Source organism: Odocoileus virginianus, chromosome 14, assembly GCF_023699985.2.
Source record: "Odocoileus virginianus isolate 20LAN1187 ecotype Illinois chromosome 14, Ovbor_1.2, whole genome shotgun sequence".
In the NCBI taxonomy this organism is placed as follows: Eukaryota; Metazoa; Chordata; class Mammalia; order Artiodactyla; family Cervidae; genus Odocoileus; species Odocoileus virginianus.
In genome coordinates this window covers 1,326,447-1,398,184 of record NC_069687.1, presented here as the reverse complement: position 1 = coordinate 1,398,184, position 71,738 = coordinate 1,326,447, and the positions used below count along the sequence as shown (strand labels likewise).

The window sequence follows — 71,738 nt, the reverse complement described above, 5'->3', positions numbered from 1 at the left end:
TCCGCTCGGGCGGGGAGGACCAACCCTCCCTGCGAGCGATTTGGTCCCCATGCTGCCGTGAGATCCAGGCCGGCTGCTCCCCTGCCCCCTGCTGCAGGAAAGTCGGGGTTCAGGGCAGCCCACACCCCGTGTCGAGCCCCCGCCAGGTGGGCTCTGAGAGTCTACCTCGGGACCCAGAGCACAGCTGTAACCGCAGGCCGGCACCGAGAGTCTGCCTGTGTGGCTTGCAGCATCAGGCAGAGGCTGAATAGAAATAGCTCTGCTTCCCTGAGTTTGGAGACCGCTTCAGAGGACCAACCATGGTCACCTTGCCCCTGCCAACAAGATGGGCGGGGCTGGGGTCCATCCCCACCACCCACATGTGTTGAACCACAGTCACGTCTGCAGCCCAGCATGCATTCCTTCCTTTAAGGGAGATGGCTAACCCTGGTAAACTAGCCGTAGAAAGCCATGACTCCAGGGAAAAGGGCGTTCCCAGCCGTTCCTGACCCAAAGCCACGCACGAACAGCAAATCACACTACAGAAAGTTCCTTTTGAGCACTTCCTTGACCTCTGCTTTATCTCCAGAGTAACAGTATCTCTTAGACTGCCCTCCCCCCAAATAACTAAGACCTATTGCTAGAGATTGTTGATGGTGCATGTGCTAAGTTGCTTCAGTTGTGTCTGATTCTTTGCAATCCTGCAGGATGTAGCCCACCAGGTTCCTCTAACCATGAGATTCTCCAGGCAAGAAAGAATACTGGAGTGGATTGCCGTTCCCTTCTCCAGGGGATCTTCCCAACCCAGGGATCAAACCTGCCTTTCTTATATCTCCTGCACTGGCAGGTAGGTATCTTACTACTAGCACCACCTGGGAAACCAAAATTCATATGTTGAAACTCTAACCCTAGGTGCGGTTGTGTTGGGTATCAGAGCCCCTGAGGAAGCAATTACAGTAAATGCGAGCCTAAGGATGGGACCTTGATGCCTTAGGATCAACATCTGTGTAAGAGGAAATTCCAGAAAAGACAGCATACAGAGTGGGAGGAAATGCTTGCAAACCATCTGTATGGTAAGTAGTTACTACCCACGTTATATAAAGAACTCACACAGCTCAATAGCAAAGATATAAAATAAAAACAAAATTTAAAAAATAGACAAAGGATCTGAATAGACATTTCTCCAAATAAAACTACAGATGGTCAACAGATACAGGGAAAGAGGCTCAACATCAGTAGTCCGCAGAGAAACAAATCAAACCACAATGAACTGTCACCTCACACCTGTCAGAATGGCCGTCACCAAAAAGAGAAGATGTGACAGTGCTGCCGCAGATGTGGAGGAAAGGGAGCCCTCCTACCTGGCTGGCAGGGCGGCAGCTGGGCACCGTCGCTGCGCAGAACAATCTGGAAGGTGCTCAGAAAACTGAAAAGAGAACTGCCGTGTGTCCACGCAATTTTATTTCTGGGAATATATCCAAAGGAAATAAAAGCACTAACTCGAAAATGTATCTGCACCCCAGTGTTCACTGCAGCATTATTTATGTATGTTTGTGTATATATATGCATAAATATTTACATATATTGTGTGTGTGTATTGAAGCTCCAATACTTTGGCCACCTGATGCAAAGAGCCAACTCATTAGAAAAGACCCTGATGCTGGGAAAGACTGAGGGCAGGAGGAGAAGGGGACGACAGAGGATGAGATGGTTGGATGGCATCACCGACTCAGAGGACATGGGTTTGAGTAAACTCCAGGAGATGGTGACGGACAGGGAAGCCTGGTGTGCTGCAGTCCATGGGGTCGCAAATAGTAGACATGACTGAGTGACTGAACAACATCAACAAATTATACATATATATATGAGAGAGAGAGAATGGAATTTTATTCAGGCATAAAAAATTTGGAAACTATTCCATTTTTGACAGCATGAATGGACCTTGAAGGCATTGTGCTAAATGAAGTAAGTCAGACAGAGAAAGGCAAACACCCTGGGACCTCACTTATATGTGGAATCCAACAAAACGGAAGTAAAAAGCAATCGAAAGATCAGATTTGAGGTGAGTAGAGGAATCAGAGGAGGGCCGTCAAAGGCACAAACTCCCAGTGGTAAGGAAGGACTGGGCATGTGATGTGCAGCGTGAGGACCACAGTGGACGCTCCACGCCACACACAGGAGAGGTGTTCAGAGGGCAATTCCAAGGGTTCTCTTCACAGGGAAAATGCTTTTCCTCTTTTCTTCGTTCTTTTCTTTTAATTGTGTCTGTATGAGAAGATGGCTGTTTACCCAAAGTTATTGCAATCACTCCACCATGTAGGTAAATCAAGCCATCAAGTTCCACACCTTAAACGTTCACAGAGATGCAGTCAAGTACTTCTCAAAAATGTATAAGTGAATAGAGGCCACTCCCTGGTGGTCTAGAGGTCAGGATCCAGAAGCCGCTCAGCACAGCCAAGAAAAAAATAATTTGAATAAATAGATAGGTCGGTAGACAGATGAGTTCCTTGACCAAGAGGCACCCTGGCCAGCCCACGAGCAGCAGAGCCGCGCTCCAGGCCAGCTCGGGGAGGCTGAGTGCCCCGGACACTCCGTAAGCCCCAGGAGGCGGGCACTCCACTCCCCCGGCAACCACGCGGGGCTGGTCGGCCCCAGGCGCGCGGCCACGGCCCTGTGTCTCTGCATCAGGCCGAGTTTGACACTCGGTGGCATCCAGTTGGAATGTGAAGGATGGCTCATCCATGCAACGTGACTCAAAGGGCGACTGACCTGAGAGCTGGCTGTGGAAAGCGTCTGACCAGAAAGAATTCAGACCCAGAACTGACAGAACTTAGTGACTGCTCATTGTTCCAACTGAAAACAAAAATAAAACAAATCTGATGGGCCTCTAACCACCAGTCAAAGCAAGGAGCCAGCAATATTTTTGCCATTGGAATGGCATCCTAACTACTCAGTTAATTCCCTTTTAACTCTCATGATGCTTGTGTAGACTTGACTTCCTAGGGCCAAGAAGGAGTCTTCCATGTAGCATGTGTCCAACAAACATTGTGGAACAAATAAACCCACAAATTGTCCTTATACAGTTACAGAGAAGTGGACCCAGAGGTGAGGTCACACCCTTCAGAATGGAGCCGGAGTGGGACTGAATAATTAGGGAAAAAGTATTGTCTCCCATTAAGTCACTGCTTTAGGGTGAAGACTGTGATTCCAGCCTTCCCATTACTGTGCCCTACACCTCCGACTCCAGGGGAGGCTTGTCCAAGAACACTTGATGGACAAGAAGTGTACTCCTAGACACTTGGGATTAACACACACACCACTGTGTACAACACGGGTAAGCAACAAGCATCGATGCGGAGCACAGAGGCGTCTACGACGAACCTGCAACAAGCTACACGGGGACGGAGGTGCTGCGTTCAGCTCCGTGGACAGCAGCCTTCCAGGCTCCCCTGTCCACAGGGTTCTCCAGCAAGAACACTGGACTGGGCTGCCATTTCCTCCTCCAGGGGATTGTCCCAGCCCAGGGATCGCACCCTCTTCTCTTGCGCCTCCTGCCATGGCAGGCAGATTCTTCTAGTGCCACTAAGTTATACAATAAGCGAACCACTCTGCCACATACCTGAAACTAACTCAACATTGTTAGTCAACTGTACTCCAATATAAAATAAAAATTGAGCTTAAAAAAGGAAGAAATAGATTCCTTCCACCGCAAAGGCGACCTGGGAGTGTCACTCTTGGAGCTCTGGGCTGTGAGCTTTCTCGGGTCTTGGAGGTGGGGTGGGGGTGGTGAGGGTGGCCCAGGGTGAGCAGAGTTTTTACAAACACCCAGAGTATCCACTACTGCTAATTGACACCTGAGCCCTAAATACCTGCACACGGTGCAGCCCTGGGCTAAGGGAGGAATCGGAACAGCTGGAAGATTCATTAATAATTAAAAGTGGTAAAAAAAGGTTGGACCTCCTGAAACCGCAGCCCTTGATGTGGTTCTACTGGACCACGTCTGGTCCGTCCGTCCACGTGGTCCGTCCATTCTACTGGACGGAGCTGCACCATCCTGCACCACTTCATGCTCTTTCTTCCATACTCTGTCTCCTTTCCTCCAAAAATTCCAAGCATTGTAGCACATAATTTAGCTTTTCTGAAAACCCAAGTCTAAATTAATTACAGTTCTGCTAAAGGGGGGAGAAAAGATATTAGATGCTCAAGCTAAAATAGAATGAAATCTAGTTTTTTCTTCCTTTATTAGATTTTAATGGTATTATTATAATAATTAAGCTTTTCATTAATTTTTTCATGCTTATTGAGTCCCAGTTCCCTGCAGGTTTGAATCATATTTAACATATAATTATGGCAGTCCATTTTTAGAAGGGAATTTGAATGTGGGGAGGTGGGGCTTTACCTACAGTTCTTATTAAAATGAGCAGCAAAGGGACCAGCTCGCTCTTTGTTGCTGAGTCCACAGCGGCTCCAGTGAAGTTTCCCACCGCCTCTCGGAGGGGGTCTGGGGCTGGACCCCAAAGGTGCAGGGATGCAGGTATCTTGAAAAGTAAGGAGCAGAACATATGATTTTAAACATATAAAGCCATCAGTATAGGTGCGGAAAACCCTGCCGCACGCGGGCATGGGGACAGGAGTGTGCCTACAGCATCTTCAAGCCTCAAAGCTCACACCCTTGGGTGCGGTGGCGTCTGGTCCTACCCTCCCATCAGACGGGAACGCACGTCTCTGTGTGTCTCCACCGGCCACGCTAGGCTTCTCTCAGCTCTGTGCTGACAGCAGCGTAGGTTTCTTCTTTTCATATCACCCAGTTGACTTTTGAGCATCTGATGTGCCAGAAAACAGTCAAATGATGGCAGACACTCGAGGCTGGTTCAAGCGGCAGGGGTGTGTCTGGCTGGGTGAGCGGGGACTGATGGCAGCGCTGCGGGAGAGGCGACCCAAGGGGACCGTCCTGCCGCTTTGGGCTTGCGGGTCCCACCTGGGGTCTGGAGACTGCACAGTCCTTCTCCGAGACCGGACAGGGTGTTAGCACCTGTGACCCCTGCCGGCTCTCCCAGAAGTAAGTCCAAAGGGTAGGCATGTGTGAATGTCGTTTCCTCACTCATGTTTTGCAAAGCGTGTCCGTGGGTGAGTGGTGGAGACCAGGGAAAGGACGGGAGTGCTGGGCAGCAGCTGTGTCCCCGCAGTCTCAGGGATAAAACCGAAACGGACGGCAGACGTGGGTGCGAATCTGCAGGTATAAGTGTCTGCCGGGCACCAGTGTCTTTCACCAGTGTCAACAGCTTACAAACGACGAGTTACAAGGGCATTAAACAAATACAGAGAGAGGTGCTCTGCAGACATACCTTCAGACTTGGAATTCTCACCCTCAAATCTGGGTAACAAGAGTCCCCCACCGCACTCTGCGGTGGGAGCATCCTTGTTCCCCTCTCTGCAGAAATTCACCCCGGAGTCCATTTACCAACATCCCTCCCCGCTGTGTGCCGTCCTTGACCAACTCCTGATGGGTTTTGTTTGAAGGAGACAGGATAGGTGAGCCATCCTAGAGCTTCTCAAGCTTCAGTCTCCATGGGGAAGGCCTGGCAACGTCATTTTACCCCCGGGGGTCGGTGAGGAGGACAGATTTCCCAGCTTCTGAGTGTCCTCCTGGGCCTCTCACCCCTCCGGCCCCTCAGGCTCAGGCTCAGCTCAGGAGGACGATGCACACGCGGAGAAGAAGGTCAGGCTGCACTGATTCCCGGCCAGCTGCCTCACACAGCCACCTTCGCAGAGAGTGGCCCCCAGGGTATGGGAGGCCCTCTGCTCCAGGCAGGCTGGCCTGCACCAGGATGGAGGCAGCCTTGCGGGGTGGGGCGGCTGCGGGGCAGACAGGCCTGAATGCACACAGAAGTCATCTCGCCGATCGGCAAAGGGCCAGCGCCCCTGGTCTGGGGGCAGCTCCCCACACCCCGTAGTGAGTCAGGTGCAGCCTTGGAGGAGGTGGGCAGAGGCCTCCTCAGAGGAAAGCCACAAGCTCCCGACTGGCCACAGCCACCGCAGGACTCAGCCAGCTCACTGGGGCAGCCACACCCCGCGGAAGCACGGTCGCTTTTGCTTGGCCAGCTTCTGGGATGCGGCCTGGGATGTTCCTCAGCATCCAAGCCAACCACACTCTGCCCACTAGCTCAACAACAGTTCCTGCTCCCGCTGGCCACAGGCACCCCCGGGACCTGCTCTGGCTGCCAGGAGCCAGGAAAGGAGGGGGAATCACCCCGAGCCTGCTGGCAGGCCAGGCGTCACCCAGGGCAGGCTGCTCCATCAGCTGGAGGCAGAGCCCCTGCAGGGCGAGGAAGGGGCGGGCCACAGGCTCGAGCACAGTCAGGCTCCAGGGAGACACTCTGAGGGTCCTGGGTGCCCCTCATCCCATCTCCTGTCCAGCCGGGCAGCTCCAAGGGACCTCCACGCTGGGGTCCGGCCGTCCTGATGGAGCCCTTGTGTTGCCCGCTGTGTCTGCAAAAAGGAAGAAAGAAAGAAACACAAGACAAGAAAAAGAAGAATTTGTTTTTTCAAAGGACCCCAAACTCAGCCTGTGGAGATGGGAGGAGTTTCCACTCCAGCCCACTGCACTCAGCTCCGTCCACACAGGGTGCCGGGTGCTGGTATAACTTGCCTTTGGGGACACAAACCACTCTCTTCTACACGGACATGAAGTCCTGGGTCCTTGGAAGCCCCGTCGACTCTCCCAGGACCCATTTCAACATCTGCACAGGAGCTTTGGACCAAATCAGGGTCCTCAAAGGTTAGCATGTGTTGGTAGCGCCAGACAGCCTGATGGAAGATGCTGCTATATGTCTGTGTGTGTGTGTGTGTGTGTGTGTGTGTATGTGTGTGTGTGTGTAGGTTTGGGAACCAAACACAGCTGAGGTTCCTGAGGACCACCCAAGAGGAAGGCCACTCCATCCTTCCGCTCTGCCCGTCGGGTTCTTGGAAGGCATTTAAAATAACCCCAACCTGTTCTGGCCAGTCACCTGCCTGCTTACCTCTCTGTATCCACCTGAGCCTTCAGGCTGACCAGGGAGATTCCCGTACCCTCTAAATGAGGACCCTGAGGTACATGAACTTGTCTCTAGGCCACAAAACTCATTAGGATCCAGATTAGGATCTTACAGATTCCAGTCTCCCTCTGTGATCCTGGTTAAGGGTACCTGTGGGCCAGCCTCCCAGACAGTTACCAGGGCCAACCTTGGCCCAGTACCCGGGGCATTTGCCAAGGCCAGGGGGTGGACCCTGACGACTCTCAGGTCCTATCTCCACACCTTGGCTCTTGAAGGCAGTTTTCTGAGCCCTCTGGGACTCAGTCTGTCCACATAAGGGGCTGGCAGTTCTCTGAGGCTGCGCTCAGAAGGATGGGCAAACCGATCTTGCTCCTTGGCAAAGCTGACCAAGGAGTAAATCAAGATACAGCACATGAGAACGTCTCCTCTTTCGGGACGAGCCAAGGAAAGGCTAATATACAGAAAGCTGGCCTGTAGCCAGGCTGCTCCCAAGCTTCCAGGCTTCACGAAGCGACTCAGGCCCGCCCGGCCATGGAAATGCCGGCAGACCCTCATCCCATGAAAGCCCTCCCACCTCCTCCCTGAGAAGCCGCTTCCAACACAGCTGCCCCACATCTCTTGCTCCTGTCTGCAAAGGCAGGAACACGGATCCTCACTAAACATTCGTAAGACTGGCAGGCGGGGCCTCCTTCCCAGACTGTGCAGCCCGTGGGTGCGTTCTCCCTGAGTGCACTCGGTGGGCAGATGCGCCTCGTTCCGACAGTTGGCTTTTTGTGCAGAGAATTTGTCTGGCATGCCCAAGCTGCTCGTGTCTATCTATTATTAAAAAGCAAAAACCCTGATGCTGAACTGAGGTCCCCATCACATGGCACCAGGCTACCTTCTTTTCCAAGGATGCTTGGAGCAGACCCCCACCCCAGCCCGCAACAAGACAGCCCCTTCCCCAAGGAGCAGAGAGTGATGAGGTCTTCCCACCTCCTCCTTCAACCTCTCTGCCTGGGAAATCCTCAAAGGTCCTTTGACTGTCTTTAGGATGCCCTTTGATGGCATCCTTGCTCTGGCCAGGAGGCCGCTGAGCCGATCTGAAGAGGAAACAAGAATGGATATTGCTGGTGACACGTCGTGAACTTGTCTGTCTCTCGTATCTGCAGAGAACACGGGCCTCCGGGGCTCGTCCTGCCCTGCTCCATTTTTAATGACCAGCCCGGAGAGGCAGGCAGAGCCAGCCGCTGTCGCCTTGGCAGATTTCATTCCTGATCAAACAGCAGCCGCGGCCACTCCATGCACAGCCAACGCCTCCCACAGCCAACACCTCCCGCTGCCCAGGAGCCATCCCATGGTCAATGCCTCCCACTGCCTAGGAGCCATCCCATAGCCAACACCTCCCGCTGCCCAGGGGCCATCCCATAGCCAATGCCTCCTGCTGCCCAGGAGCCATCCCATAGCCAATGCCTCCCACTGCCCAGGAGCCATCCCATGGTCAACGCCTCCCGCTGCCCAGGGGTCATCCCACAGCTAACACCTCCCGCTTCCCAGGGGCCATCCCATAGCCAACGCTTCCCACTGCCCAGGAGCCATCCCATGGTCAAAGCCTCCCACTTCCCAGGAGCCATCCCATGGCCAACGCCTCCCACTGCCCAGGGGCCATCCCATGGCCCTGCCCTGGGCCCACGCCTCCCACTGCCCAGGGGCCATCCCATGGCCAACGCCTCCCACTGCCCAGGGGTCATCCCACAGCCAACACCTCCCACTGCCCAGGGGCCATCCCATAGCCAACGCTTCCCACTGCCCAGGAGCCATCCCATGGTCAACGCCTCCCGCTGCCCAGGAGCCATCCCATAGCCAATGCCTCCCGCTGCCCAGGGGCCATCCCATAGCCAACGCTTCCCACTGACCAGGGGCCATCCCATGGTCAAAGCCTCCCGCTGCCCAGGAGCCATCCCATGGTCAAAGCCTCCCACTGCCCAGGAGCCATCCCACAGCCAACACCTCCCGCTGCCCAGGGGCCATCCCATAGCCAACGCTTCCCACTGCCCAGGAGCCATCCCATGGTCAAAGCCTCCCACTTCCCAGGAGCCATCCCATGGCCAACACCTCCCGCTGACCAGGAGCCATCCCATAGCCAACGCCTCCCACTGCCCAGGGGCCATCCCATGGCCCTGCCCTGGGCCCAGCTTCTTCACACCCCAGGGAGCCAGCCCAGTAGGCAAGGCCCGGGTTTCACAAGGAAAATCCCCAGTGTGTGGATTTGTGCTGAGGAGTGGTTCTCAGACCGTGTTTGTGGACCCATTTCTAGCTCCATCTGACTGGATCCAATCCATAAACTTGTAACAGACACTTAGATGGGGTTATAAAGGGCCTTTGAGGTCACCTTTCCTCCAGGGCACCAACCCATGACCATCCTGTTACCGAGTCTAAGCTTGTACAAGAGGCTAGTGAATCTGGGAGATGAGGTGGTGTGGCAAGGAACACGATTTTGAACATGACTTTATTGGAAAAGTCGGTTGACAAAGAAGGTGGCAGATCAACGTCTCAAAATAGCCATCCTATGGGCTCTGGATGCCAGGTTCTTTTATAGAACAGAGATGAGGGAGGTGAGGAAGTAAAGTCAGAAGGCAGAAGAGAGAAGCAGAGGTGGTGAAGAAGTGAAATAAAGAGCCGTCAGTCTGGCCAGTACCTCCTCGAGTGGCAAGCCTCAGGCAGATGTGTTCATTTCTTCCATCCTAGCATCTGCAGGTGGACAAGGTCCTGAACAAACACATTTCAGTTTAACAGTCAGACCGAGGGGCAGGGTTTTGATTATAACAACAGCAAGGAAAAGCAAGTCAAAGAAACAGTTCCAATATGGAGTCAAAATTGGCTTTTTTCTGTAACACCCCAGACGTGTGGACACCCATTGCCAAACTGACAGTGAGCTGAGGACAGGCGTCTTCTTGGAGATCTTCAAAGGAAAGTGGAAACACTGTTTAGAAACCTCAGGGGCCTGGGGAGTACACTGGGGGTCTTGTTCTCTAAACCTTGGGGCCACCCTCCACCTGGCTGCCGGGTGAGGAGGCGGGAGCCTGCTCTGTGCCTCCAGGATGGACTTGTCCACCAAGCGGTTTAAATTCCTGCAAATTCCAAGGTTCCCAGATGTGCTTAAACCCAGCCCAGGCACCCCTGGGGGGTCAAGGCCTTCGGAGGCCTCTGCCCGCCCCTCCCACAGCCCCAGGCGACGGTGGACACAGCTGGCCCAGAGGATGCTGAGGGCATGTGACAAGAGGCACAGCCGCTCAAGCAGAGATGTTCCGAGTCCAACATGGGGCCTCCTCTCTGGAAGGAATTGTGCTTTCTCATCAGAAAATAAATGAAAAGTGAGCATTCTGGTGTAGAGTCTTCTTTCTTCAAGAAGCCAAAGGCTGATTCGTGTCTCCTCCCGAAGAGGTTGACCTGCTGTTTAGCTAATTGTAAATGATCAGATTATTGGGAACCTCAGTTTAGACTTAGACAGAGGTCCACGTTTACAGATAGGCATAGCTTTCACTTTTTCAGGTGACTCTTAATGTTAAATGTGGTTCATCAGATCAAAAGTGGTGACACTGATGAATGCTGGCACGCATCTGAGAAGCAGGCTGGCTCCCGAGTTAATGGGGTGATGGGGACGGTGCAGGTTTCCTGGAACTGCACCTGGTGGGTCCCGGCAGGAGGCACACACCCCAGGACCCAGCGTTTGCATTCTCTGCTCTGGCATTCATCTGCAGGCAGTGAAAACAGTGTTCACACCGAACCCGCACGTGAGTGTTCACAGCAGCTTTATTTGTAGCCCCTCACAGCAGGAGACAGGGCCAGGGTCTCCCTCAGGTACATGCTAATGATATACTGAGGTCCTCCCAGCCCTGATTTCCTTAGCGTTGATGGCAACTGGGATGTATCTCAGGACCATCACGTCGAGTGAAAGAAATCCCACTTCAATGCATCCTGCATGATTCCACTTTAGACGATGCTTAAAATGACATAGAAATAAGTAAAGATGGAGACGATTTTCATGGCTGCTGAGGCTGGGAAGAAGGGAAGGGTGGGCGTGGCTGTGGTGATGTTAGCCCAGGGATTCTCGTGAGGTTATGGATCTGCATCCAGACTGAGCTGATGTTGATCGGAGTTACGCTGTGAGTGCGACAAAACCACCTAGGATAAAGACACATGAGGGCAGGTAACTGTGAGCTCTGAAAGAGCCCCGTGGATGGCTCCCGTGGTGACGCCCTGATTGCAACGCCGTTCTTCCCATGAACCCAGATGTTACCATCAGGGAAAACTTGATGAAAGGTTTGCAGGATCTCTGTTAATTCTTAAAACTACATGCAAATCTACAGTTAACTCTAAATCTAAACATTAACTGAAAAAATTTTTAATCTTCTAAGAAAAGAGTCATTATAGATTAAATATTAAGCTCTGCAAGTGAGTATATGTACACACACAGGTATATAGGTTGTCCTCCACTTACCATGGTTGGAATTGGGTGATTTTTGACTTTATGATGGTGTGAAGGTGATACTCAATCAGATCAGTTCAGTTCACTTCAGTAGTTCGGTCATATCTGACTCTTTGTGACCCCATGGACTGCAGCATGCCAGGCCTCCCTGTCCGTCACCAACTCCCATAGTTTACTCAAACCCATGCCCATTGAGTCAGTGATGCCATCCAACCATCTCATCCTCTGTCGTCCCCTTCTCCTCCTATGTTCACTCTTTCCCAGCATCAGGGTCTTTTCCCATGAGTCAGTTCTTTGCATCAGGTGGCCAAAGTATTGGAGCTTCAGCTTCAGCATCAGTCCTTCCAGTGACTGCTCATTCAGTAGAAACTATATTTCGAATTTTGAATTCTTCTCCTTCTCCTGTGTCGGTGACACTTGGAATGACACTCTGCAGATGCTGGGCAGCAGCCATGAGCGGCCCCCCGCCGGGGGGTAATGACTGACATACTTACAGTCATTCTACGCAGACAGTCATTCTGTTTTCCACTTTCAGTGCTGTATTCAATTCCACGCGCTGTTCAACACTTTATTATAAGAGAGACTCCGTGTTGTAGGAGTTTGCCCCACTGTAGGCTCATGTACGTGTTCTGAGCACATTTTAGGTGGTTGGAGCTAAGTAAGCTATAATGTTCAGAAGGTCAAGTGTATGCACTACTTTTTGCATTAGTGATATTTTAAAATTGTGATGGTTTTACCAGGACATAACCTCATCCTAAGCCAAGGAAGATCTGTACTGAACACACACACAGGTGTATTAGGGTTATCCAGAGGAACAGAACCAATATATAAGACAAGGTTCAGTCTAGAAATTGGACCACACGGTCACGGAGACTGAGAAGTGTCAGCTCTGCTGATGCAGCTGGAGGCCCAGAGGGCAGCTGGTTTGAGTCCCCCCGAATCTGAAGACCTGAGGACCGGGCACTCATGTCTGAGGGCAAGAGGAGACTGTGTCTGGGCTCAAACGAGAGCAGGCCCCCTCCTCCACCTTCCTGCCCTGCTCAGACTTCCCTGGATTGGATGCAGCCCCCACACGTGGATTGGTAAAGGGGACCTGGACTCAGCTCCCCTCCATTCGAATGCTGATCTCTTCCAGAAACAGCCTCAGACATGCCCAGGAGTGATGTTTGACCAGCTCTCTGGGCATGTCTCAGCCCAGTCAGATTGACACATAAATTAACCATCACTGTATACAATGTGCATACGCACACATATATGTTATATATGTGTGTGTATGTGTATTTTGTTATTGTTGTTCAGTTGCTAAGTCATGTCTGACTCTTTGTGACCCCATGGGCTGCAGCATGCCAGGCTCTTCTGTCCTGCACTATCTCCCAGAGTTTGCTCAAACTCATGTCCATTGAATCAGTGATGCCATCCAAACATCTCATCCTCTGTTGTCCCCTTCTCCTCCTGCCTTCAATCCTTCTCAGCATCAGGATCTTTACCAATGAGTTGTCTCTTCACATCAGGTGGCCAAAGTACTGGAGCTTCAGCTTGAGCATCAGTCCTTCCAATGAATATTCAGGACTGATTTCCTTTAGGATTGAGTGGTTTGATCTCCTTACAGTCCAAGGGACTCTCAAGAATACATATACATATATATATGCATGTAACTATTGAGTGGCATTTGTTTCTCTAGGTTGTGTGTTTGAAAGAATAACAAAGGTCACCACTGAGGTTTTCAGACAAAGACAACACAGGCTGTGCTGCCCTTGTGGCGGTTGCAGGTACATTAACCCATGTGTCTGTTGGGTTTGTGTGTGACTAAGACCACCAACTGGGGTGATGACCTTTACGATGACATTTACTGAGCCTAAACCAGCCCTGGATCCGAGACTCAGATGCTAGAGCTCTGGCCCACCTTCCCCGGGTGACCCCCATCAGTTGTAACCTGTCACCTCTCAGATGGAAGCAGACACACATTTTCATAATGATGGACATTCCAAATTTAAATGTGTTTTAATCACTTTTTTTGGCCTAGGTCAAAACTATTTTGAGATGATAAAATAAAACTGCTTTGTTGGGCAAATTTGATGCTTTGGATCTAAAAGACATCCCTCATTGCCTCTTAATCCGTGCTGCAGTGAGTGAACTGTCCCATCTGCTACCAACAATCCGCGAGTCTCCATCAGAGACGCAGGAGGGTGATGAACGGACCTACATGCAGTCCTGCGAGGACCCGGGCTCTGCCCCAGTCTCTCTGTGCCTGGGAAGGGGTTCGCTGAGCACAGACCTCAAGGCCAGAGGCAAGTCCTCTCCTCCACCCACTGCTCCATCCTCACCGCCTTGAGTGGCCAGTGAGCCTGAGCTTGGCTCACCCGGGACACGCTCCCCAAAAGGGGAAGGTGAGGGCTGGCAGGTGCTCGATCAGCCCTCTCTGGCCCCGCCTGGGGCAGAGTCCGAAGCTCCTGTGTCAGTGTGTGGTTCACTCTCTGCTGGGGCCCGGGACCCCAAAGCCAAAGGCCTTCCTGGACCATCTGTGAAGAGGTGCTGAAGCTGGTCCCCACACTCCTGACTGCTCCACGGCCTCTCTGCTGGGCAGCAGGTGGGAGAGAAGCAGGAAGTGGAGGTCAGGGCAGCAACAGCAGAAGCCCGGGCTACGTCCCTGTGCTGTTGAACCCTGCATATCCCTCCATCGCAGCAGAAATCCCCCTCGCACGCTTTGAAAAGCTGGTTATCACCATCGACTCTGTCCTGCAAGCTCCTGACACAGCCGCACCAATGCCTTTGTGAAGTATGCTGCGTGGCGTAATCACTGCTGCCTGACGGAGCCCCCCCCCCTACCCACCCCACCCCCGTGATCCCGGGGCTCCGGACCTCTGGACTCCTTGGGCAGGTGGAGAGATACGCAGAGGTCGCCTGGGGGCCCCTCACAAGGCACTCAGCTGCCCCGGGGCCTCACTGTCTCTTCCTTCTAGCCGGGGCTTCTCGGGGAATACCCCGGGGATTCTCCACCTTCCACTCCCAGCTGCAGACGCTTCTTCTGGTTAGAAAAGCCCATCCCCGTGGGGGTCTCTCTGCGGCCCTGTGGCCCTCGCCCAGCCTCCAGGAACCACTGTGCTTGGCCCCCGGGGTCTCCCTCCTCTCCAGGGTGGTGGGTCCCTGAGGGGCCAGTGCGGAGAGGCAGCCAGGCAGGAAGGACCACGCGGCCTCTTCACTGAGCGGTCAGACCCCACTCTGTGTCCCGGGGCGGTAAGTGTCACCTCCCCGTGGACCGGGCTCCACGGGGAGGGGGCTCACCAGTCACAGACACCCGCAGGCTGGGAGCCACCCCTGCCCTCTGGGCTGCCCGATACCCCACTGGTCCTGGAGGCCAGATGAGCCCTGCCCTGCCTCTGGGCCGGCCTGCCGTGTTCTGAGCCCGGGTCACCAGCTTCTGCTGCCGCACCAGGGCGTAAACCTCTGCCCCTCGCCTGGGAGGGAGACTGTGCCCTCAGCTCCAGGTTGGTCCCAGGACTTGCAGCTCTGGGGAAAACCGAGGTGCACGTCCTGATGGCCAGTGTGTGGGGTGTGCTCCCCAGAGGCCCTTCACTCCGCTGCCCCCACTGGGAATTCATCTCAAATCCTCGAGACGCCAGAGCAGGAGCTCCCTGCCCCGCAGACTCCCCAGCCCTCCACTCTGCCAAGCGGACCGTCTGTTACGACGTCCCCCACCCCTGGTGGGAGCGGGCGGCCTCTAGAAGAGTAAGTTACAGCCACGTGAGAAAGCATCTTCCAGGAGGAGACTCAGGCGCGGGCACAGAGAAACCCCCAGCTCCCAAGTCATGTGGGCCTTTCCTACCGAGGAGGGGCCTGTAGGTCCGAGCGCAGCTCTGTCCTTTGCCCTGAACTGCTGACCTTCTCGACATCCACCTAGTTCCAGTGCTCACCCCATTTAGGGCTCCTTCCCTTAATAAACAGAGCGTCGTCTCATCAGGGCAGGTCACGTCCTGGGATCGGATTGCAGAGTCCGAGACAGGAGGGGAGGCCTCGGGGGGGCCTGGAAACCCAGCCTTTCTGAGGCCAAGGTGGGAGCCACGTGATATTCCACCCCCCCCACCCCACCCCCAATCTGGAGCACAGTTTCTTTCCACCCTATTTCTTCTTGTTAAATACAAAACACAGCAAAAGAAGCCAAGGGCTAACCCGTGGGGGACGGTGCCGTGGAGCACGTGCTGGACGGGGTGATTCCCTGGAAAAGTGACGTGTGCCCCAGGCTCCAGCCCTTCCCCCGTTACTGCAGAGAAGAAACCTCAGTGGGCCCTTGACAGTGGAGAGGGGGCTTGCAGCTAATCCGGGATTAAAGGACAGGGGCTCCAAAGAGAGAAGGAAGAGTCCTCCCCGCTTCCTCGGTCACGTGCCCTGGAAAACAAGTGAGCAGTGGACAAGCAAGGCGGGGCTCGGACGCCACCCCCGGGCGCCTTCAGGCGCACCCGCCCTGGTCCACAGGCCCCGCGCCTCCCACAGCGCCCAGGAGGCGCAGGCATGCTGCGTTCCTGCCCCGCATTCTTCATCCCCAGCCAGTCCCAACCCATGCCTCCAGGTGAAAGGACCACCCTGCTGTCTTGGCCTGCACCCCTATGGGAGGACAGCTGGGCCCCAGGAACCCACACACCTCACCCTCCATGTGCTGCATGCACCCCAGGGACCCCAGGACACACCCCATATTCCCCAGGACACACATACCCATGTACCCTGGGATACACCCCATGTGTCCCAGGACACCCCATATACCCCACACCCACAAAATACTCCAGGACACACCCCATGCCCCCTACTCTGCACATAGTAAGAGGGGCAACGCTCACCATGTCACCCCAAACACACTCCCAAGCACCTCAGTTTAAAAGCCACCCTTTCTCCACAGGGGAGGACAGTTGGCTGCTGAGAAACAAGCGTCTAGGACCTCTTGTGATGGAACAGGTTCCAGTGTGAGGGGCTGGGGGAGGGGAGCAGAGGCCCCCAGGCTGTGGGCCGGGGTGCAGGGGTGGAAGGGGGTCCACAGCGAGGGCACACGCCTGCCAAGGGGAGTGGCGGATCTGCTGCAGAGTCTTTGGCTCCCACACGGTCAGACTCCTTGGTGAAAGCAGCAGGTGTTCACAGCTCCCACTGTGTACGTTGTGTCCAACTGCCCAGAAGACAGCCAATCCTGCTTCTGAACAATGGTTAACCTGAAATATCAAAAACAGAAATTCTAAAATTGTATTTCAATTGGTTACTTAATCCAGGAGGGCCTGTTTTTCCCTTTTGTGTAAGTGGGTGTATACTCAGGTGGGTAGCATCCCTCCATCCTCAAAGACACACCGTGAGTCACTGACCCACTCCTCACTGAAGCATCACTCCATGGCAAGCAATGCCTCATGCAGAGACGTGGAGGCAAGCCCCCTCCGGACCAGCAGCCCCCACCCTCCCACCCCCTCATCCATCCATCACTCATTCATGCACTCACCCACTAACCCACCCACTCATCTACTCATTCATCTGTATACCCACTCACACATCCACTCGCCCACCCATCTACCATCCATCTACCAACCCACTCACCTACACATGTACCCATCTACCCACCCACCTATCCATCACTCACATATCATCCACTATCTACACATTCATCCATCTACCCAGCTACCTACTCATCCACCCAAATATCCATCCATCCATCCATCCAACCACCCATGCATCCATCCACCCACCCACCCACCCATCCATCCATCCATCCACATCCATCCATCCATCCATCCACCCATCCACCAATCCATCCATCCATCCATCCACCTGTCCACCAATCCATCCATCCATCCACAAATCTACCCATGCATCCACCCATCCATCCATTCATTCGCTCACTCAGGAACTTTCATCAAATCAAGAGTTGTTGATCTACCTGTGACATGCCCACAATTGTCCTCTTTCCAGGTGAATGGATGAGTGTGTTACAGTGAGAGAGGATCCTGCTGACAATGTGGAAAGGACAGGAGAAGAGAGAGATACCTCCCCCTCCATCCCTCAAGGGAAGCCCAGGAGCTGGAAGGAATCAGCATGAGGATGGATGTCACCATTGTATTTCACAAAGAAGCTCCTGGAGGTGCCACTGCCACAGTGCTTCGTGAGGACCACCAGGGTCTGCCTGCTGACTGTCAGTGAGCACTCGAGTCCCCAGGTTCATAACAGACCTCATTGCCTTTGTGTCTAATTAGATTCATAGGAGAATAAACATAACCTTTGACCTCTGGATGATGAATTCAGCGCTGCTCCCTGTAATGTGTACTTGTGAGGCTCAGTGCAGCTTTCGAATGAATAAATGAGTCACCCACAGTTCAGGTCTCTGATCTTTGTGGATGGATCTGTGGAGCAATGGGGAAGTTCCGGCTCCTGACATGTGCCCGAGATTCTCAGAGCTGGTGACTAAATGCCAAGCCGGGCTCTTCTGAGGCCCCTGTGCTGAACAGCAAGCCCCCAAGGCCCCTGCACCCACATGGCATCACAGCTCCACCCTGAGCGGGTCTGCAGTGAACGGCGGCTTCTGGTCACTTCTGAAGACATCCACGGGAGGAGGGGCCGGGCGTGATTTAATTGCTTTTCCTTCCTCCCTCGGGTCTGCATATTATATTATATTGAAAAGTAATTATGCAGCCAAAGTAAAATGTCACCGCGCTGTCTGGGAGCCGGCCGCCCGGCTGTGAGTGACTCTGCCCCGCGCCTCTCGCGACGTCCCTGGACCGCTGCACGGTCACACGCCGCGGGGCGCGCTCCTGCGCTGGGTGCTCCTGCACATGAGACGAGGTGCTGGGTTTTATTCTTCCGTTCTCCCTTCCCGCATCTAGATCCCAGGCCGGGTTGCCTCGTTGGCAATGATTGATTACCCAATACCTAATTAAACCTGATCCGATCACTTATTATGCAGAGTGGAACAAACAAACTGAAGGCGGCTGTCAGCGGTGATTGATGATGTGGCCAGCCCGGCTTTTGTGGCTCCTGGTGTCCCGACGCTTGTTACAACCGGGCAGAGCCCCTCTGGACCCCGCCTGTCACTCCCGCCTCTGCCCCCGCCCCCTCCCTCCAGGAACCTCCATCGGAAAGTGCGAGGTGGAGGGGACTGAGCCTGAGGGCGGGTGGGGCTCAGGGTGCGCTCCTTCCACGGTGAGATCAAGTCCCCCCCAGAGTCCCAGAGCCAGGGCAGGAGAGGTCTCAGGAGAGCCTGTGTGTGCATGCGTTGTGTGTCTGTGTGTACATGTCTGTTGCGTTGTGTGTGTCTGTGTGCACGTCTGTATGCATGCTGTGTTGCGTGTGCATGTCTGTGTGTGTGCTACTGTGTTCTCTGTGTGCCTGTGTGTGTCTGTGTGATGTGTGTGTCCGTGTGTTTTGTTGTCTTTGTGCTATGTTGTCTGTGTGTTGTGTGTCGTGTGCCTATGTGCTGTGTGTTGTGTTGTCTGTGTGTCTGTGTGTATCTGTGTGTGTCTATGTGCTGTGTGTGTCTGTGTGTGTCTGTGTGTTGTGTGTATCTGTGTGTTGTCTATGTGCTGTGTGTGTGTTGTGTGTCTGTGTGTGTCTGTGTATCTGTCTGTGTTGTGTGTGTCTGTGTGTGTCTATGTGTGTGTGTCTACTTGTGTCTCTGTGTGTGTATGTCTGTGTGTGTCAGTGTGTGTGTCTACATGTATGTCTGTGTGTGTCTGTGTGTGTCTGTGTGTGTATGTGTCTATGTGTCTCTGTGTGTGTCTGTATGTGTCTGTGTGTCTGTGTGTATCTATGTGTGTGTCTATGTGTGTGTGTCTGTGTGTGTGTCTATGTGCTGTGTGTGTGCCTGTGTGTGTCTGTGTGTCTGTGTGTGTCTGTGTATCTGTCTGTGTTGTGTGTGTCTGTGTGTGTCTATGTGCTGTGTGTCTGTGTGTCTCTGTGTGTGTCTATGTGCTGTGTGTGTTGTGTGTCTGTGTGTGTCTGTGTGTGTCTATGTGCTGTGTGTGTCTGTGTGTGTCTGTGTGTGTCTATGTGCTGTGTGTGTCTCTGTGTCTGTGTGTGTCTATGTGCTGTGTGTGTCTGTGTGTTTGTGTGTCTGTGTGTGTCTGTGTGTGTCTATGTGCTGTGTGTGTCTGTGTGTGTCTGTGTATCTGTGTGTGTTGTGTGTGTCTGTGTGTGTTTATGTGCTGTGTGTGTCTGTGTATCTGTGTGTGTCTCTGTGTGTCTGTGTGTCTCTGTGTATCTGTCTGTGTTGTGTGTGTCTGTGTGTGTCTGTGTGTGTCTATGTGCTGTGTGTGTCTGTGTGTTTGTGTGTCTGTGTGTGTCTGTGTGTGTCTGTGTCTTTGTGTGTCTCTGTGTGTGTCTACGTGTGTCTGTGTCTGTGTGCCTGTGTGTATCTATGTGTGTGTGTGTCTGTGTGTCTGTGTGTGTCTCTGTGTGTCTGTGTGTCGGTGTCTGTGTGTGTCTATGTGTGTATATGTGCAGTGTGTCTGTGTGTGTCTGTGTGTGTCTGTGTGTGTGTGTGTGTCTATCTGTGTATGAGTGTGTGTGTTCACGTGTGTGTGTCTGTGTGTGTCTATGTGCTGTGTGTGTCTGTATGTGTCTGTGTGTCTGTGTGTATCTATGTGTGTGTGTGTCTGTGTGTATTTGTGTGTGTCTGTGTGTGTCTGTGTGTGTCTATGTGTGTGTGTGTCTGTGTGTGTCTGTGTGTGTCTGTGTGTGTATGTCTGTGTGTGTCAGTGTGTGTGTCTACATGTATGTCTGTGTGTGTCTGTGTGTGTCTGTGTGTGTCTGTGTGTGTCTGTGTGTGTCTGTGTGTCTGTGTGTGTCTATGTGTGTGTGTGTCTGTGTGTGTCTGTGTGTCTGTGTGTGTCTGTGTGTGTCTATGTGTGTGTGTGTCTGTGTGTGTCTGTATGTGTCTGTGTGTCTGTGTGTATCTATGTGTGTGTGTGTCTGTGTGTATTTGTCTCTGTGTGTGTATGTCTGTGTGTGTCAGTGTGTGTGTCTACATGTATGTCTGTGTGTGTCTGTGTGTGTCTGTGTGTCTGTGTGTGTCTGTGTGTGTCTGTGTGTCTGTGTGTGTCTGTGTGTGTCTATGTGCTGTGTGTGTCTGTGTGTGTCTGTGTGTGTCTATGTGCTGTGTGTGTCTGTGTGTCTGTGTGTGTCTATGTGCTGTGTGTGTCTGTGTGTGTCTGTGTGTCTGTGTGTGTCTGTGTGTGTCTATGTGCTGTGTGTGCCTGTGTGTGTCTGTGTGTCTGTGTGTGTCTGTGTGTGTCTATGTGCTGTGTGTGTCTGTGTGTGTCTGTGTGTGTCTATGTGCTGTGTGTGTCTGTGTGTGTCTGTGTGTCTGTGTGTGTCTGTGTATCTGTCTGTGTTGTGTGTGTCTGTGTGTGTCTATGTGCTGTGTGTGTCTATGTGCTGTGTGTGTCTGTGTGTGTCTGTGTGTGTCTATGTGCTGTGTGTGTGTGTCTGTGTGTGTCTGTGTGTGTCTGTGTGTCTATGTGGTGTGTGTGTGTCTGTGTGTGTCTGTGTGTGTATGTGTGTGTCTGTGTGTCTGTGTGTGTCTATGTGCTGTGTGTGTGTGTCTGTGTGTGTCTGGCTGTGTGTGTCTGTGTGTGTCTGTGTGTGTCTCTGTGTGTCATGCACTCTGTTGTGTTGCGTTGTGCGTGTGCCTGGAGGGCTGCAGGGGGTCCGCCCCGGCAGTGACGCGTCTCAGGGAGGTGACAGGTCGGACATTAGAGCTAATCGACCAGGCTGACCATCCCCTTTCTATTGTCTGCCACGCAGGCTCCTCTTAGCTACTCTCATTTATAAATTTTTCAGATTTAATGTTTTAATTATTTAAAGTGCAAACAGGTCCAAGAAGAAGGCAGCAGAAAGTACAGATGTCCTGAGTGAGCCTCCACCAGAGGGGCGTCGGGGGCCGGGGCAGTCCCCCCTTCGGGTCCAGCCCGGCCGGGTGCCCTCAGGGTGCGGCCCGTGTGACCCCAGACCTGGCTGAGTCTGAAGTGTGGGGGGACCAGGGGCAGTGGCAGGGCCCCCCACCATCCCATCTGTGTTTAGGGGTCCCTGCAGCCTTCACGCCCCACAAATGGACGTGCGCAGCTCTGTCCATCTCAGGAAGCCTGGCAACGGCCTGTGAGGCCGCAGAGACACCAGGGAAGCCAGGCCCCCCACCCCCCGGCCGCACAGGGGCGTCCACACCAGGAGGACCAGGCTGACCTCCCAGAAGCTGGAGGGAAGGGCGAAGGGTCCTGCCCGTGGGTTACACTCTTCTCGCCCTGATGACACCCCTGGAGGGCAAGGCAACAGGCCAGCTGGCATCTGGGTGGCGGGCGCCCCAGGTCTTCCTCCGGCCTGTGTCTGGGACCAGGGAGCCGGGAGGAGGGGGTGGTGGAAGGCCGGGGCTGGGTGCACGTGCCCCGTGTCCGCTGGAGCGGCTGCACACACACGGGCGGTCACGGCCTCCCCGCACGTCCAAAGTACCGAGCATGGACGCGAGCTGAGGTGTGGGCACCTCTCGCGGAGAGGGGCCTGCATCTGCTCAGTTCCCAAGTGCTCACGAAGTTACAGCGGATCTTCGTGTCCTGCGCTTGGCGTCTGAGGTCTGCTCCCGCAGGACCACCTCGCCCGCGCCTTCAGGACCTCTTAGCTCCGAGTGGCCGGCGACACGGGGACCAAGACCAGGGAAGTCAGAGAGCCACTTGCCTGAGACCCGGCCGCCCCACAGGGGAGGCTGCAGAGGTGCTCAGGCTCTAGGACATTCCCATCCTCAGGCCTCGGAGGGAGGAGGCCTGAGAAGGGTGACCGTGCCTTCAGGAGCGGGGACGCGTGCTTCTGGGCCCTGACCCAGGCCAGTGTGCAGGCGCCAGGCTGCCAGATCCTGGAGGAAGCGATCCCCGCCACGAGCCCTGGACGCCTGTCCTAAATCCCACTGGGCGTCCCTCCTCTGACTCGGGAAGTGTCATCGTGGTTCATCCTCCTAAATGAAGACAGGAAACCCACGTGAGAGAGATGATCTCAGACCAGGTGGAAATGGGGCTGGGATCTTCGGGGTACTTTAACAAGAGGTTAACTATACGACCTTGCCTTTAATTCAGCATTCTGGGAACGTGAATTGGCGGAGCAGATGAAAAGATCAGGACTCTATTCGCTATGAAAAATGGAAATCAAAAGCCTTGTGCTGCGGAACAGATTTGAACGGTCTGCAGAGTGGGTTTTGAGCTCAAAACCCACTGAAAAAGTTGGCCTCAGAGTCATAAAGAAACGTTGACCTTGGGTATCACCTGGCTTTATTTTACCCGACACAGGATCACGGATGAACTGCCTGCCAACCTGGCATCTTAATCCTGCCAACCTGGGAGGGAACTTTGGAAAGAGCTGGAAACCAAATGCAGTTTCTCGGAGCCTTGAAAATCAGCATTTTACGTAAAGACACAGTGGGGCGGACACCTGGCTGGAGCTAAACGTAGCCTGAGAAAGGGTGTCTCAGGCGGGCACTCAGGGTGCTTTTGTCTAAATTCTCACTTCAATTAATCTCTAGAAATTCGGTGTCTGATCCCCGTGACAATAGCCTCTGGCTTCTTCAGAGTTGACTGCCAAGGAAAAATTATCTGACACATATCAAACAAGCAGGGGACGACACTGGACAGCATTAATCAAAACTTTCTCATTTCCCGAAGAATTAAGCATTAAATAATTAATCCCAGCTCGACAGGCAGCTGTAAAAGAGGCCTCATGCCTCCCTGCTGGTAAGAATTTGTCCTTGTCTAAAAGACTAGATTGATATATTTATTATTTATCAGATTAATCATGGCCGGGAACATTAGGGATTGGCAGCTGGGCCGGCCGGCCGGCAGTGCTCTCGCGCCCTGATCCGAGTGGGAGAGGCTCCCCCGGAAGCAGGATGGACGGGTCGGACAGAGGCGGCCACCCTCGGCTGCCCCTGGGCGTTCAGAACGCTATCTTTAAGACAGAAGAGAAAGTGGAGTCTGGGCTCTGAAGACCCCGAGCTGGGGCAGAAGCACTCCGTGACTCGGACGTCCTAGCCCAGCCCTGCCTGACCCCCAGACGTCTCGCGCCCCACGTTCAGCTCCTGGGCTCCATTCTCGCCGGCAGCTGCTCTCGAGGCTGCGTGGCAAGGCTGACGTCCAGTCCTAGGGGTGGGCGCGTCCAGCCAGTTGAAGACAACGCAGGAAGCAGACGTCTCGAGACGCACGCATTGGACTCCGGAGCCCAGGAAGTGACGGGGCTTCTGATGGCGTCGCAATGACCTTGATTCACGGAACCAGGGCTTCCTGACGGAGTAAAACTCACGCGGCCATGCCCTCCTGGATCAGAGGGGGTGGGTGCAGACAGTGAGCCCAGCCATTATCACACACGTGAGCAGAGCAGGAGCGTTGGAGTCTTAAGGTTTTTCACAGGCATTTTAAGAAAGAGTTTGCTTGGTTCAACAAGTTTGGAGACTGTGGGCAAACGCACGTAAGAGATGCCTTTCTCCAGCTACTAGGAGTCCTGCAGAAGATGCTGCGTGGTCTCTTCCCAGCTGCATGGCTCTCTGGCCTGGAGAGGGCCGCCCTGCCCAGCCCCAGCTCCCCAGCTGATGGGGGTGGTTCTCCCCGGTCCCTGCACCCCCACACAGCCTCTGGGGACCCTCCATTTCATCCCGGGCCCCACGCAGCAGAGCTGAAGCTACCGTATTATAACCTCCACTCAAGAGCTTTACTTTCCAAGTAAAACTTACAGATCAAATTCATGTATGGAATGTGATGAACAACCATAAGGATATTTATGTGATAAACCACTATAAATGGTTATTAAAATAGCTGTGCAAACAGTTCATGCAGAATAAACTCTATTCCTTAAGCTCAGAGCTGGCACTCCCCTTTGCCTTGGGAATGTGGACCTCGTCTCCAGCTTCTAGGAATTTCTGTACACCGACCACGCTCCTGTGGACACAGGGCTGTCCGCCAAGGTCAGGGAAAACGAGCCAGTTACCCCGCCAGGCCCACGCCCCACCTCCTAATAATGGGCAGCACTGGGCCCCCCGTGGACCACCCCGGCCCCCGCCTCTGCCGGAGTCAGCTGTACCCTGGTCTCCCTTTTGGAGATACAGTGGCTAAAATTCTCAGAGAAGCCTTCTCCAGGGGGAGTTCATGGATTTGAGGAGGAAACTTGGTCTGTTCTCTGAAGTTTACCTCCTGCAAGTCTTAAGCATTTGGGATTCTCTCTGAGTTTTCATAAACTTCACTTTGGATATGTTTGGTTCACCAAATTAAGATAAAATATTCTGTTTTACAAATGGGAAAACTAGGATACTCACGGTTTAGTATGACTTTATCATTGCCACAACCTCTCCATACAGAATTTAACTGGAATTTCCTCCCCTTCTCTCAGTAATAAAGTAACAGGTACAGTGTAAAGGACCCCAAATATGTATGTTGAGTTCACTGTGCCCCTCAGGAATGCAACAGGGCTTTCATCAATGGACTTGGAACTAAGTTTGATGAAATGTGGGTAATTTAATTTCCATTGTTCAACTTTGCCACCCACAGCCCCAGTCCCCAGGGACACCTGACAATTAGAAATAGGCAACTTTAAAAAAGCGAACTGCAGCATCTGCCAAGTCATATAAGTTTCTCCCTTGGAGTCTGATGAACTCAGCGTTGCTTTCCGCATTCCCAGCATCCCAGCTCCTTCGAGACCAGGGCTGCGTGCGTAGCGCCGCAGGTAGGCTCATGCCGGCATCTCTGGGGGCCGCTGACGTGGGCGGCACAGGCCCTGAGCCCCGGGATGAAGGTGGACACAGCCTGCAAAGGGAAGGCCCACCAGGTGAGAACCGATGCCCTCAGCTGCTGGGAGGAGCAGGTGTTTGGGAGGAGATGAGCGTGGGACGAGCGGCACGTGGTAACCCAGGGAGGCGGGCCCAGCCTGGCCTGCGGGCCACCGGCCAGGAGCTGAAGTGGGCGACCGCAGCTGCACAGGCAGCCCCCGCAGCCCTCCCTTCCCGCGGGGCGGCCGTGCAAGCAGGCGTCAGCGTGACTGGTCTGCAAGGACCCACAGCGTTCACCCAGACAGACCAGCGAGTCCGCAGAAGACTCAAACGGATTTAAAAGCTTTCACGCAGAGTCTGGTTGTGAGTGCACCCTTGAAGACCCCAAGGAAGTGTGCGGCTAGCTGATGCAAACTGGTATGCATGGGATGGATAAGGAACAAGGTCCTACTGTATAGAGCAGGGAACTATTGTTGTTTAGCAGCGAAGTCGTGTCCGACTCTTTGCGACCTCACGGACTGTAGCCTGCTGGGCTCCTCTGTCCATGGAATTTCCCAGGCAAGCATACTGGAGTAGGTTGCCACTTCATTCTGCAACAGGGAACTATATTGTTGGATAAATCACAGTGGAAAAGAACATAAAAGTGGATATACGTGTGTGAATAGCTGAGTCACTTTGCTGAAATTAGCATAGCATTGTAAATCAATTATGCTTCAATTAAAAAATAAATCATAAACACATAAACAAAGTTGAGTCAGGTCCAGCCTCTGTGAAGGGCTTCCTCCATGCCCCCACAGTGAGGCCTGGGGGGCTCTGTCCCCTGAAGACCCCTCCCCACTCGCCCACTCTCCAGGCCGCGGTCTGGCCCCAGGAGGGGTCTGCCCTCACCAACTCCCTCCTTCAGAGGACTGTCTCATGGGCCTTCTTTACCCTGGTCCAGCTCTGCCCTTTCCTCGGGAATCCTTTCCACGGTCCCAGCTGTGGACGGCAGCCCCTCCTGAGGCCCCCGCCTGCTCGTCCACCTCCCCGGCGCGTTCTCAGGCAGCCCCCGTGGTCTGCGGCCATCTCCCCAGCCACGAGTGTACCGCCTGCCCCATCGTCCCCGTCCTCAGCTGGGGGCCCCGCAGGAAGGTCTGGCCCACTCAGCTGGGCACACAGCAGGACATCAGTAGCCAGTGGATTAGCACCTATTGTCCGAAGGCTGACCCAACATGTGTCCTGGGATCTGAGCTGTGTGGACTCTTCTCTCCACTAGAGAACCTGGGCAGAGCACTGGCCGAACTCCAGGGGAATGTCTTTCTGAAGGACTTAAAGCTTCTGAACGTAAAACAAAACCAAGCTCCAGGCCCTCGCAAGCTGTGTCAGCCAGGGGGCTGGGAAGAAGTCTGCTCCCGGAGGCTGGGGGGTGGGTGTGGAGGGGAGGAACATCCCTGCTTCAGGGGACCAGGGGGCAGACGGCCAGAACCACAGTCAGGGTGGGTGGGGGGCAGTCAGAGCGTGTGCAGGATGCTCTGAAAGGGTTATAAGGGAGGCTTTTAAAGATAATAATTTGGAAACACCAGTACAATTTATAATTCTCTGCGAAGTAAAAAGGACCAAAATTAATTCAAGGTGAAGGAACTTTGAGGTGACTAGTATTGATGAATGGAATTTAAAAAAATCAAAGAGTCATTTCTATAGCAGTTTCTAGGGCAAAGTGAATTTATTGGCTAATGCTATCAAAATTTCAAGAAGCAGTTTCTTTCAATATCTTATAAATCACAAGAGAGCTAAAACAAACGAACAAAAATAGACAAGCTACTCAATTCAATTCATGAAAATAACAGAAATCTGGGTGTGGAAATGTGACAAAGGAGGCATGACTCTGCCTCAAGCATGAATTCACTGCCGTTTATGAGGAGGGCATGGCAACCCACTCCAGTGTTCTTGCCTGGAGAATCCCATGGACAGAGGAACCTGGCGGGCTACAGTCCATGGGGTCGCACAGAGTCAGACACGACTGAAGCAGCTTAGTATGCACGTGAGAGCCAGCAGCTAAGTTGTCAGGAATTTTGCAACAGGTGGGGAAAATGACCATTATTAAAAATTAAATTATGTAAAATTGAAGTAAATTATTTTTAAGAGGAAATCCTGACAACCTCTGCTTCTTAGTTACTTTGCCATCATGTATGTTCTGCCCCTGGTACTTGTGTAGTGGACTCTCTGCCTGGGGTGACCACCGTGACCCCCAACTCTGTATTCTGCATCCCTGTTGATAGCATGAAGTCAGCCTCCACCCCAGGGACATTTGTACCACAGTCCCCTGGCTAAGCTGCAAATAGGGCTCCGGCTTATCACATCCAGTCAGTGTGACTGACCATCTAGACTGATAAAAGTGATGGAGAAAAAGTTAAAAATGCATATAAACTTACAAACGTGCCAAGTCTTTAGCGATTTTATTGTGAGAGCCCAGAAAGGGGAGGAGAGATCCTTCCAGTCTGTGAGAACTCTTAGCAGCGAAGGTCTGCTTGCACAGCCTGCAGGAGAGTGAGGTTCCGACGCAGATCAGCGTTGAAGCCAACAGCCCGTTGCAGCCAGTTTGGCTGCAGATTCAAGGGTTCAGCAAACCCAGTGAAGAACCTGAGAGTCAATCGCATACATGGCACTTACAGCAAAGAGCACTGAATGTCTTGTTATTTGTTGATTATGTGCTGCATCCTTTATGTTGTCAAAATTTACCCTAAAGCATATCCCGAAGCTGTGGTTCAGTCACCAAGCTGGGCCCGACTCTTTGTGACCTCATGGACTGCAGCACGCCAGGCTTCCCTGTTCCCCACGGCCTCCAGGAGTTTCCCCAAGTTCATGTCCACTGGTATGTACACATGTGCACACGTACAATTTTTCAGAGAGCTAGGCATTTGCCAGCACACTACTGCATGCAATACCACTAGTAAATCAAATTCCACCCAAATCAAAATTGATTTCTCAAAGAAAAGTAAGGTGGCTTATTTAATGATGCATATAAGTCAAATCATTATGCTGTATATAAACTTATGCAGTGCTGTGTGTCAATTACGTCTCAATAAAACTGGAAGAAAAAACTAAAAAGAATTGAAATTAAATTTACTTAAAAAGGAGAAGCGAGAGGTTTAATTGAATAATATATCTATTAATATACAATATCACATTAATAGGTTAAGGAAGGACTATCATCACACAAGTGGATGTCCAAGTGTTGCAGCTCACTGACATTGTCATGTATTGATTATGTATAATAATAACATGTTGGTATTAAAATTATCAATATTCAATTAGCATACATCACTAATGCTAAAACACCATTGAAGAGCATGTGTTTAACCTGATCAGGAGTATTTGCCTCAACCAGGCCATCGGCATCACCAAAAGTACGTCCTTGGGCTGCGTCCCCGGAAGGCCAAGGGAGGGCAGGCCGCCGGCTCCGCCTGGACTCAGGGAACCCCAGGCCCAGTGCTTCCTCCTTTGCCACTAGCCAGTCCTGCTGCTGGGGTCAGCTGGTGTTTCTTTCTGGAGAACCAGATGATGAAACTGAAGTATATAGGACTGTGCTGTCATTAACTTTAGGAGCTAAATACATTGTGGCCAACATACTGCCATGAATCAGAAATGAGGCAACACAGGAAATGAAGCAATTTTTGGCCAATTGCTTGACAAAGAATCAACTGAAAAAATGGAGCAAGCATCATCGCAGGACGTTGAGTGGAGACATATGTGTATAGTGTTACCAGATCACTGGGTTTTATGTTGAATGAAAATGATCACTTAGAGGATGAGATGGGGAGAAGGTAATTCAATTTATCAAACAGAAAAAAAATTTTTTTAATGTGAGTAGGCCTGTGAGGAAAGGCATGTTTATTGATGTAAATGGAAAGATATAGAAGATGGCGGAGGAATAGGACGGGGAGACCACTTTCTCTCCTACAAATTCATCAAAAGAACATTTGAACACTGAGCAAATTTCACAAAACAACTTCTGATCGCTAGCAGAGGACATCAGGCGCCCAGAAAAGCAGCCCATTGTCTTCGAAGGGAGGTAGGACAAAATATAAAAGATAAAAAGGGAGTCAAAAGAGCTACGGACGGAGACCCGTCCCGGGAAGGGAGTCTTAATAGAGGAAGTTTCCAATCACCAGGAAACCCTCTCACTGGCGGGACTGGGGGAAGTTTTCGGCATTCTAACTGGGAGGAAAAATTAAACAAGGCCCACAGATTACGTGCCTAAAAGCAACTCCCAGCAGAAAAGTACCCCAGACGCCCGCACCCGCCAGCAACAAGCAGGGCGGAACGGAGAGGAGCGGGCGGCATTGCTTAGGGTGAGGACCGGCCCGAAGACCCTGAGAGCAATCGGAGGGAGCTTTTTTAAACTGTGGGATAGCAAGGGACAAAATTAACCGGCCCGAACACACTGCCGGCGGTTCGCAAAACAAAGGGACTGAGAATCTCCAGAGAAGAGCCGGCCCATCCCCGCTGGAGGTAGGAGGCAGGGGGGAGGGGAAAAGGGCAAACTCAGCCCCTGAGAAGCCACCCCCTCCCACACTGCAAACAGGCCTCTGGGTTCCATCTAAAGACTTCCTGAGACCCGACTGGCGGTGCGTGCTGGGGCCGCGGAGGGAAAAGGCGCGCCGTACCAGGGGAGATAGCGCCCAAGCCTCTGGCCGCCTGGGCCGCTCGCCGCGGAGGGAAAAGGCGCGCCGCACCTAGGGAGAATACGCCCAAGCCTCTGGCTGCTTGAGCCCCTCGCCGCGGAGGGAAAAGGCGTGCTGCACCCGGGAGAGTGCGCCCAAGCCTCTGGCTGCCTGGGCCGCTCCCCGCGGAGGGAAAAGGCGCGCCGCACCCGGGGAGAGTGTGCCCAAGCCTCTGGCTGCCTGAACCGCCCAGGCCGGGGAAGGCACAAAACGCAGGCGTAACCGAATCCGCGCTTTTGTGGAGTACCCGAAAACTGGAACCGCACTCAACGCAGGGCCCGCTCCATGTGGAGCAGCCGGGAGCCTGAGCAGTGTAGACGGGGAAAGCACTGACATCCGTGAGCGGGGCAAACCCAGTGTAACCGGAACACGGTGAGCGCTATCCACACAGAGCGGTGTCTGTCTGCAGCGCCCCGCCCTCCCTGTAGCAGGACTGAACTGAACTAGAGAACCTAAATAAGAGATCACCTCCGCCCGCCTGTGTCAGGGCGGAAATTAGACACCGAAGAGACGGCAAACAGAAGCCAAATAAACAAAGGGATCCGCTTCAGAAAGGACCGGTGCAACAGATTAAAATCCCTGAAGGTAACACCGAATACCCGGGAAGGGGCCTACAGATGTCGAGAAGTGAAAGCTGGAAAGAGGAGCTATCTGAAATTGAACTGAACCTACACTGACCGCAACAACTCCAGAGAAATTCCTAGATATATATGTATATTTTTTTTTAATTTAAAAAAAATTTTTTTTCTTTCCTTTAATGTTTTATTTTTTCTCTTTTATTTTCATTTAAAATTCCCTATTACTCCCCCATTACTCCTCAACTTTCATTTTCATATATTTTTACGATTTTTTTAATTAGGGAAAAATTTTTTTTTCTTTTTTTCTCTTTTTCTTGTTTTTCTCTCCTATTTCCCTTTAAAGTCCTCTAATACTCCTATATTATTCCTTAATTATCATTTTCATTTCACTGTTACCTTGCCAAAAAAAAAAGAGAGAGAGACCTTATTTTTAAACCTTATTTTTATTTTTAAAAATAAATGTATTTTTATACATTTCTAAATTTTTTTTGTATTTTTGTTTTTAAATATTGTATTTCAAAGAGTCTAACCTCTACACTAGATTTTTAATCTTTTTTTTTCAGTATGTGATATAAATTTTGGACATTTAAGAATCCAATATTCAGTTCCCATTTCTATTCAGGAGTGTGGTGATTACTCTCCCACTTTTGACTCTCTGTTTTCTACCTCAGAACACCTCTATTTCCTCCTTTCCCCTTCTTTTCCAAATCCAACTCTGTGAATCTTTGTGGGTGTCTGGGCTACGGAGAACACTTTGGGAACAGATAACTGCGTAGATCTGTCTCTCTCCTCTTGAGTCCCCTTTTTCTCCTTCTGCTCACCTCTATCTCCTTCCTCCCTCTCCTATTCTTCATGTAACTCTGTGAACCTCTCTGGTTGTCTCTCACGGTGGAGAATCTTTTCACCATTAACCTAGAAGTTATATTATCAGTGCTGTATAGTTGGAGAAGTCTTGAGACTATTGGAAGAATAAAACTGAAATCCAGAGGCAGGAGACTTAAGCCCAAAACCTGAAAAAAACAGAAAACTCCTGACTACACGGAACATTAAGGAATAAGAGACCATCCAAAAGCCTCCATACCTACACCAAAACCAACCACCGTCCAAGAGCCAATAAGCTCCAGTAAAGACATACCATGCAAATTCTTTAGCAACGCAGGAACATAGACCTGAGTGTCAACATACAGGCTCTCCAAAGTCACACCTAACACAGAGACCCATCGCAAAACTCATTACTGGACACTCCATTGCACTCCAGAGAGAAGAAATCCAATTCCACGCACCAGAACGCTGACACAAGCTTCCCTAACCAGGAAACCTTGACAAACCAATCGTCCAACCCCACCCACTGGGTGAAACCTCCACAATAAAAAGAAACCTCAGACCACAAGAATACAGAAAGCCCACTCCAGACACAGCAATCTAAACAAGATGAAAAGGCAGAGAAATACCCAGCAGCTAAAGGAACATGAAAAAAGCCCACCAAGTCAAACAAAAGAGGAGGAAATAGGGAATCTACCTGAAAAAGAATTTAGAATAATGATAATAAAAATGATCCAAAATCTTGAAAACAAAATGGACTTACAAATAAATAGCCTGGAGACAAAGATTGAGAAGATGCAAGAAATGTTTAACAAGGACCTAGAAGAAATAAAAAAAAGTCAATTAAAATTAATAATGAAATAAATGAGATCAAAAACACTCTGGAGGGAACCATGAGTAGAATAACAGAGACAGAAAATAGGATAAGTGAGTTAGAAGATAAAATGGTGGAAATAAATGAAGCAGAGAGGAAAAAAGAAAAAAGAATCAAAATAAATGAGGACAACCTCAGGGACCTCTGGGACAATGTGAAACGCCCCAACATTCGAATCATAGGAGTCCCAGAAGAAGAAGACAAAAAGAAAGGCCATGAGAAGTTACTCGAGGAGATAATAGCTGAAAACTTCCCTAAAATAGGGAAGGAAATAGCCACCCAAGTCCAAGAAACCCAGAGAGTCCCAAACAGGATAAACCCAAGGCGAAACACCCCAAGACACATATTAATCAAACTAACAAAGATCAAACACAAAGAACAAATATTAAAAGTAGCAAGGGAGAAACAACAAATAACACACAAAGGGATTCCCATAAGGATAACAGCTGATCTATCAATAGAAACCCTTCAGGCCAGAAGGGAATGGCAGGACATACTTAGAGTAATGAAAGAGAATAACCTACAACCTAGATTAGTCTACCCAGCAAGGATCTCATTCAGATATGAAGGAGAATTCAAAAGCTTTACAGACAAGCAAAAGCTGAGAGAATTCAGCACCACAAAACCAGCTCTTCAACAAATACTAAAGGATCTTCTCTAGACAGGAAACACAGAAAGGTGGTATAAACATGAACCCCAAACAACAAAATAAATGGCAACGGGACCATACCTATCAATAATTACCTTAAATGTAAATGGGTTAATGCCCCAACCAAAAGACAAAGGCTGACTGAATGGATACAAAAGCAAGACCCCTATATATGCTGTCTACAAGAGACCCACCTCAAAGCAAGGGACACATACAGACTAAAAGTGAAGGGCTGGAAAAAAATATTTCATGCAAACGGAGACCAAAAGAAAGCAGGAGTCACAATACTCATATCAGATAAAATAGACTTTCAAATAAAGGCTGTGAAAAGAGACAAAGAAGGACACTACATAATGATCAAAGGATCAATCCAAGAGGAAGATATAACAATTATAAATATATATGCACCCAACATAGGAGCACTGCAATATGTAAGGCAAACACTAACGAGTATGGAAGAGGAAATTAATAGTAACACAATAATAGTAGGAGGCTTTAATACCCCACTCACAACTTTGGATAGATCAACTAAACAGAAAATGAACAAGGAAACACAAACTTTAAAGGACACAATGGACCAGCTGGACCTAATTGACATCTATAGGACGTTTCACCCCAAAACAATCAACTTCACCTTTTTCTCAAGTGCACACAGAACCTTCTCCAGAATAGATCACATCCTGGGCCATAAATCTAGTCTTGATAAATTAAAAAAACTGAAATCATTCCAGTCATCTTTTCTGACCACAGTGCAGTAAGATTAGATCTCAATTACAGGAAAAAAGTTATTAAAAATTCAAACATATGGAGGCTAAACAACACGCTTCTGAATAACCAACAAATCATAGAAGAAATCAAAAAAGAAATCAAAATATGCATAGAAATGAATGAAAATGAAAACACAACAACCCAAAACCTATGGGACACTGTAAAAGCAGTGCTAAGGGGAAGATTCATAGCATTGCAGGCCTACCTCAAGAAACAAGAAAAAAGTCAAATAAATAACCTAACTCTACACCTAAAGCAACTAGAGAAGGAAGAAATGAAGAACCCCAGGGTTAGTAGAAGGAAAGAAATCTTATAAATTAGGGCAGAAATAAAGGCAAAAGAAACTAAAGAGACCATAGCAAAAATCAACAAAGCTAAAAGCTGGTTTTTTGAAAAAATAAAATTGACAAACCATTAGCAAGACTCATTAAGAAACAAAGGGAGAAGAACCAAATTAACAAAATTAGAAACGAAAATGGAGAGATCACAACAGACAACACTGAGATACAAAGGATCATAAGAGACTACTACCAGCAGCTCTATGCCAATAAAATGGACAACTTGGAAGAAATGGGCAAGTTCTTAGAGAAGTATAACTTTCCAAAACTGAATCAGGAAGAAATAGAAGATCTTAACAAACCCATCACAAGCAAGGAAATCGAAACTGTAATCAGCAATCTCCCAGCAAACAAGAGCCCAGGACCAGATGGCTTCACAGCTGAATTCTACCAAAAATTTAGAGAAGAGCTAACACCTATCTTACTCAAACTCTTCCAGAAAATTGCGGAAGAAGGTAAACTTCCAAACTCATTCTATGAGGCCACCATCACCCTAATTCCAAAACCAGACAAAGATGCCACAAAAAAAGAAAAGTACAGGCCAATATCACTAGTGAACATAGATGCAAAAATCCTTAACAAAATTCTAGCAAACAGAATCCAACAACATATTAAAAAAATCATACACCATGACCAAGTGGGCTTTATCCCAGGAATGCAAGGATTCTTTAATATCCGCAAATCAATCAATGTAATACACCACATTAACAAATTGAAAGATAAAAACCATATGATTATCTCAATAGACGCAGAAAAAGCCTTTGACAAAATTCAACATCCATTTATGATTAAAACTCTCCAGAAAGCAGGAATAGAAGGAACATACCTCAACATAATAAAAGCTATATATGACAAACCCACAGCAAGCATCACCCTCAATGGTGAAAAATTGAAAGCATTTCCCCTGAAATCAGGAACAAGACAAGGGTGCCCACTCTCACCACTACTATTCAACATAGTTTTGGAAGTGTTGGCCACAGCAATCAGGGCAGAAAAAGAAGTATAAGGAATCCAGATAGGAAAAGAAGTGAAACTATCTCTGTTTGCAGATGACATGATCCTCTACATAGAAAACCCTAAAGACTCTACCAGAAAATTACTAGAGCTAAACAACGAATACAGTAAAGTTGCAGGATATAAAATTAACACACAGAAATCTCTTGCATTCCTATACACTAACAATGAGAAAACAGAAAGAGAAATTAAGGAAACAATACCATTCACCATTGCAACAAAAAGAATAAAATACTTATGAGTATATCTACCTAAAGAAACAAAAGACCTATACATAGAAACCTATAAAACACTGACGAAAGAAATCAAAGAGGACACAAACAGATAGAGAAATATACCGTGTTCATGGATTGGAAGAATCAGTATTGTCAAAATGGCTATACTACCCAAAGCAATCTATAGATTCAATGCAATCCCTATCAAGCTACCAACGGTATTTTTCACAGAACTAGCACAAATAATTTCACAATTTGTATGGAAATACAAAAAACCTCGAATAGCCAAAGTAATCTTGAGAAAGGAGAATGGAACTGGAGGAATCAACCTGCCTGACTTCAGACTATACCACAAAGCCACAGTCATCAAGACAGTATGGTACTGGCACAGAGACAGAAATATAGATCAATGGAACAGAATAGAAAGCCCAGAGATAAATCCATGAACCTATGGTCACCTTATCTTTGACAAAGGAGGCAAGGATATACAATGGTAAAAAGACAACCTCTTTAACAAGTGGTGCTGGGAAAACTGGTCAACCACCTGTAAAAGAATGAAACTAGAACACTTTCTAACACCATACACAAAAATAAACTCAAAATGGATTAAAAATCTAAATGTAAGACCAGAAACTATAAAACTCCTAGAGGAGAACATAGGCAAAACACTCTCTGACATAAATCACAGCAGGATCCTCTATGACCCACATCCCAGAATTTTAGAAACAAAAGCAAAAATAAACAAATGGGACCTAATGAAACTTAAAAAGCGTTTGCACAACAAAGAAAACTATAAGCAAGGTGAAAAGACAGCCTTCAGATTGGGAGAAAATAATAGCAAACGAAGCAACAGACAAAGGATTAATCTCAAAAATATACAAGCAACTCCTGCAGCTCAACTCCAGAAAAATAAATGACCAAATCAAAAAATGGGCCAAAGAATCAAACAGACATTTCTCCAAAGAAGACATACAGATGGCTAACAAACACATGAAAAGATGCTCAACATCACTCATTATCAGAGAAATGCAAATCAAAACTACAATGAGGTACCATTACACACCAGTCAGGATGGCTGCTATCCAAAAGTCTACAAGCAATAAATGCTGGAGAGGGTGTGGAGAAAAGGGAACCCTCTTACACTGTTGGTGGGAATGCAAATTAGTACAGCCACTATGGAAAACAGTGTGGAGATTTCTTAAAAAACTGGAAATAGAACTGCCATATGACCCAGCAATCCCACTTCTGGGCATACACACCGAGGAAACCAGATCTGAAAGAGACACGTGCACCCCGATGTTCATCGCAGCACTGTTTATAATAGCCAGGACATGGAAGCAACCTAGATGCCCATCAGCAGGCGAATGGATGAGGAAGCTGTGGTACATATACACCATGGAATATTACTCAGCCATTAAAAAGAATTCATTTGAATCAGTTCTAATGAGATGGATGAAACTAGAGCCCATTATACAGAGTGAAGTAAGCCAGAAAGATAAAGACCATTACAGTATACTAACACATATATATAGAATTTAGAAAGATGGTAACGATAACCCTATATGCAAAACAGAAAAAGAGACTCAGATGTATAGAACAGACTTGTGGACTCTGGGAGAAGGTGAGGGTGGGATGTTTTGAGAGAACAGCATCGAAACATGTATATTATCAAGGGTGAAACAGATCACCAGCCCAGGTTGGGTGCATGAGACAAGTGCTCGGGCCTGGTGCACTGGGAAGACCCAGAGGAATCGGGTGGAGAGGGAGGTGGGAAGGGGGACCAGGATGGGGAATACATGTAAATCCATGGCTAATTCATTTCAATGTATGACAAGAACCACTGCAATGATGTAAAGTAATTAGCCTCCAACTAATAAAAATAAATGGAAAAAAAACAAAAACAAACAAACAAAAAAGATACAGAAGAATTTGAGTCAAAAGAGACTCTGAAAGTTCACAGGTTGCTTGAATTTAAGGAATTACCTTGGGAGCAATTTTCGAGGTAAATGTGACACAGTGTTTCCAAAAAACTGATCTGAAATAACAAAATAACAGCAAATAGCTTTTCTCTCCCTCCCTTCCTCTCCCCTACCTTTCTTTTATTTATTTTTTTTTGTAAAGAAAGATTATTTAATATGTAATATTGTTAAATATATTATAATTATTGAAGTTTGGTTTTTATGCCAAAATATATGAGTGAAGAAAAACAGTTACATCCACTAGGATATGAATATTAATATTTAATATGTAATTTATTGGGGCTTCTCGGACTTCCCTGGTGTCTTAGCTGGTAAAGAATCCGCCTGCAATGCAGGAGATCCTGGTTCCATTCCTGGGTCAGGAAGATCTGCTGGAAAAGGGATAGGCTACCCACTGCAGTATTCTTGGGCTTCTCTGGTGTCTCAGATGGTAAAGAATCTGCCTGCAATGCAGGAGACCTAGATTCGATCCCTGGGTTGGGAAGATCCCCTGGAGATAGGAACAGCTACCCACTCCAGTATTTTGGCCTGGAGAATTCCATGGATTGTATAGTCCAGGGGTTGCAAAGAATCAGACACAAATGAGTAACTTTCACTTTACTGGGACCTCTCAGGGGGCGTTACTGGTAAAGAACCCACCTACCAACGCAGGAGACATAGGCGACGCGAGCTTGATCCCTGGGCAGGCAAGACCCCCTGGAGGAGAGAATGGCAGCCCACTCCAGTGTTCTCGCCTGGAGAACCCCATGGACAGAGGGGCCTGGCGGGCTCCAGTCCATGGAGTTGCAGAGTCAGACACGACTGAGCGACTTAGCACGCGTGCACCCACACGACGATTAGGTATTACAAATAAGTGATCATTAGTAACAACGATAAGAAAGCTTAAAAAGCTAAACACAAAAAATGCAATGACATGAATACAATTTTAAAAAATAATCTCTAGTCATTAAATCTTCGGATGCAAAAAGACTTCCCAATGTGTAAGGTTTTGAAGAAACGTACAAATGCTCATTGATACTTTCAACAGTACAAGCAATTAACACATTTGTACATTTAAATATAAAAGTAAGTCACAGACGCACCAAGAAAATATTGCAACAGACATGATTTTTAAAATCTCTCATGAATCAGTAAGAAAAACACTTGGACCTCAACTGGGATGTGAAAGCTCAGAAAGACGGCTCAGAGAAAGATCCGCTCAAGAGAACAGCAACGGCAGGTCTGTGAGTGACTATGTTAATAAAAAATAATAGGGAAACAGCATTTCTCATCTACCAAACCTGTGAATTTTTTAAAACATTAAAATATCAGTGAGGCCAGGGTGCTAATATGCTTCTTCATGCTGCTTCCATAGTTCTTTTAACATTTTCATAATAACTATTAGATGATATTTCAGGTTATGGGATGGATCTAGGGTCACTGTAGAAACTTTTACTGGGAAAATGGTAAGAAGAGAAACAAAAATACACCACAGGTGGACTATTTATATTGACTTTTCCCACCAGACATTTTGGTGTGAGTGTGAGTGTATGTTTTCATGTTTATGTTCAAGCACATATAAAATGCATATGAGGACTTCCCTGGTGATCCAGGGGTTAAACATCTGCACTCCCAATGCAGGGGGCCTGGGTTCGAATCCTGGTCAGGGAACTAGGTCCCAAATGCCAAAACTAAGAGTTTGCATGCCACAACTAAGACCCAGCACAGTCAAAATCACATTAAAAAACCGCATGCACCTGTATGTTCATACATATTTTGTACACATATGGAAATATATTCCTACAGTAAGCAGAGACGTACTGTTTTTATTTTGCCTTCTTTATTTAGCATGCAATTACCACTTTGCCATTTATTAAATATCCTCAAACATATGCCTTGAGTGGCTTCATCTTACCTTGTTTTGTGAGTGCATTGTAATCCCCCTTCCTCTGTGTTGCCTGTTTGAGCTCTTTTAGAACTTTCACCACCGCAGACGGCTCTTCAGGACATGGGACTTTAAGCCCACCAGCTTGGCTCACCTCTGACCACTGCCTACTGTCCCCTCTGCCCGAGTCTAACAGCTCATCCCCACCATGGGGTCACAGTTCCTGGAGAGTTTCTGGGAGGACCAGGGGCCTCTGGCCTGAGCCGGCCCATTTCCAACGCCCGGCAAGAGAGAATGAGCTGCCAAGGGTCCCTGCAGACCCACGTGTGACAAGGACCTGCAGTTGACCTCTGCCTGGGCTGCTCACCAGGCTGTCCGCTCGCCCACCGTGTGCCAAGGCCACGCCCCAGGACAGAACTCATAAACGTGACACAGGTTTCCCTTCTCTTTAGGCGACCCCTCTCCAGGGTGATGCGGCGGTCAGCTTCGCTTTCCTCAATGTGTCACCCACACGTGGCAGAGGACGCCTGCCTTTCACATCATGAAACGTGTCCCACATTTGCACCTCCTAAGCCTCCTTCGATCTCAGCAGGTCCTTTCAAGAGTCTTGTGCTCTAGGAAATTTTTCTGGTCCCATTATTACTGGCTCTGTCAAGTATTTGGTAGCTAGCTACCTAGTGAGCTGAGTATTTGGTACCATACATTTCACTTCATACAGATGAAAACCCAAAGCTTTCTTATTGCTACTTATTTAACTTTAAAAAGAACAAAATAGACAAGAGACACAAGAGCACAAATTAAGATAATAAAATTAGCATTTCCAGCCACACGGAGAGGTAGCGTTTGCCATCATTGCTTGTCTTTGATAATAAGCTAAGAGTCTAATTTTATTTTAGTTTTAAGAAATAGGACATTCATCTTATTAAAAATAAATATTTTATACATGTTTCCATAATTACGTTTTCATAATTCCCTGGTAACAGATTGCTGTTGGAACTGTTCGCACGCATCTGTCTTGCTCCACTCGGGTCTGGTCACAGAGTTTGATTATTTCTTCATTGAAGTTGTTTCATCCCACTGAGCATTACGACTTTGAATTTGTGTCATTAATTTCATACCTGACCCTGAGCTATATTTTTATTACATTAAAGAGTTCTGGAGGAGATGATGTTCATTTAGAAATAAGCATTAGGCAAAAAAAATCCAGCCGAGGACATAGTGAAGCCTTTTCTAAATTGTCTTGTATTTCTGTTCCTCTCGTGAATGTGGTCGTCGGGGTCTGATCCAAATGTGTCCTCGGAGGAGGCATGAAGGTCCCCTGGGTCCTGAGGAGCAAGGTGGCCCCGGAGACCCACCTGCTGCTCCGGCCTGGACCCCGAGGGCGGACTCTGCTGCCCCTCTGACCTGGGGAGGGGGCTCCTCGACCCCCAGGCAGCCCGCTGGCCCTCGAAAGGGTGCTGCCCTGTGGGTCATCTCCTGCTTTCCAGGCTCCGTGTTTCCCCTCCGGCCCCGGAGCTGCGCCCAGCCCAGCGCAGAGGCAGACAGAGATCCAGACAGCATGGACTGGAGATGGAGGTCCAGCCCAGGAGGAGGCAGGCAGCTCTCACTGAGCACCGGCTATGCGCCGGGCAGGGCCTGAGATGACCTTTTACTTTTGGCTTTGGATTTTTGCTTTTTTATAAAAACTCTTCCACAGGACACTCCTCACTGAGGGTGACGTGTGAGGGCCTGCTCAGCCGAGGCCCCGCTCAGCCGAGGCCCCGTCTCAAATGTCCTTTCAGCTAAAGAAAAGCTGCCGGGATCTGGCTCAGTGGTTAAGAACCCACCTGCCAATGCAGGAGACCTGGGTTCAATCCCTGTGTCGGGAAGATCCCCTGGAGAAGGGAACGGCAGCCCACCCCAGTGTTCTTGCCTAGAGAATTCTGTGGACAGAGGAGCCTGGTGGGCTACCGTCTGTGGGGTCACACAGAGTTGGACACAACTGAGTGCACACACACGCACACACATGCACACACAGACTGCACGGTGCTAGTAAACCCTCTCTGGCTGATGCAGCTGCACACACTCACGTGCACACACGTGCACACACACTCACGTGCACGCACGTGCACACACCTGCCCCACTTGCTCTCCATGGACCGCTCCTGTCTGTGCCTAAGGAACCAGCATGTGGCCCTTGCTCATGTGGCCATGAACCCAGGACAGTCTCTGCGGAAGGATGAGCTCAAGGTGGGCACTGGTGGCCCCAGCCTCCTCCCTGGGCATCTGGCTAGAGATGACCCTGCAGACAGAGTTCGCCAGACCTGAGGTTCAGCCTACCAGAACCTTAACTTGTCAAAACCTCATCACTACCACCCATGGGGGACCCCTGTCCCCTAAGACCCCCTGAGGACATGGCTCAGGGGGTGTGCCCTTGCTGGGGATGGAGGCAGATCTGCAGCCAGGATGGCAGGACATCCAGCAGGGCCCGCTGTGCCAGGAGACCAGGGGTTCACTCTGTCAAGGATGGAGACGAAGACTTGGGCACGTGGTCCGGCTCAGGGAGGTCGGTGATTGACAGCTTCACAGGCTGCCAAGCCGCGAACACGCAGGAGCTGAGATGTGTTACCTACAGAAGCGGCTCCTTGATAACTCGTTAAGCAAATATCAGAGATAGGCATGCAGGCGCCAGGGGGAGTGCTTTCGGGGTTCTGTTCACGAATCTCTAATCACGTTTTCTGTTTGAGTTGGTTCTCCCGAGAATTAGAGGCCACCGCGCTGCCCGGCGCTGCTGTCGGGCGTTCCCCGGCGGCTTCGCTCTGGGCGGGCCTGCCGTCGCGCATGCGGGGTTGCGCCTCTTAACTGGGCTGCACGTGATGCAGGAGACCCCGGGGGGCGGGGGGGCGTCCGCAGGGGGTGCTCGCCCCCAGCCCCCGGCCCACCTGTGCCGTTCACGTACCGTTCACCAGGGGTCCCCGACGGGCCAGCTCGGGGAAGCCAGGGTCTACACTTTGGGTTTTCAAACCTGGCAGGACCTCTTGCTAATTATGGTTCCCTCGGACGTGACCCTTCAGCGTTGTGTGTTTAGAAGCCTTCAGCAGCCAAATCGACATCTGAAATCCCCCAGTGGCTCCGAGGCTCTTGCCTCTCCCTGCGATGCCCTGGCCGAGACTTCCGCAGGGCGGCTGCGCTGTGTCCGCCCAGCTGATGCCCCGTTTCTGCAGACCCCAGCACGACCTCCACACCCCGGGACACCCACTCGTTGCTTCAGAGGCGATGGGGCGGCTCAGCCCAGCTGCAGTTCCCCGGCCCCGTCCTCTGAGCAGAGACACCGGAGCTTCACCCCAAGGGGCCCACAGCCCAGGGAGCGCTGCCCTCGAGACCACCTGCTGCGAGACAGGGCTGTGTCCACGTGCACGTGACTGTCGTCCTGCAAAACTGCTTGTGAGTCTGGAACTGAAGGGCCAGCCCGTGTCTGTCGGCTCTTCCTGTGAGGAGCTGAGGGTCAGAGCCACGTCTCGGGTGTGCCAAGACCTGGGGCGTGCACCTGAGTTCCCACAGGGCATGAGGGGGTGGGGTGCACTTGACCCTAACGATCAGGCTGTGCCCCACCCGAGCCCCGAGCTGTCAGACCATCTCTGGCTTCTCATGGGGTGGTCCAGAGGTCATCGCCGGCCCCTGGTTCTGGATGGAGCCCCCGGTTCCTTAGGGTGTGCCTGCCCCCCGCCCGGCTGCACCTTCTGGGAGGGGGAGTGGGAGGTGGACGGTGACCCTGTCCCAGGTCCTCGGGCTGCGTGCTGTGCTCTGTGGACACGTGGGGGCAGGGGTCTCGTTCCCAGGGCGTCTCCACGCTGGGATAAATCAGGAAGCCTGCAGAGGGGGCTCCCTTCCCCCTCCTGCCCTGGGCTCCCTGCCCACCTGTTCAGGTGGGAGGCCCGCCTTGCTGAGAAGCATGGTGACACAGGTCCACCCACCCTAGGTAAGTGGTGCCTTGCTGAGGACACTTGCATTTTAGTGACCTCCAGAGTCTTAGCCAGAAAAGCCATGGGATGTCAGGTCAGTCAGCGGTAAGGCTGGGGCATTCCCACATAGACACGTGGACCCTCAGAGTCCACTGTGTACGTGCCACATCCACAGGCCAGCCCCTGACAGCCCTCCCCAGACCTTCATCACGGGGCTGGGAACCCCGAGCATCCCCGAGGTCAGGGACCCCATCACAGAGGCTGGTCCAGAGAGTCTGGAGCACCAAGACCCTCAGGAGGACATGAGGGACAGGGGAGCAGAGCCCTGGGGCCAGCCAGTCCCCAGGGCGTGACCCCTGGGCCCAGGAGCCTCGCTCTTGCCTGCAGCTGTGTGCACTACGCACATGTATACACTACACACATGTCTCAGTTCAGTTCAGTCGCTCAGTCGTGTCCGACTCTTTGTGACCCCATGGACTGCAGCACACCAGGCCTCCCTGTCCATCGCTAACTCCCGGAGTTTACTCAAACTCAGGGCCATTGAGTCAGTGACGCCATCCAACCCTCTCATCCTCTGTCATCCCCTTCTCTTCCTGCCTTCACTCTTTCCCAGCATCAGGGTCTTTTCAAATGTGTCAGTTCTTGACATCAGGTGACCAAAGTATTGGAGTTTCAGCTCCAGCATCAGTTCTTCCAGTGAATATGCAGGACTGATTCTCTTTAGGATGGACTGGTTGGCTCCCCTTGGAGTTCAAGGGACTCTCAAGAGTCTTTCCAACACCACAGTTCAAAAGCATCAGTTCTTCGGCACTCAGCTTTCTTTACAGTCCAACCCTCACATCCATACATGACCAGTGGAAAAACCATAGCCTTGACTAAATGGACCTTTGTTGGCAAAGTAATGCCTCTGCTTTTTAATATTCTGTCTAGGTTGGTCATAGGTTTTCTTCCAAGGAGCAAATGTCTTTTAATTTTATGGCTGCAGTCACCATCTGCAGTGATTTTGGAGCCCCCCAAAATAGTCTGTCACTGTTTTCCCCCCAAAAATAGATTATTTTCCATGAAGTGATGGGACTGGATGCCATGATCTTAGTTTTCTGAATGTTGAGCTTTAAGCCAGCTTTTTCACTCTCCTTTTTGACTTTCATCAACAGGCTCTTTAGTTCTTCTTCACTTTCTGCCATAAGGGTGGTGTGTCATCTGCATATGTGAGGTTATTGATATTTCTCCCACTAATCTTGATTCCAGCTCGTGCTTCATCCAGCCCAGCGTTTCTCATTATGTACTCTGCATATAGGTTAAATAAGCACGGTGACAATATACAGCCTTGATGTACTTTTTCCAGTTTAAAGCCCACATACCTATACATACACACATTCATGCCTAGCCACACACACACACTCGCACACATCACATGTGCACACATGTATACATACTGCACACATAAACGTACATGTGTGTACGTATTTGCACATAAACATGTGATGTGTGTAAATATGTACTCATGCACACACACATATGCTTGCATACAGAGACACATGCACACATATACATATACTTACATGATACACACATGAATATACATACCTATACATATGCATGCATACCTAGACTAAATACATGCATTCACATTACACATGGCATGCACACAAACACACACATGCTTACATGCATGCCCATACATTCACATGAGAGACACACATTCACATGCAGTCTGTATACACACATGCATACACACATATACATGCATACATGTTTACACACACACACATACACTTCTTCCCACCACCAGCACTTGGCCCTGTGGCTCTCACCCGCGTCCCAGCTGTGCTGAAGAGGAGACAGTTAGGGACCAAGCCCAGTCCTGGGGCTGCTGGTCGGGGAAAGGATCAGAGGTCCCCAATGGGACGCAGCTGTCTGGGTCAGCAGAGCTCCAGGGTTTGGTCGAGGTGGAGGACATGCAGCACCGCCCTGCCACCAGCCCGCCTGGGCCGCTGGCTCCGTTCATGGAGGCTGAGCTCCCAAGCTCCCCGCTGTCCTTCCAGGAGCTCCTACATGCCGAGTAAGCCCAGGCAGCCTTTGTCCTCGGCAGGACTCACAGCCCTCAGAGAGGGCCTGCCGTGGTGGGGGCAACGCAGCCAAGGGTGGTCTCGAGCAGGGAGCGCCTCGGTCCTGCTGAGAACGGGCTCTCACTTTCAGGGACTCAGGGCTGCATTCCAGGTGCCACGCCACCTGATGAGGCCCAGCCTGGCATCTGGCTTGTGGGCCCAGGTCTCAGCCACACCTGTCTCTTGCTGGCAGGACCTTTGGGGGTGGACGTCCTGCTGGGCTTCTGATGGTCACCAACCAGAGCCATGAAGGGGGGCCAGACCCGTGCTGGCTCTGACCCTTACGTCAACATCCTTCCTGCACAGCACACGCGACCTTGGAGTGTAGTGAGCACAGAGACTCCGGCCAGGGCATCAGAAGTCACCTGTCGAGGACATCGGGGACCAAACCTCAGAAAATAATGTGTCCTTCCCAGTGAAACCCCAGTCTCACCAGCAGGGGTCGTGAGGATGGACGCTGGGCTCAGGACCTTCCGTAGGCACCCGGGCTGCCCTGGGGGTCAGGGAGGACTCCAGTCCGCCCCCGCCACCTTCCCACCCCTGCCCTCCCTCCCTCCTCACATCTGTCCGTGATGACGAGGGTAAAAGGGTGACCCTGCCGCCCCGGGCCTGACCTTCCCGCTGCTGACTCCTGAGCGCCCCCCTCAGCTCTGATAGTCCTCCCACCCACCACCTCTAATGCATGTGTCCACATAAGCAAGCGTTCCATGACAGAGCGCTGGTGCATGTGCAGACACACACGCACACACACGCACACACACGCACACACGGGAGGAGCAGGTGGCCACACTGTGCCCGTGGCCGGCCCCACACCAGGAGCCATGCCCACTGGTCAGCTCGTTTCCTGAATGCTGGAAAAACCACCAAGTAGGCATGTGCACACACATGTCCGACATGCACACACAAGTGCGTGCACGCAGGAACCTGAGAGCTTGGCCCAGAGTGTCTGTTACAGAAAACACACCTGTTCGTGTTAGTCACTCAGTCGTGTCCAACTCTTTGTGACTCCCTAGACTGTAGCCTGCCAGGCCCCTCTGTCCATGGAATTCTCCAGGCCAGAATACTGGAGTGGGTGGCCTTTCCCTTCTCCAGGGGATCTCTCCAACCCAGGGCTCAAACCCAGGTCTCGTGCACCATGGGCAGATTCGTTCCCGCCAGGCCTCCGTTCGGTTACATAAAACCCATTTGTTGGCAATCTTCAAATCATTTGTGACTGAAGGGTGATTTGATCTAGGTATAAATCAAACAAATCCTAGCTAAGAACACTTCTGTAAAATTTGTTTTTAAAAAAATCTGTTATATTTTGCAGAAATCACTACACTTCCCTAAGAGCAAGGATATTTTACGAACTGTTTTTGGCCTGGAATTTCTTCAGAGCATCGTGCACAGATGCGTGAGTGCCATCTATAGAAGGAAGGGGGAGCGTGTGCTCCTCGAGCGAGGACCTGGGGGAGAAACAGAGGAAGAGGGGGGAAAAGGGGAGTCTGGGGGCCCCTGGAAGGAAAAGACCCCCAGCTTTTGACTCTTAGGGCATCTCACTCTGTCGGGGGATTTTTTTTCAGGAGGTTTTGAATTTTATTGTGTCTCCTCATTTACATAATGCATGTAATTAAATTTAATATATGAACGCCTGAATATTTTAAAAGAGACAATGGGTCTAAAATTAAATAAACAAAACTTTATACAAATATGACTACTGGAAGAAATAATTACTTTTTTTCCCCCAAAGATGAGGGGGACTTGCTTTGAACTCTAGTCTTTGAATCGTAGTTTCAGCAGAAATGACATCATGTGAAGAAAGATTTTCGGTAGTTCCGAATCCTCATTGCCCCGGAGTAGAATAAAGCAAATAGAGACTCTCACTCTGGGTTTCTCACCTGACCTGATTTGTTTCCTTTGATCTTTTTGTCAGGACTCCAGTGGAAGCTGTAGAGATATGAAGCCCTTCTCTCCGGATGATCTCATGAAAGCTTTCTCTAGACACCCGCTCGTCCCGCTCCTGATGAAAAGGATTTTAATTGGAGGGGTGGGACATAGAAGTCCTTTATGTGAAGCCTTTCTGCTAGTTGTATATCTTTAATTCACAAACATATCCAGTTTGTAATTTAAATCATAATTGTACTTTCTATGGAAGATACTGAGATGAAAAGCAGAGGGCAGCCTACCACATATAAATGCAATCTCACGCGCACGCACACACACACACACACACACACACCAAAAAAGGGGGGGGGTGGAGAAAAAAGGATGAACAGAATAAAAACAGCTGTGTCAGTCTTTAAAAAAATCCATTTGTGATCACAAATGAAACATTTCCAATCTCATAATGGGTGGATTGCTCAGTTTTATTACCAGCCATGCAAAGCAAGACCTCATCAAAAGAAGAGCCGCTCCGAGGTCCCGTTTTCCATTAAAATAATTTCAAAAAGCTTTTTTTCTCCCACTGAAAGAACCCATTTTGCAAGATGATTTAGCTCAAAATCTGCTGGGAGTCACCCTTGACATAAAGTCATATTGTGTTGGAGTTTAGTCCTAAATTCATACATCAATTATTTACTGTCGACGCCGATTGTATAAGTGTAGAAAATTACTAGGAATGATATTTTCTCTCAGGCAGAAAAAATGTGATACAGCAGCCCCACCCACCTAATGTGCAGCCCCGCTGTCCAGAGCCCCGAATGATTTATGCATTAGAAGCCGCGCGCGGGCAAGAGGGAAAGAGCGGGCAGAGAGCGACAGACACATTATTTTAAACCTTTCATAACACCCATAAATATTTCATAACAAATAAATAAAGAATGTCGGGCTTGTGTGGAGACAGCTGTAGACGCACGGTTCAATGCTCTGCAAAGCTCTGGGGACCCCGCGCTTACCCGCGGTTAAACCCCCATTTCTTTTTAATCATCCACTTAGTGCATTATGGGTAGAGGGGCTCTCCAGGTGAGCTGGGATGCTGAAGGTTAGGGGTGTGAATGCCACTTTCATCCTGCTTCTATGTTTTCTTTCTGATTTTTTTCCAGACAGAAAACCAGGAAAGCGGGAGTCTCCTGTTTGCAGAAATCTTTTCAGAAGTCTTGTCTGAAGGTTTCACACCAATGTGACGGACACATGTTGCCTCTACCATTTTCCCCAAACAAAAAATAATTTTTATAACCCACAGAACACATATCTTCTTTTAACTTCACACTGTTTTGAGTTGTCTCAGTTCAGCTGCTGCATTAGGGGGTGTGATGACATTTCTGACCTTCTCCTCAATTTACTGGTTCATGCTCCCCCAAAAAAGAGAGAGAAAAAACAGGAAAAGAAAAGAATGCTCACACATCAGCAGAGCACCATTTACTTTCAAATAAATGAACAGCATGAGAAGTGTTTGCCCGTGTGTGAATGTGTGCCCACGAATGTGTGTGCCTGCGTGTGCGCATGTGTGCATGTGTGTGCACGAATGTGTGTGCCTGTGTGTGTGCATGAATGAGGGTGCCTGCATGTGTGTGCACTTATGCATATGTATGCACAAATGTGTGTGCCCGTGTGTGTGCACATGTGCCTGTGTGTACATGAGTGTGTGTCTGCATGTGTGCATGTGTGCGCATGAATGTGTGTGCCTGTGTGTGCGCATGTGTGCATGTGTGTGCACGAATGTGTGTGCCTGTGTGTGTGCATGTGAATGAGGGTTCCTGCATATGTGTGCACTTATGCATATGTATGCACGAATGTGTGTGCCCGTGTGTGTGCACATGTGCCTGTGTGTACATGAGTGTGTGTCTGCATGTGTGCATGTGTGCGCACGAATGTGTATGCCTGTGTGTGTGCATGAATGAGGGTGCCTGCATGTGTGTGCACTTATGCATATGTATGCACGAATGTGTGTGCCCGTGTGTGTGCACATGTGCCTGTGTGTACATGAGTGTGTGTCTGCATGTGTGCATGTGTGCGCACGAATGTGTGTGCCTGCGTGTGCACATGTGTGCATGTGTGTGCACGAATGTGTGTGCCTGTGTGTGTGCATGAATGAGGGTGCCTGCATGTGTGTGCACTTATGCATATGTATGCACGAATGTGTGTGCTTGCATGTGTGTGTATCTGTGTGCCTGTGTGTGCCTCTACATGGTATGGTTCTGTCCAGTATGGTGACAGCGGGCATAGCCACATTTACCAACAGGGCTTGTTGTCTGATTGGGAGAAGCAGTTTTTAAATCTGCAAGAAGTCGGTGCCCTGAGTGCCTGGGCAGTTGGGTTCTCCAAGGGGCCTGGCATCCCCAGGCAGCGGGAACACGCATGGATGTCTTCCTTCAGGCAGGAGGGCCCTGCCATGGCCCCGGCCCCCCAGAGCTGGGGCGCGGTGCATCCTAGCACCTCTCTCCGCCGTCTGGGACGCGGGAAGGCAGGTGTGGTTGAGACGGGGCACCTGCGGGCTCTTCGCCCGTCTCAGACTAGAGCGGGGCTCATAGGTAGAGCTGAGGGTTTGCTCCTGGCGTGAGCGGACGCTCCTCTGGCCTCAGGCTGTCACAGCTGGCATGCAGACCAGACGTCACAGTGCAGTGTGCAAAGGCCCCTCTCAGTCCCCGGGGCAGGGGGCGCGCTCCCCACTCGGGCCCGCTGTCTGTCCATGGGTGCTGGCCTAGAGCTGCTGGGGGCCTCTCCAGACTCCGCGAGGAGGCGTGTCTGATTTCGGCCAGGGCTGCCTCGGAATCAGACGAGGGGTGAGGCCGGGGTCCGTGGTCTCCCGGTGCACATGCTCGGGCCGGCTTGTGGCAGCCACCGGCCCATGGCTGCTGCTCTCCGGTTTCCAGGCGCCCGGCGAGGTGGCCCCCAAGCCCTCCTGCAGGGCTGGGGAGGGGTCCCCTGGAGTCCCCAGGCGTGCGGCAGCAGCCCCTCGGGGCGCAGTGTGCCGTGTGCTGCCGAGATGGGATGCAGTTCTGACCCCGTGGTCCTATGGGGCCCAGAATCCCCGCTTCGAGCCCTTCTTTTCGGTAGCTGGGGTGCTTTCCCCACCAGGACCGAACCGCGGCCTGACAGTGGATTCTTACAGGTCAAGGCAGCCCCCTGCCCCGTCCAGGATCTCCGTCTCCAGCTTCAGCTCTGTCAGTCGGGCTACCCTCTTTAGAACACGGGTCCCTTCTTTTCTGAATTAAGGGAGACAGGGACATTGTGAAAAGAAAACCAGTCATAGTTTAAAGTTTTAATAAGCCTCTCATTATTTTTTAAGCACTTGAGGATAGAACAAAGATCCCAAGTAATCTGCTAAATATTTATTTCATTAATACTTAAGCACACATTTATTTTACTAATTATTGCACAGGTTGCTGCGGTTGATTTACTGCAAGCTCATCAGCAGTCATTTCAAGTTTAGAAGAGGGTAACTCAGAGGCACCCAGACTCTGGCCTTTCCCACCAGAGGGTGCGTGGGGGCACGTTGACCAGCTCTAGGTCTCCGGCTCCCTCGTCCCAGGCAGCAGTGCCCCGGGGCCAGGGGAGGAAGGATGCTGCGACAGAGGCCCCCCTGACATGCTCAACTGAAGCCCTGGAGTCTGGCTGCCCCTTCATTTACATCCCCTCCGTCTCCCCAGCTCAGCTGCTACTGGGCAGCAGTGTTGCTTTGGATGTTAGAAGTTTTTCTCTCATTAATGTCGATTACTGCTCATCAGAAAAGGTAAAGGCAAGTTTGAGTTTGGATTTTGCTGTTGACTGTAGCATTGTCCTTTTTCTCTCTTTTTAAACAAGGAGACTATTTTCAGGGTATTGATTCATATTATATGAAATCTTAGAATCTTGGTCGTGTCCTTGAGACGCTCCAGTTACTTCCAAGTATATCATGACATGTTGGTTAAATATTTAAAGAAAAATCGCCACATTTTAAGTGCGAAGGCACACGCTGATGCCCTGTGACTCCCTATCGAGTGAGTTGCCAGTGGCTCCCTAACTTGACTGTTTGGGTTTCCACCTGGAAGTCTCCTGCAGCGGGACTTCCCTGGTGGTCCAGTGGTTGGACTTCACCTTCCAATGCAGGGGTGCAAGTTCAGTCGCTGATGGGGGAGCTAAGATCCCACACGTACGCGTGCATGCTGTGTGCTAAGTGGTTTCAGCCATGTCCAACTCTTTGTGACCCTATGAACTTCAGCCTGCCAGGCTCCTCTGTCTGTGGGATTGTTCGGGCAAGAATGCTAGAGTGGGTCATCATGCCCTCCTCCAGTGGGTCTTTCTGGCCCAGAGATCAAACCTGTGTCTCTTACATCTCCTACGTTGGCAGGTGGGTTCTTTACCACCGGCAGCACCTGAGAAGCTCAAGATCCCACGTTCCTCATAGCCAAAAAATCAGAACAACAGAAGCAATATTGCGACAAATTCGATAAAGACTTCTTAAGAATTGTCCACATAAAAAAAAAAAAGTCTCTTGTGTGGACTCTGGGAGAAGGCGAGGGTGGGATGTTTTGAGAGAACAGCATTGAAACATGTATATTATCTAGGGTGAAACAGATCACCAGCCCAGGTTGGATGCATGAGACAAGTGCTCGGGCCTGGTGCACTGGGAAGACCCAGAGGGATCGGGTGGAGAGGGTGGTGGGTGGGGGGACCGGGATGGGGAATACATGTAAATCCATGGCTGATTCATTTCAATGTATAACAAAAACTACTGTAATGATGTAAAGTAATTAGCCTCCAACTAATAAAAAAAAAAAAGTAAAAAAAAAAAAAAGATGAACATGGAATTTAAAATTAAAAAAAAAAAAGTCTCCCAAGGCAGCCACAGAGCTAGAGACCAGTTATCCGCTAAAAATGCAAATCTCTGAGCGAAAGGTCTCATCTGAGTAGAAACTTGAGGGCCTGGTCGTGGGCGCAATCCTAAGGTCTCAGGCCACCACAATCATGCTTTAAGTGCAGCTGGAACTGCTCGGGGCTGTTTCTCCACAGAGCCCGGGAACCCAAGACCCGCGCTAAGGGCGCCTCCTGGCGAGAGAGCAGACGCCCGGGTCAGGGGTCCTGTCTGTTCCTCGGAGCCCCGGGCTGAGTCATGTCCAGGGGGGTCTCCTCTTGTTGCCCGTCCTGGCGATGAGAAGCAGAGCAGTCAGGATCCTCAGGTGGTCTTGGGCTGAAGAGGGTGGTGCCCACCCTGAGACGCTGCTCTCTGGGGGGCCCACACCGTCCACGGTCACCACCTTGGCTTAGCTAGCCCTGGGTGACACCCGGTGAGGTAGAGTCTCCGCCAGTCAGTGTGCTCCCGAGACAGGCTTTCCTCTCTCGTGGCCAGTGCTGGAAGCCAGGCTGCCTGAAGCCACAGCCGACAGTGCAACTGGATGGGCCAGCCCCGAAGACACACACACATGCGCACACACATATATACATAATATGTACACAAACATACATGTGCACATATCCACACACATACATATACGTGTGATACATGTAAATTTGTGCTCACACATACATATTGCATGCACATATGTGTATGTACACAGAGACACGTGCACACATATACATATACTTACATGGTACACACATGCATACACATACCTACACATATACATGCATACCTAGACTAGATACATGCATTCACATATACACATGCCAGGCACACAAACACACACACGCCTCCGTGCATGCCCGTACATTCACATACGAGACACACGTTCACATGCACTGTATATACACACATGCGTACACACATACACATGCGTACATGTTCACACACACTCCTTCACATCACCAGCACTTGGCCCAGTAGCTCTCACCCTGTCTTCCTGGGGGCTGGCCATCAGCTCTTCCTGTGGGGGAAGGTGGTTCGAGAAGGAGCCTGGCTCCCCAGGACAGCACACCGCCCACCACCGCTCGGGCTGCTGAGCCCCCAGAGCCAGCCTGTTCTCGAAGGAGCACCCCTCAGGTCAGGCCAGAGGGGCGTGGGTTCCCATCTGCCCAGAAATGCCCCCCTCGCCTCCACCCTCCTCCTTAGCTGTCGGGAGGGTCTGACGGGGGCTTCCCGCTCACCCGGGTGCGCGCGCCGCCCCTGGAGGAGCTCACCTGTGCTGGAAGCAGGTCAGGGACAATGGAGCTCAGTGTTCTCGCTCGTAGAACAAGCTGATTTCAGACTAGGATCTGCTGTCTCTGGGCTGGACCTCCCGCCAGGCCAGTGAGCAAAACACGCAGCCACCACGGCCTCTGGACATGCATCTTGTTGGGTTGCTTTTAAGACTCAAGTGACATATTTTGGTGTTGTTTTTCAGGCGCCAAGTCATGTCCAACTCTCTGCAACCCCATGGACTGCAGCACGCCAGGCTTCCCTGTTCCTCACTATCTTCCAGAGTTTGCCCAAGTTCATGTCCATTGAATCGGTGATGCCATCCAACCATCTCATCCTCTGTCACCCTCTCTTCCTTCTGCCTTCAATCTTTGCCAGCATCAGGGTCTTTTCCAATGAGTCAGTTCTTCACATCAGGTGGCCAAAGTATTGTATTCAGCTTCAACATCAGTCCTTCCAATGAATATTCAGGGTTGATTTCCTTTAAGATTGATTGGGTTGATCTCCTTACTTTACAAGGATCCTCAAGCGTCTTCCCCAACACCACAGTTCAAAAGCATCAAATTCTTCGGTGCTCAGCCTTCTTTACTGTCCAGCTCTGACATCCATACATGACTGCAGGAAAGCACTACTTGTCCTTGACTATATGGACCTTTGCTGGCAAAGTTATGTCTTTGCTTTTTAACACACTATCTGCATTTGTCATTTCTTTCCTGCCAAGAAGCAATCTAGTGACATAGGGCAAGTAGAAGCGCTCATTCGATGTTCAGATGAGGCACCAATACAGGCGTTGCTGTGTCTATTGGCTGCGCTGCCCCACATCCAGGGAAGTCAGCGTCTGACCGTCCTCCTCTGCTCCCCTGGCTGTGACCCCAGCAAGCCTCCCCTCCCCCAGAATCATGATGAAGAGGCTCAGGGAACGAAGAAGCAGCAGCTCCATCAGGCGTGGCAGGTATAGAGGTTTCCAGAAGCCTGCAGGAACCCCAGACACTCTTTGGCATAAGATGAAAAAATATGTTAGTCGCTCAGTCATGTCCAACTCTCTGCGACCCCATGGACCATAGCCCATTTGGCTCCTCTGTTCATGGGACTTCCCAGGCAAGAATATTGAAGTGGGGTGCCATTCCCTTCTCCAGGGGATCTTCCCAACCCAGGGATCAAACCCAGGTCTCCTTCATTGCAGGTGGATTCTCTACCATCTGAGCCACCGGGAAAGCCCAATGCAGGCCCCAAATTCAACATCCAAGTTAAGGTTCCTCCTCCCCGAGGGCAAATAATCCTCATCAGTGCAGCCTCAGATTCAACATTAACCAGAGATGACTTTAAGAATGATAACACACAACAGATGTAATTTCTTTCCTTCTTGATTAAGGAAAACATTTTATTCTATATCCTAGTATGAATACTTATCAGGTAGAGTGACTATCTGCTTAGTCACTCAGTCGTGTCCAACTCTTTGTGACCCCATGAACAGTAGCCCACCAGGCTCCTCTGTTCACAGGATTCTCCAGGCAAGAATACTGGAGTGGGCTGCTATTTCGTTCTCCAAGAGTGACTCCAAGTTTCTGCTTTTGGTGATGGCAGTATTGTCCAAGTGTCCCACATAAAACAATTAATGCTCTGGGTGGAGGGGGCTTCCAAACTCATCTCTGACATGTGAAGAGCATGGAAATTTCACTCCTGTCTGTACAACCAGAAAAGACAGCTGGAGAGTCTGAAAATCATTTACTTTTCTGGATCCCTTGGAGAACCGAGTTTGCAGTTATGAAATCTTGAGGGACAGAGGAATCCAAGAGATGCAGCAGCCGGGACCCGCTTACCTGGGAGAGAGGCTGCTGGAGCCACAGACGGGGGAGCAGCTACAGGGTGACCTTGATGAGTTGCTGGCAGCTACACCTGGGCCACGAGAGAGAGAGAAACTCCTAGGGGCTGGGGGCTTAGCAGACCCCACGCTTCCACTGGCTTTATCTGCAGGAGTTGGGCCAAGGTCTCCTAGTGAAGACGGAAGCAAGGTGTCTTCGTGACTCCAGCAGGTGGGAGGAGAAGGGTGGCTGCTGTGAAATATACCCAGTTCTCTACTCCAAGGTGGAAGCCAGAGCCAACGGGAAAATGCTCCTGTCCCTCCTGCCTCCTCCAGCCTTCTGGTTTCAACCAGTGGGAAGAACAGCAGTAACCTCAAGAGGGAACCTCTGCAAACATCGCATCTAGGGCCCCCCGTCCACAGAAAGACCTTCCCTCCCGAAGCCTCGCCCACCCCAACACAACCCCGGTACAGCGCAGATACGGCAGAGGTGGGCAGACGTCCTCTGAGGAGGAGCAGCCGGGGAGCCCGAGGCCAGGAGGGACAGAGCAAGGACAAGAGGACAGGAGCTCCCTGGTACCCGAGGCGGGGACGGCCTGCCACGCAGACCGGCCCCAGTCACGACGACAGAACCTCTCACTCCAGAGGTGCGTCCTCAGATCGAGGCACACGTACGCCTTTAAACCAAAAGTACAAGACATCCCCAAAGGTAAAGAAGAAACAGTCTGAAAAGGTAAACCAAGCCTCAGAGCCAGACTCAGATATCACTGAGGATATGATGGACCCTGCAGGCAGGGAACTTAAATAACTTCTTAACAGCATAAGAGCCTTGATGGGAAAAGTAGAAAGCATGGAAAACAAACAGGTGATGTAAGCAGAGTGGTTGAGATTCTGAGAAAAACCAAAAAAAAGAAAAAAAAAATTGCTAGAAGTCAAAAATAATGTGACCGAAATAAAGTGCCTCAGTGCATTTGACATTGTTGAGGAAAGAATTGATGAACTTGAAGAAAGGGAAAGAAACTTTCCAAATACAAAAGAAAAAAGGACAAGGAAAACAAGATTCACGCACAGAATACAGCATCCAGAAACTAAGGGAGGTTTTCAAAAGGCATAACGCCTAGAGCTGGGATACCAGAGGAGAAAATAGATAAAACGGAGCGGAACAAATATTTGCAATAATAATAGCCAAGAACATCCTACTGTTAAGGGCAGACACCAAACCACAAATCCAAGATGCTTGGAAAACATGAGGCAGAATAAACTCAAGAACAAATACACATAAGCGTGTTACGTTCTAACTGTAGAAAGTCAAAAGAGAACCTTGAAAGAAGCCTGAGAAGACAGAACGCCCACAGCAAGCGTCACAGCTGAAGCCTCACCAGAGCTGGCTGAAGCAGAGTGAACACCAAGTGGGTGAAGAATTTGCTTTGTTAAAAGAAAAAAAGCCAACAATCTAGAATTCTATAATCAACAAACTTGACTTACAAGTGGGAAGAAAAAAATAAGACTTTCTCAGAGAAATAAAAAGTGAGAGAATTTAGCAAGACGTGATCCAAGAAATTCAAGAAACAATAAAAGGTTTTCAGGGAGAAGGAATACAAAACAGGTCAGAAGCCTGCATCTACACAAGGAAGAGTGTCAGAGAAGGAATGAATAAAGGCAACAAGTATTGGGTGATATTACAGAAGGACAAGTAAACCGTGACAGCAACGTCACAGGGATGGGAAGGCGATTAACTCTCTGTCGTAAGGCACGTGATTTACTACACAGGAGATGGAGCAGGGCTGCTTGCCGGCATGCTTAGATTTGTTTAAAATATGTCCTGTGAATTTCAGGGAAGCCACTAAAATCTTTAAAGACATTTAATTGATACATTAAGGGAGAAGATGAAATAGAATCATTATAAAATTCTAAATCTAAAACTAGAGAAGGCAGAAATAGAAGCTTCTGGCAATGAACAGAAAACAGCTTCATACATGGTTAATTATATTTGATCAACCAATTAGATCAATAATCACCCAAACGGTCCTGTGTCAACATAGGTGAGGCAGAAGCTGAAAGAATTGATAGGTGAAATGGAAAACTCTGCTATTACCATCAGAGGCTTCAGTGAACCCCTGTTAATAACTGATAGATCCAGAATGTAGAAAATCAATACCAATGTAGTTGCGATTTCACATTCAGCGGGTTCCAGAAAGTTGACCCTTGCTCAGAGAGACAGAGGCCGGCCTCTGAGGTCCAGGAGCAGAAGAAGGGAGCCGAGAGCGGGCAGTTTCGCGTGACTTGCCCCCTCCCGCCATCACAGGCAGCCTGGGGGCCGGCTGCATCCGAAACGTGATCTTACCTGAGATTCCCGTGTCCTCAACAGACACCAAGGGAGGTTTGGGCAACAGAAGCTCTTCTTGTAGCTGTTCTCACCCATTAATGAGTCTGGGAATCACTGAGAAAACGGTCCCAGCCCCTCTGCTCAGTGTGATTGGTCTGGGGTGGAGCCTCCGATCTGCAAAGCAAGTAAGCACCCCACGTGGAGATCCACACACAGGAGCTGAAGACTGTAGGGCTCGCTGGAATTGGGGCAAGCCTGCATCCTGGTTGGAAGCTGGTCCTCAGTCCCCAGACAGATCCCCAGTCCCCAGCTGTGGACCTGGGGTCCCCATGTCATGTGAGCGCCCCCCAAGGGCAGGCACCTGCCTTTCAGCAAGTGGACCGACTCATGGGAACCCAGGTAACAGCCTCCCCCTTAGCCCACCTCCCCACTAGCTTCTGAAGCTGGAGTCCAGGCTGGGGGGTGCAAATTCTACTTGCTGTCTTCAGCCATGACTGCCTCCCACAAACAAAAGAGGCTGAAGCTGTGAGAGGCACCGTTGGCGGGTCCCTGGCGGGGGATGGGGGGGCAAAGGGCGAGGGTGTTCCAGGTCATCGCCTCCACTCCATAAATTGATTCTAAAACGACAGTTCATTAAGTCACTTACATGTGCACACATACCTACAACTTAAGCAATGCTAAAGTAATCTTCTGTCAATAACCAGATCTATTTTATTATGTTTTCCCTTCCAGCAAAGACGTTAAAAATCCTACCTATTTTAGCCTTTTATGGGAAATGGGCGTAGCCTTCCCTAGGATGTGGGTAAAGCATAAATAATGTTTTTGATGGTATCACCTCACAACTGTTGCTGGGGAAAAAATGGCAGTAACATGCTCTTTCTAATTCAAGGAAAGACACATAAACTCAGGAACTTTTAAACACGTCTGATAAAATTGCTAAATAAGACTATTCACTAAAAAGCAGAATCGGACACTTGGAACTTTCACCAGTAAGAAGTGCAGCATCTTGCTGTCTCGAGTGAGGTCTGTGCTGACAGCCTCATCTCTATCGGTCCTGTTCTGCACAGAAGCCCTGCTGCCCTGGGGGTGCAGGAGTGCGTGTCTGGTCCTGGGAGCGGTCTCAGCCTTCCAGTGAGTCCAGCACCCCAGACTACGGGCTCACAAAGTGCTCTAGGTTGTGTTTGCTTTGTTATCTCCTCTCTGCAGGGACAGGACAGTTGGACTGAAGAGGCACCACCACCCAGGTCAGCTGGGCTCTGATGCGTCCCAGCAGGTCAGAATCTGGTTAAACCATCCTCCTGGGGGAAGCCTCCTGACAGAGACAGAACACTCAGGCCTATTTCAAGATTATTCCCTTCCCTTGCAGCCCCCAGAGGCTGGAGGAGCTCATGGTCTGACCTGCCATGTGAGGACCTGCAGAGCTCCTGGAGGTAAAACTCACAGAAGTGCAGCTGCCTTCCTGCACCTGAGCCCCAATTTCACCCCCCAGGCATCCTCACCAGGCCTTCAGCCCCAGGACCACAGCCCCGGCCGCCCGCTGCCCTGCAGCCTGGACCCCGGGAGGGTCCTGCTCCAGCAAGTGCTGATTCACTGCACCTGCTGGCCATCTCTCCAACCTGAGGGCAGCAGTTCGTGACCTCACAATTCTCGGGGAATCTGGGAAGACTTGGTTTCCAGTGTGTTCCGCTTTCTCCTTATTGCGATGGCGAGAATGATGACTTCCACCGTCCTGTGTGCCTGCTAGAAGCCACGAGTCTGAATCTCCTGCCCAGAAGGTGGGTAAGCAGAACATGGGGGGCTTCAGGGGGGACACAGTTGCTGCTCAGGGAGTGATGGGCGGACGAAGCCCTTCCCACTGGAGGTGCTGGCGGGGAAGGCAGGCCTGGACCACACTGCAGAAGCTGGAAGGTGTGGGCTGGCCTCCCTGAGAGGAGGCGGCCGGCACAGGTGCCACCTGGGCCCTGGGGGTGAGGCTTGGCCGCCACAACCCCAGCATGGTCTCTGTGGGCCTTTCTGAGTCAGGTGCCAAGGGTCCCGGGGATCTGCCTGACAGACACGCCCTGAGTTGAAGACCACTGCAGCTTCACCTCATCAGAGCTTCTAGGTCCTTCTCCAGCCTCGGGTCCCATCTGAGGGCGAGCCCAGACCCAGCCCACGGGGGCAGCCCCTTTTCTTCAGTTGCTCACGCCCAGCAGCAGCGCTGGCAGAGACACCGCCAGTGGCATGGGCCCGGTCCTGTCTCCCCAGTGGGCACTCACAGGGGCAGGAAGAATGGCTTGGCTGCGGGGTTGAGTCGGTGGACTCCCGCTTGAGCGGGACTGTCCCCCGGCTCTGATCGGCTCCCGAGGAGGCAGGCCCCAGACACGAGCCTTTTGGGCGGCACCTCCCATGGAAACCGGACAGTCGCCCTGCAGTTCGTGAGGGGCCCACCTTGTGTCCCAGCCTAGCGCCGGCGGTGGGCTGCAAACCAGCTCCCAGGGCTGAACAGAAGGATGGAAGGAGAGCGGGGCCTGGAGCGAGGCCTTGAGGTCCTCATGTCCGGGCCTGGTGGCAGGAGGACGCAGCCATCGGGAGTGACCGGGGCCGCTTTTCATGACTGGTCATCTGGAATGAGTCCACTGCAGACGTTTGTCCATCTGCTGTAGACGCAACCAGGACCTGGCTCTCTGCACAGAGACGGGGCTGAAGGTCAAGTCAGAGAGCCGCGCTGATGGGCAGGGCGAGAGCCTTGGACCCCAGCCACTCACACGTCCCGCCTCCGGGACCCAAACCCCAGCTTTGTGCCGGCTGCGCGTCCCACACCGGCCCATCCTCTGCACACTCCTTAAAGGTCCAGTGACACCCTCTCTGCTGACCAGCGAGCCAGAGAAGGACAGCAGCGTGCAAATACTGAGAGGAGCAGAGCGGAGATGGCTTCAGCTGACTGTCCCTTGAATTCTTGGCAAGGTCCCGTTTTTGCCTTGCTCGTTTATCTGTTTATTTTTGGCCGTGCTGGGTCTCCCTGCTGCACGGGCTGCCTCTAGCTGAGGCAGCAGGGCCACTCTCTGCTGTGGAGCTCAGGCTCCCCTCGTCGCGGAGCGCGGGCTCTAGGGCGCGTGGACTTCAGCGACTGCGGCTCTGGACTCTAGCGCGCAGACCCAGTAGCCGTGGTGCAGGCTTAGTTGCTCCCAGGCGTGTGCCAGCTTCCCGGATCAGGGACTGAACCTGCATCTTCCGCGACGCCAGGCAGAGTCTCCACCACTGAGCCCCCAGGAAGTCTCTGCCTTGCCTTTGCTTTGTGCTCGGCTTCCAGGAGCCCGCACACATTTCCCAGACACTGGGATCACTGCTGGGTTTCAGTCATGAACCGAGAGCAAAAACGCCTCACACTGGTCGGTCACTGCCTTCTCCTTGTCCACTGGGGGTGGGGCCTAGACGCTAAGCGCACAGGGCCTGCTTGCTCTCCCCCTGAAAACAAGAAGGCTGCAGGGCTTCCTGCAGTGGTCAGCGGGCCCCCAGCCCAGCAGGAAGGTGCTGTCCATGGCCTCCAGGTTGCAGGACAAGGAAACCTCAGCTGGCAGATTGATTCCTCACCTGGGCATTAGGGGCCCACCTGTGGGCAGAGAGCCCCACCTCACCTGTCCTCCACACCGCGCCCACCTCAGCCTCCCACCCGGGTGGGGATTCGGAAGGGACATTAAGGTGACGTGGACAGAGGTCACCACCAGCTTCACGATGCTTTCTGTTTTGTTCTAAGCCTCACTGTTTTTAACTCTGGAAACTCTCGACATGTAAACGGCATCTACATGAAACAGCCCTGATGTACTTTTCTATTTCAAATGGAAAAACAGAATGAGCAGCTGTTGTTCATTTGCTATCCAGGTGATGATCTCTGATAGTCTAGGCTTCCCATGTGTGAGAAGTGCTATCTACCGCCTTCCGCTGGTTTTCTGACCCCTAATCGCCTAGAAGTCGCAAAGGCTGGTTTGACGGGGCCCCTCAAACAGCCCAATTTGATGAAAAAAGCAATAAAATCAGGACCTCTGCAGGGACAGCTTACTGGGGATATTTTTTTTTTCCTTTTTTTCCCATTCTCTGAGTTTTCTTCAATGAGTTACTTCAGAATTCCATTATAACAGATTTGAATTTTCTTTTGAACACACCTATTTTGGCATGTGAAATGAATATCCTCTAACCACCACGACTCTGAGTCCAGGTTTGGTGCTGAGGAGCCCTGAGTCTGTGACCTTGGAAATGAGGCATTTCCCAAACAGCTGCATCCAAGCTCCGGGGCAAACGCCCTGGACCTGCTGCATGGACTTAACTTTGTCTGATTCAGCAGTGCCCTCCTAGCCCAGGGAAGCGCAGGACTTAGTCTCCCTAACAGCATGCTTTTAGCTCTAACTTATCAGAACATGAAATTATCAGTGGGTCCCCCACCTTCTCTTGTGAAAGGTTTTTTGCAGAACCCAACTGAAAATGCGTCCAGAAGGGGTGCCGCTTGTGCTCCTTCCCGCGTTGGCCCCAGAATCCAGACGCTGCCTGAGCGCGTGGGCCCCGGTGCCTGGGGTCCTTCCTAAGGTTGAGGGGGTGTGAGTGTGTGACCCAGCGGGGGACTGTCCTCTGCACACCTCACCCTTTCCACTGTCCGACGATCCCGTCGCAGAGCTGGTGCGGGGGCTGCGCCAGGCGCGTGCCGGCCCCAGTAAGCACCCCACAGCCGTTAGTTTACCTGAACTCTGGAAGCCCCACCAAGGCAGTGATGGTGCGCCTGGAGGGGGATGCCTTTCTGTAGAGAACTTGGAGAGAACAGTGAGACCACCCCAAAGGCACAGAGGGGTTTCCAGCCTCACCAGGCACAGACCTGAACCATGCCAGTGATAAAGGACCTTCCTTGAAAAAAGTCGAGGTTCTAAAGTTGCTTTGGTTACCACTGGCTCTGTGAGCTTCACATGAGTGTGTGTGTTGTTATGCTGTGATGAACAGCATTTCTTGGTGGAGGTAAATTCTGAGAATCCAGCCACACCACTGGCACTGTGGAGACCTCACCAGTGTTCCTCCTGAGGTCAGTTCAGAGGGCTCAGGCCTCAGTGCTGCTCAGTCGCCCCTGGCCCAGACCCCACTGGGGCTTCATGCCCAGAGGGTTAATCATGGACTCGGTGAAGACAGCATCACAGGAAGCATACAGGTAGAAAACGCGAATCTCTGCAGCTCTGTCCTCGGGTCTGAGGCGCCTGATCAGATCCCGCCAATTTTGCTTTCATTCAGTGTGCTTCATGCTGGAAAACAATGAAAACAGGACCTACCTACAGTTACCCTGTTTCAAAGGATCTCAGAATCTATGATGCAAAATCTGACAGGACTATAAGGAGAAGTGAGGCTTTTGAACTGTGGTGTTGGAGAAGACTCTTGAGCGTCCCTGGGACTGCAAGGAGATCCAACCAGTCCATCCTAAAGGAAATCAGTCCTGAGTATTCATTGGAAGGACTGATGCTGAAGCTGAAGCTACAATACTTTGGCCACCTGATGTGAAGAACTGACTCATTTGAAAAGACCCTGATGCTGGGAAAGATTGAAGGCGGGAGGAGAAGGGGATGACAGAGGATGAGATGGTGTGATGGCATCACCATCTTGATGGACATGAGTTTGAGTGAGCTCCAAAAGTTGGTGATGGACAGGGAAGGCTGGCATGCTGCAGTCCACGGGGTCGCAAAGAGTCAGACACGACTGAGCAACTGAACAGCAGAAGGCAGCGCTTACTGATGGGAAGAAACAACAGCCAAAAATTCACCATGCAGACATGTTTAAAACTATGGTCAAAACATTTAGTTGACAGAAACATGGAACACTGTCCTAATTACTACACAGCAAGCATTCTGTTCAGGCGTAGAGTTTGTAAACTGACAAAATGCTGGGCCTTAAACAAGTCTCAACACATTTCAAAGGAAGGAAATCACAGCAGTGTGTTGTCCAACCAAATAACCTCCATCCAGATGTTAATAACCCCCAAATAATTAGAGTGTTATCTCCACAAGTTTTTAAATTAAAAAATGTACTTCTAAGTAGCCACTATCAAAAACAAAATTACAGTGAAAAGTGGGAAAATGTTTTGAACTAAATAATAAGAAAATATTACAAATGAAGACGTTGGAGTTGATTCAGATGGGAACGTGGTGGCCGCTCTGCTCTGAACGTGTCTCCTTCACCTTTGAGAAGCGGCACCAACAAGGAGCATGAAACTACACCCCGTGGCCTTGGGGAGGCAGAATTTGAACACCCCGAGATGCTCACAATGTCCCCAGGGCAGAGGCGCAGCTGATGAGTTGTCCAGAGAAGGACAGTGGGCATGGAGGTGGGCGGGGACCTCAGAAACGCCCAGAAGGGGAGGCCAGTCCTGCACATGTGACAGACATTGGGGCGAGAGAGGAGCTTGGGATCCTCAGAGGGGTGGAAAGGTAACACATCCCAGACAGAGAGCAAAATGCAGCTCGGAGAGCCGCGGGCCTGACTCCTGGCGCCCAGCGCTCTGAGGGGCTCTGGGAGTCCAGGTGGCGGGAGGCCCCTCTGCTCCAGGGGCCGCTGAGGACAGGACTGCCTTTCAACGCGGCCACAAGGACACCCTTGACGAGGGGCACCTGGGGAGCTTCCCTGGCCTCTGCCCAGCCACTCAGAATATTTCTGTCGCAAGCGCCTTCAAAAATCAAACTTCTGCATGGCCAAAGAAATTGAAACACACAAACAAGCATCACAAAATACTCAGATGACAATCTGAGACGGAGGCTTTTAAGTTCCCGTCAAAGACAAGGGTTGATAATACATCTTAGGTGCAAAAAGCCCTGGGAGTCAGGAAGGAGTAGAGTGAAAACCCAATAGCAAAATAGGAAAAGCTCATAAACAGAGAATACAGATGACCCTTTCAAACAGTAAATCCCAAGGAATTGAATCACGACACAACTTTAAAGCATAAACCATCCAGCAGTTGAGAAAATGTAGTCTTCCACACGTGAGCTCTGAACATCCCTGGGTTTGCAGAGTGTCCTCACATCTCTCCAGGGGTCTCTGCCTCGTTCTACATTGGCCACGTGAATGTCACTGCAAATCAGTGACAGTCTGCTCAAAACAGAGCTCGTCCCCTCTCTTAACTGTTGAAACTATTTTACAATATTGGAAAATAATTGCATAATGACACTACATTGCTGTCTTACAAATTTATTTTTTAAGTTTTCTGTTGTAAAATAAAACACAGCAAACCCTCTAAGATAAGCATATTGTGTCATGGGTCATTTAAGAGGAATACCCTATAGCTACAACTCCATCCACTTGCCCCGGAAACCCCATCCCATCCCAGCACCCTCCGTGGGCTCCCATAGAAACCACTTCTGTCTTTCCTGACACTTTACCACCCAAAGCTTCAGCTCAGCCCTCCCCACTTTTGAATTCTTAGGTTGTCTAAGTCTTATTTCATCTAGTTTCATTCCCTCTCCAATTTCTTTTTCACATTTTTGTTGGAATAAATTCAATGGCAAGATTCTCCTTATGCATCTCTTGGTCCTCCAGAACACGCTGTGTAAGGAAGACGGCCCAGATCGCTAATCACTATTCTTTTCGATCAGTTTTCAAGGCAATCAGTTGGTTCCCTCTCATCCCCCGAAGGTCACCTATTATTTTGAATAGTGTTGAGAACGCATAGATTTAAACATAGTTGATAGGTCACCACTAACTGAAGCTGCTATCTCTTTTGAAACAACGGCCTCATCTTTGGCTGGAGGACCGGGTCCGAGTCAGCCCTTGTGTCTTTCTGACGTGACCAGGAGCCATTTGATGGCTCTTCGGCTTCTGCCAAGCAGTATACTTTCCGAATCTGCACATCTTCTGCTCCAGGCCAGAAATGAGACGTCCCCCCAAGAAGCCCAGGTTCCTTCCAGCAGGAGAGGGAGCTTCAGGACCACTGCCTGACGGCCAGGGTTCCCATCCTCTAGGGAGAGCAGAGATGGGGTGTTTGCACAGAAACACATGTCGCCTCTGGAGTTCAAGCTGGCGTTTCGCCCCAGATTCAGGGCCACGGAAAGGCGTTCAGGGCCACGGAAAGGCGTGCTTCCCCCTCTGGTGAGTCATGTCGATTCCTTCCGGCCTGTTGCTCAGATACAGAGAAAGAGAGAAGTCTCTCAGTCTTGTCCGATTCTTTGCGACCCCATGGACTGTAGCCTACCAGGCTCCTCCATCCATGGGATTCCCCAGGCAAGAACACTGGAGCGGGTTGCCATTTCCTTCTGCAGAGGATCTTCCCGACCCAGGGATCGAACCCAGGTCTCCCGCATTGCGGGCAGACGCTTTACCGTCTGAGCTACCAGGGAAGCCCCGCTCAGACACCGAGGAGGTCTGTAATTAGAGCGTCACTGCCTTGCCCCCGTTAAAGACAACCGCCGTCCGCAGACAGTAACACTGACGCCGCCCCGGGGAATCTGTGAGGAGGGTCGTGCTGCGCGTGCAGACACCCATCAGCCTTCTGGGAGCTCTGCTCCTCGCTGGCGCTGACGCCGACATGGCGAAGCGCGTCGCAGTCTCCCCGGGGTCTTCTGTCGTCTGTTATCGGTTCTCCGGTAGATTTCTCGGAAAGAGCTCGGAGACGTAATATTTCTCGGGATGTTTGCAGGTGATAAATGAAAAGTCTCTCAGGCTACAAAATTATGGGCTCATTTTTTTCCCCCCGTTTATCAAATACATTCCTCCATTTACTACAGGCAGAAAGTGGTGTTGTTGAAAAAATAGGATGAAATATGTAATTTCTCTCCCTCATGAATTTAGTTCAGTTCAGTTGCTCAGTCGTGTCCGACTCTTTGTGACCCCATGAATCACAGCATGCCAGGGCCTCCCTGCCCATCACCAACTCCCGGAGTTTACTCAAACTCATGTGCATTGAGTCAGTGACGCCCTCACGAATTGCTTGTAATTTTTGCCTGGAACCCAAAAGGAGTTTTTGTTCTTTCTTTTGTAAAATCAAGGAAATTTATCAGGAGGTGTCTTGATAGTGGCCATTAGGGTCCAGATTATCAGACACATGTGAAACTCTTTGATTACGTAGGATAGTATAGTCTTTTTTTTTCTTTTTTTACATTTCAGAATGTTTTCTTGAGTTACAGCTTCCAGTATTTCTCCTGTTCCCTCACATTGCTTATTTTTACCCGAAGCACCTGTTATTTATAAGAGGAGGAAATGGAAACCCAATCCAGTATTCTTGCCTGGAGAATCCCATGGATAGAGGAGCTTGTTGGGCTGCAGTCCATGGGGTTACAAAAACTCAGACACGATTTAGCAACTAATACTTTTATACTACTTTAACTTCAGCATTTGTCACTTTCAAATCCTTTAAACTCTTAATTTAATAAAATTTAATAAAATAATAAAAAAATTTTGTTTCTCTTCCCATTGCTCTTCTTCTTTATATTTCTTTTCATTTATCGTATTTTCGGATTATTTCCTCCTAATTACTTCCTGTCTTTTTCTTCAACTCATTTCTGTGTTTCTTTTTTTTTAATTTATAAGACATCTTGAATATAATCACATCACAGTTTTCAATTTTCCCAGATCTTCTCATACAATATATATTTCTTACAGTTTGTTTCAACTAGAATCCAATCAAGGTCCATTTGTTGCATTTGGTTGATGTCTTTTTAAAGCTGTAATTATCTTTCCATATCTTTTTTCCCCTTGTAATTCTTTGTTTGTTTGTTTTTTCAATTATTTTTATTAGTTTTAGGCTAATTCCTTTACAATATTGTAGTGGGTTTTGCCATACATTGACATGAATCAGCCGTGGATTTACATGTGTTCCCCATCCTGATCCCTCTCCCACCTCCCTCCCCACCCCACCCCATCCCCCTGGGTCTTCCCAGTGCACCAGCCCTGAGCACTTGTCTCATGCATCCAACCTGGGCTGGTGATCTGTTTCACACTTGATAATATACGTGTTTTGATGCTGTTCTCTCAGATCATCCCACCCTTGCCTTCTCCCATAGAGTCCAAAAGTCTGTTCTATACATCTGTGTCTCTTTTTCTGTTTTGCATATAGGGTTATCGTTACCATCTTTTAAAATTCCATATATATGCATTAGTATACTGTACTGGTGTGTATCTTTCTGGCTTACTTCACTCTGTATAATGGGCTCCAGTTTCAGCCATCGTATTAGAACTGATTCAAAAGCATTCTTTTTGATGGCTGAGTAATATTCCATCGTGTATCTGTACCACAGCTTCCTCATCCATTCGTCTGTTCTTTCTGTGTTTCTGATTCTGATTTATGCTTTTGTCCCCCATCCTGGATCATTTCTAGTGTCTTTCACCTTATTTTGAATGAGCGTGTGGTCTGACTTGCCTGCTCATCACTTCCTCTTCTGTCATTGCAGGCACTTAGTTCTGCTCCTCCTTCCTTTCTAAATACAGCTTTGTCTGGGATTTGGCCTTAGTGCTTTTATGAAACATCAGCTTTCCTGAACTGGAGAAGGCGGTGTGGCTCAGGGCAGCTCTGCCTTCCCGGAACCCCCTCTGCGGCTGTCTCTCTTTAGTCGTAGAGCCTGCCGTGGCTCGTGGAGGCCCGCAGCTCGGCCCTGTTTTCTCTGGAGTCCCCGCCCGCTGCCCGCTCTGCCCCGCTCGAGTTTCTCTGTCTCCCCAGAGGTGCCTGTCCTGGGGCCCTGCCCCAGGAGGAAGCCTGGCGGGCGGGATGGACAAGCTCTCCCGGGATCCTGTGCCTCCTCCAGGCAGCCTTCGGGGCTTCCTGGGCACATGGGCCAGGTCCTGCGTTTCCTCTGTTCGGGTTCACAGGCTCCCCGTTACGTCTTCTGCTTTCCTCCTCTTGGGCACTCACACCCGGCAGGTCATGGGCTTGTCCTCACCTGCTTGGGGTCACAGGTGCCTGGGCCCCACTTTAGTGGCAAGCATTGCTCATCACTTTCTATTTGGCTTCCTTGTGGGCTGCCTGCTGTAGGTGCAGACCGAGAGATTCAAAAGCTATCACATGACACAGCCAGGTCTGGCTGACTCTCTCAGTAAATTGGGAAAAATTAAAAGAAAGGAAATCAACCCTGAATACTTATTGGGAGGGACTGAAGCTGAAGCTGAAGCTCCAATACTTTGGCCACCTGATACAAAGAGCTGACTCACTGGAAAAGACCCTGATGCTGGAAAAGATTGAAGGCAGGAGGAGAAAGGGATGACAGCTGATGAGAAAGTTGCATGGCACCATAGACTCGAAGGACATGAGTTTGAGCAGACTCCGGGAGATGGTGAAGGACAGGGAAGTCTGGCGTGCTGCAGTCCGTGGGGTCAGGAGGAGAGGAGTCAGACATGACTGAGCAACTGAACAACAAAAAATTAATCTCTAAACTCTTCTTGCAGAAAGGATCGGGGCCAGAACATATCAGAAGGCTACAGGACTCTGCTGCTGTGTCTTAAGTGCATCCATTCATTTCAATGACAGATTCTGCTGCTTCTGAGACTAGCTTAGAAGAAATCTCAAATGAGGACATTCCGGCTTTTAAATCAGAAACAAGCAAACAAGAAGACATTCCATCTCAAACCTGCTTCTCTTCCTAGTATCAGTAACACTTGTCCTCCTGCAGGAACACTTCTGCTGGGTGAGTACAAATTCCGACCCCGTCTCGAGATCACAGACGGGACTCCAGGGCCCCAGCCCCTCCTGCGCTCCTGTGACAAGGTCCACCAGCAGAATAAATATTTTTCCTTCAATCTGAAGGAAACACGGCTCCTTGGCTGCCTCTCCTGCGGAATTTGCGTTTCGTCTCTGAGCTGTTTCCCATCCGTTCAAAGACCTCTTAGCATTGCCAACGCTGAGACGAAGTGGGTCTCGGGATGTCGGTTGTTTTCTTTTTCTGCTTTTCTTACAGAGATTTTGATGTTCCTGGTTTACATAACTTTCAAAGTTTGCTTTTTGAAATTATAAAATGATTCCTCATGACACAACTCAGAAAAATGGGAAAATCCAGAGAAAGGCAGAGAGGAAAGTAAAAATCAACTACGATTATAGAATACCAAAGTTTACATTCTGTTTTCATCCCTTTTTTTTTTCAAATAACAATGAGGCAATCAATTTAGTAACTAATATGAATTCCAGGCAACGTCTCCAGCCAGGGTCAGGGAACCGTAGTGCCTGAGCTGTTTCGGTCTGCGTTGGCGTCTGTGCAGCCCTAAAGCTAAGAATGTTCTATGTTCTTAAATGCTTCTTTCAAAAAGTCAAAATAAGAGTATTTTGTGACATGAAAAAATTAATTGGAATTCAGATTTTTGCATCCCAAAAGAAGCTCTCTTGGCACAGTCACCGCCTTCGCTTACAGAGTGCCTGTGGCTGCTTGGGGGCGACACCCGGAGAGTCAGCTCGTGACGGAGACCCTGCAACGCCCAGAGCTGAAGACACCTGTGACCCGGGTCAGGCAAACGTCGGCCACTCGGGGCTGTGCTCTCTGCTCGGGCGTCCTCCCCACGGTTCTGGGAGGCGGGAGCTGGTTCTAATCTGCACTTCACATGCAGAAAGTGAGACTTAGGGATGCAGTGACCTCCACACCAAGTATTCCACCCCGGCAGCCATGCCATACTTCCCCTGGGCTGAGTCACTCGACGGCCTCCCTGGATATTTTCTGGGTGGTATGTTTGTGCATTTAAAGCATATTAGAGATTATGTGGCTTGAGTTAAATCTAATTGCGTATTTTCCTTCTTATCCCATGGTGCCGAGTAATATTTAAGATGACGGAACTCCTACAGTGCTTTGGGAGCACACTTGAGGAAATCAGTGCACGGTGCTACGGGACATCAAGTTATTTTTAATTTTTCACCATGAAAATGACGTTCAGGCTTCCCCGGCGGCTCGGTGGTAAAGGATCCTCTTGCCAGTGTAGGAAGCTTGGCCTGGGAAGAGCTCACGTGCCGCAGGGCAGCTAAGCCCCATCACGACCACCGAAGCCCCATACGCTAGACCGGAGCTCCCCAACAAGAGCAGCCTGCGCCCCGCAGCAGAGGGTCACCACCGCTCTCTGCTGCCGAGAAAAGCCCGGGCACAGAAACCCAGACCCAGCGCAACCAGAACCTGAAACAGTGACACTCAGTGAGCTTCTGCCTGAACCTCTCCTGCCCGAGTCTCTGTCCACCCTCCGTCCTCCACTCAGACACGCTCCTGGACTCACCTGGAGCGGGTCACAGGTTTCCCACACCCTTCAGGACCTTGCGCTGTGTTTCTCCGTGCGTCTCCACACCAGGCGGCTCTGCTTTCGTCCCCGCGTGGAGGGTGCGTGAACCTCTGTCCCCCAGCCCTGGGCAGTGTCCACCCTGCTCCGAAACCCCCGGCCACCCTTGGAGGGCTGGGTCAGAATGTCCCGAGTAGTGATGCCTTTGGTTGCAAATGGGATGAAAGTCTTTTTCTTTCTGATAATTTTGGTCTTTTTGTCAGCCACCTATTGATTTTTTCACTCATATTTTCTGTTGCTTTTTGTTAGTCTTGTTGACAAATGTATATATAAGAGAACTCCTCCTAGTAAATGTATTAACCTTTTTTCTGTCACATTTGCTAAAAAATAAATTTCTCTGTTGCTGACACTGGCCTTTTAATATTAAGGTGTTTTACAATGTAGATTTTTTTAAAATTTAATGTCATTAATCTGGGTATGTTCCTGGCTCTTTCCCATGTAGAATGTTCTAGCTCACTCAGAGATTGATGCATATCCACATGACAGTCTTCTGCTTTTCTTTATTGTTTTGTTTTTTATTTTGCATTTCTTCAAGCTCCATCCCCTCTTTTCTGTGCAGTCCTGTGTGTCCCTAACCCCTGCCGGCTGAGGCCGACCCTTGGAGCACAGAGGGAAGACCCCCTTCCCTTCAGGCCGAGCAGGGTCTCTCCCCGTGGGTGCTGCTCGGGGGAAAGGGCTCGGCAGTGCGGGGTTTCCTGATACCCAGGGGAGGTGATAGCGTCCTCTTCCAGGTCCACCTCTGCAGTGAGCCCGTTAGAAGCGCTGGCCTGGAGGTTGGACTGATGCCTTCACTCCTAGGGTCTAGAGGGCCCAGGGTCTTCTCAACACTTTTCTGCATTTTGTCATCTGCGCCCCACAGCAACACAGGCTAGAACAAAATCAAGCAAAACCAAACCCCCGGGCCCTGAACGAAAACAGGAGATGCTTCAGCAGGTGCCTCCACGCCACGGGGACTGGGCTCCGGGAGGCTCTCTCGTTTAGGAGACGGGGCCACAGGGCTCCGTAAGATGATCACGGGGGTGAACAGACGGACCCGGGCTTGGTTCCGTCAGACTGTGGATTCCAGAATCAGACCAGGGCCCTGGCCCAGACACATCCGGCCTCTGTGCCTCGTCCTCTAATCCACAGGCTACGCGTCCAGCAAGGCCCCTGCCCTGGCTGCCGGGTCCGTACCCACCTGTGTTCATGAAGAACGTCGGGAAACACAACCCCTTGAGGAGAGCCAGGGGGCTGCTGCAGGACTGGGACCGTCCTGAGGACACTTCCAACCACCGGTGCGGCGGTGTGAT

At 50.4% G+C, this 71,738-nt stretch overlaps 1 long non-coding RNA gene across 3 annotated transcripts; it reads left to right on the top strand.

Moving 5' to 3' along the window:
• The first annotated feature begins 57,107 nt into the window (after window positions 1–57,107).
• Window positions 57,108–70,796, top strand: LOC139038228 (uncharacterized). 3 transcript variants are annotated; one of them, XR_011491163.1, is made up of 4 exons: window positions 57,108–57,618; window positions 58,426–58,994; window positions 65,080–65,304; window positions 68,590–70,796. It is a non-coding gene; the product is annotated as an uncharacterized lncRNA (long non-coding RNA). The 3 variants fall into 3 exon arrangements; XR_011491162.1 differs by lacking the exon at window positions 65,080–65,304 and having other exon boundaries at window positions 57,114–57,618; window positions 58,426–58,492; window positions 58,586–58,994; XR_011491161.1 differs by lacking the exon at window positions 65,080–65,304 and having other exon boundaries at window positions 57,113–57,618.
• Window positions 70,797–71,738: the final 942 nt, after the last annotated feature.